Here is a 66,186-nt window from a genome sequence, read left to right as displayed (position 1 = left end):
ATGTCGGATCTAGGCTTCACCCTTCAGGAGCCTTGTAACCCAAGTAATAGCACTTAGATGGTCCATGATAGCCTCCCCCACAAAATATGCAGTAGGTCTTAGAGACTTCAGGATCTTCCATCTTTAGCCATTTCTGTACCCAATCATCATCACTGAATCCAGGTGGAGGAGATCCCCTGAGTCTGTCTGTTTGTGGTCGACGTCCTTGATTAGGGCTCTTGTTTCCTTGTCCAGGGTATCTGCCTTTACTTCCTCCTCGAGCATTGTTTGGGTAGATCGTACTGTGAGGTGATGTGATGTGATGGCTGTTACTAGTGAAGCCTGATAGAAGTTGTTGCAGCATATTGACCGCGTTTTCTAGACTTCTCAATAGCCTGTCGACATAGTGATAAGAATTCGGTTTCGGTCTCATAGTCTTTGTCGGACATATTCTCCATTTTGCTGTTAACCCATGATGGCATATCTTCTTCCAATTGGTCTAGAAGCATCAGACTGGCTATCCTAGCCGTCACTTTGTATCTTGTACGGTTGCAGTCTCGGAATTTCTGTCTAAATGCGTTGACAAAGTGTTCGACAGTAGCGTATTTGTCTCTTTTCGTGTCATGGAAATCGATATAGAGACTATGTTCTGCTGTGGGAGTTGTCCCTTGGATTGTCCTTCGGATCAGATTCATGACATCATCAGCATACTCAGGATCTTCACCAGATGCCTTCATTTCTTCTCTCAGTGATCGGTTAACTTGTGTGATAAGCCATAAGCCGACTGTCAATGAATAGTCTTCCCATAATTCGTATTTCTCGTCATCTGGAGTAGGCCTTGGAATCTTGCTGTCAATAAGGTCACGGATCTTATGTCTTTTAAGATGTCCAATGACGATCATTTCCCAGTCTTCGTAGTTTTCAGTTCCGGTCAATTTTTCAATGCTGTCCAACGTGCCTAGTCGGCTAGGCAGATCAGATGCCTGATTCTTGATTCTGGCAGATCTCTGCCCCATCCTTGTTGCTGCAACTGCAGCAGTTTCTTGTTCCAATTGTGTCTCCGGCGTCATATCCGTAGATGAGGGTGTAGGCGACAGTCCATCGCCTTGCTGAGTCGACATTTTAATCGTTCAATTGAGTCAAGTTAGCCATATAAGCTGTATGGAACCGTATGAAGCCGTTCTGAGCTCCAGATCCGTGTGTAAGATCGTTTTCAGAGTAATCTACTCTGTATTCAAGTCCATTCGAGTCGATCAAGGGAGCGAGACCCCGGCACCTTGCCAGTCAGGTCGATCGATTCGAATTGTAAGTCAGACAACGTCGTTATCAGTCGTCTGCCAGTGCTGCCGGGCTCATAACCTCTCGGCGTAAGGCTGCCGAGAGCTCAGTGGGAAATAGATGAAGTCTATCTAGGCATAGAAGATCAATATATTATTGCTCCCTCTGGGGAAGAAAAAGAAGAACTGACTAGGAGCCGGCGTTGAGGTCGGCTCTAAATCTGCGTGGCCGGTTTGGCGGTCACGTGGTAACTGACAGCTGATTGGTCAGACCTGGCAGCTGCCTGAATGCCGTATGGGTCAGGCACCAACACAGTACTCTTTTGGGAAATTCCCTTGCATTCGCCCTTCCACTTCTGGCTCACCACCCTTGTAAGAGGGAGAATACTTGCATATGAAATGTAATGTGGCATACGGAAGATGGCACCATATTCCCTATCCTGGGAGAATGACGAGGTCAGAGTCAGCCGTCTCTTTTTGCCACCGTTGTATTGTCACTCAGTTGTATTATAGACTTATCCGACACAGTGGGCTCGCTGGGCAATTCAGCAGGAATTCATTCCCATCGTGGAGCTCCCAGACATTTGGGATCTCGAGTGGAGCCGGACGACGAGTCTAGGAGGCGGTTGACGCAGCAAAAGCTCCGATCGCTTCTGCTTCTTTCACACCCTGGTCCGAGATCGCGCGTCGATCTCCACTGCGCCCCTGTCTGCCTGCACGATCTCATTCTCGGATCTGGGAGACGCGCGTGAAGAATTCCTCAAGCGCCGTCTTTCAGTCTTTGACAAGACAGCACGTCCAGAAGGGCCTGCTCCACAGTGACACCCCTCTAACCGGCGCCGTAGGAATTTGATTCCCACCTGTCGACCATGGAACCACATCTGCCGGCCTTGACTACCCCTGGATGAAACCATTCGCTTGGGTACGGCACACCCGCGGTTCTGCGCACGGTATTTTTGGGGTCGACAGTCGTGACGCAGGCGGCGGCGGGCAAGGCGTTGACGCTCCGCACCCAAATCTTGGACTCGCGCACGATGCTGTCGAGGGCTCGATGCCCTGGCTGTGGCTGGTGCTGCATGCATCCTGCAGAAGGCGAGACTAAATCAGTACGGAGAGCAGATTAGAGAAGTCAATAAACGATCAATAGGACGACGCAGCTGGGGGACAGTGGCCGTGGGCACGGCAGGCACCGCGGCCTTCATGCCTGGGTGGCCTGGGAGCCATCTAGATCGGCTCCGATCGCCTGCCAGGGCTGGCAGCAGACGCCGTCTCGTGGCAGCTTCCTCATTGATTCACATTATCTAATGCGCTCCTGCCTGCTGTAGGACTCTAGGGAGGCACCTGCCTAAGAGAGGAACTGTGGGAACCGCCTTCCGCAACAGGAAGCCCGAATTCGCGATCGACAGCGACACCTGCCAGGCTGCTGTCACAGGCAGGAACAACCCGCCACCGCCAGCAGCAACAACAATGCCACAGTCCCGTATCCGATCATCAGCAATCTCAATTCGCAATCAATCAGTCCATTAGTCAATCACTCAGCCATCATCGTGCTGGGGCTCTTTGCGGCTTAACGCCAGTTCTGCAGGTCTGCAAAGCCATCCGCGTATTAGTACCGCAGGTCCCCACCGTGGCCTGGCATGTCCCTAGATCTGGATTGCTTCCACCGAAGTTCTGCAGCTGAGCTTACCCACGGGGCGTCGCTGACACACCTGCCCTGGCTCTCGCCACGGAGGACGGAGCAGGCCGTCGGGTTTGTTATCCGCTAGGCGGCCAGGCCCATGGTTCACGTCTGTGTCCTTTTTTTGGAATGCGGCTAACGTGGGCAACCCCCTCGATCGACAGCGCCATCGCCGTGCTGACTCTACAGATTCCTGCAATGGGCCATTGATGTTGACAGCACGAACGGCCGCCCCGGTACCTAGCTACTAACTATTGCGGCCCTGGTGGGTGCCAGGCCTTCAATCCTTCTGGCGCAGCCCATCCCAGGTCACGAGTACCACCAGATCCCCATCGCCGTCGCCCTCCGAGGCGCGTTGACGATTTGGCAGCACCGCACTGGCTCCGGCCCTGGTACAAGTGCTCCGTACAACCGCACAGATCGCACTAGAGCTGTCATATGTGCCAGCCATCACCTCGCTCTCGTGCTGCACAGGACAGCACGCCTGCTGGTCCCGTCCCCGATCCTACCTAGGCACCTGTGTGCCCCCCGGCCCTCTTTGGGGGGACGACGTGGAACCGGCATCGTCCTAGACCTGGCTAGAGTGCACCAAGTATGGAATCATGGATACAGTACGGAGTACAGATCCCAGGAATGCAGGACGCAGGCCTGGTCATGCCGTAGTGGGGACCGATCACTGACAGAGATCTGTCATCCCTGCTGATCGGGATTGCAAAAAAAAAAACATGCGCTGGCAGTGGGCAATCACCCCAGCCACGGTTTTACCAAATCTGTTTTGTGCTCTGGACGGACAGCCCGGCGGCACAATGATTCGCCCAGACGCGCTTAGATCGATCGGCCGCGGCGCCATAGCCGTCGCGATGCGGACTCAGGCCGAACACCGGTTCGACCGTCCATGTCGACATGAGCCACAACACTCCCCCCCGAGTAGCCGGAGCCCTGGAGTTTTATACCATGGCTGCTGCATGGCACAGGCTGCCCAGCACAACAGTGGGTCTGCCTGGGGACTGCTGGCGATCCTTTCCTGGTGCACGACAAGTCCTGAAATTTTCGCCCCTTGGGCTATTTGAGTCCTGCAGCTAGCCAACTGATGGATGCCCTGCTGGGGACCCCCCCGAGAAGGAAAATACCATGGCGAGTTGACCATGCTCCCCGCGATTGACTTTTGGCACCCCTGAAGAGCGTAGGTGTAAGGGGGTTAGGCTGTTGAACGGATATCGGAGAACCCGTGACGATTCACACCCAGCCCACACGCCCTGTTGCTACCCCATGTTGCCCTATGTTTTTTTTTCGGCCATGCGTGTCATGTCATAGCCTGTCGAAGACTTAGACCCCTTGTACAAATTACAGCGCTAGTCAATTAATGAGCCATCAGCCATGTAGGACGCAGCATATCTGGCTGGGGCGTCGATACTGCAGCCAATCAGGCCCCTCTTGGCGAGTTTTATGGAGCTTGCAGAAAGCAACCAGATCAGGACGCCAAGTACCAAGCAAGGTCCGTCGAGAGCTGCCTGTCGGATGATGTCTTCCTTTTTAATGCTGGCAGGTCCTTTCTCTTCCGTACGTAGGACGGGAACACAATTCGATATAGTACCACCCTGAACTGGTCAACTTGCGAGCCTGGGCCTTCGGTTGAACGACTGTAGTGATTATTATCGTAACGACATCCTCCCTGCCCGAACGGTTCCCTTTTCCCTTTTTCCGCCCACGGGCTAGCGTCGAGACTGGGATCGCGAACGCTCGAGCGATTTCGCAGGCGCTATTGGCACATCATTCTTGCGGCCAGGTGTCAGATTCCTGGCTCCATCTGTCAAGAAAACCTTAAGGCGCCCTTTTGCTTCGTTCTCCGCCCTGCATGCCTATCGACTGACAGAGCAAGTGGCCGTGGTGTCGGGCTGCTGTACCCACTCGTCGCACCCACGATCGTCATTCTATCTGCCCACCCATCCCGAATCGTGGGTTTGGTTTCCATGGGGTTTCTCGGCCAAATGTAACAACGGGGCGGCTTTTTTCCATTCTCCAGAAAAGCATTCGTGCCGGATCGCTGCGCCCAGTGGCCAACGCCAAAATACTCCGTCAAAGCTTCGAGCGTCCCATAGCCCGCATAACTTTGGTTCAGCCGTCCACATCGGCGATGCTAATCTGACCTAGCCGGAAACTCGGGTGCGTCTACTCTCTCTGCATCTACTTTAAACAGCGAGCTAGATTCCTCGCTCCTTCGTCACGCCTCTTTGGATGCTCATTCTCCTGGGGGCAAGGCTACCACCCATTGACACTCATTTTGAATTCCTCCTCCTCCCCCCCAATCATCTCGTGCTGTCAGACTCGCCAGCCCCGCATGCTGGCTCTCTGTATCCAGATTCGGTCACTTCCGGGCAGATATTAAGTCGGCAGGCCTGGCCCCCCTTTTTCCCTCTTCCCGCATGTCTCAACAAGGTGAGGAAGGAGAGCACAACAAAGGGAACATGGCTGTATCATACGCCAGCGGGATCCCCGCTACTCGCACCCAGACCCTGCCATCTTTTCGAGAGGTGCGTTGTCCCTAGCGATGGCGGGGTGAGACTAAGGGAAGTCGCTGACCACTGTGGACTAGCTTCTCCCACCACATCTGCACGAAGAGATAGATTCTGCGTCCTACTATTCACAGTGCCGGCAGTATCAGCAGCCAGAACGGCCACCGCCGCCGGACTCTTTATTAAAACCGAGGTCGGTACCGGGGCCTCCATTTTCGTCTCCGCCCAAGCCGGCGTTGGGGCCTGGCGTCCAGGAATTGCCGCTGCCTTCCCCCAGTGTAGAAGACAGTCTCAAGCGAGGGCATGAATCTTTGCAAATTCCTCCTTCCTCCGGGAGCTCGACTCCGGTGCCTGTCGGGGGAGCGAGATCCCCATTCAACACAAGGGGGCCCAGTCCGATTCTGCCTCCCATCAGAGATCTGCAATCCCTTCCGGAGCGGAATCTGAATCGTCCCAGGAGCGCCTACGACGATATGGCGACAGTCCGTCCGCGTGGGTTAACTCAGGAATTCGGAGGGGCCGGCCGTGACGCCTTTGGGCCGCGGAGCCTGGAGGGCGATCGATTCACCTCTCAGCCGTACGCCGGCAGCAGTGGAACGCCGGTCCCGTATAACCAGCCACCGTACGATCATGCTCGTTACGTTCACTATCCAGCATCCTACACGAGTGAAACGGAATATTCGTCGATGATGCACAGCCCTCCGACGTCGAACTTTGGCGTCTTGGGTGATCCAATTGATTCACGAGGGAAACGAAGGAGAGGCAATCTTCCCAAGCCGGTGACGGACATTTTGCGACAGTGGTTCCATGAACATCTCGACCATCCGTATCCGAGCGAGGAAGACAAGCAAATGTTCATGTCGCGTACTGGTCTCTCTATCAGCCAGGTAGGATCCAGAAATCTTTTTGCGGATTGGTCTGGTTACTGACGGTTGGATCTCGAAACAGATCAGCAATTGGTTCATCAACGCCAGACGGAGACAACTTCCGGCGCTCCGCAATCAAATGCGCAACAACAACAACAACAACAACAATAACAACAACAGTAACAACGAGGGCGACCGAAACCAGCGTCCGCCGTCACCCCTCAGCGACGTGGAAGCAACATCCTCTCCTGCATCCACATCCTCTCCTGCTCGTTCTTGAATCATCCGAGTCTGCCGCCGCCATAGACTTTGCAGCGTTCGCGCGCATCAGCATTGGCAGGACCGGCCCTTGTGTCGCATTTACAGCCTCTTTGAGTTAATCTCGCTTTTTTTCATCTTTACTGTCATGTCCACATTTGCATTACAGGATGGAACGCATGGTGATCCACCGGGGGAATGGTGTTTGACTGGTCCTAATTGTTACGATGGGGTGATGATTGACTGATAACGTTTCATTCATATACATATGTGTGTATCTTTTTCTCTATATAATGTCCTTTCCCTTTTCCTTTTCCTTTTCTTTCTTTACGGGTGGGCTGGACCGATAAGATCATATTGTGATACCCTGTTCTTGTTTTTCACGGCCGCCATCTTCGATGTCATTTGAGGGGAAATCACTATTCGCATTTCTGACAGATCCATATGGAGTTGATCGGTCCTAATGGAAGCCTTGTTCTGGTGCTAAAGTGTGGGCCAAACATTCCTACTTTTTGTTGTCCTCTTATGGTAGGCCCGGGACTTGCCTTCTCTACAGAATGTTTTGTTGCATGACTGCCGCATGGGGATCTGACAGATGTTTTGATGGCCGTGTTGAAGTCAGCCGTATATCGGCGGGAAGCATTACTATTTACTTGTCATTTGTCGACACGGGGATCTGTCTATAGTGGGAATAGAAGATATGACACTTTATTTTTTTTATTTGATTTGGCCCAACTCCAGGCTCGATCTCACACTGCCGGAGTTTCCATTTCCATTTTTCATTTTTCATCGTTACTATTACTATCTGCCAGTCGAGGAAATTCGGAAGAGAAAAAGGAAAAGGAAGATGAGGCTTTCTGGATGGCGCGGGAGTCTAAAGGGGGTTCCACCAGCGTGCTGTAACCATAACCCCACTGTCGTATTTTGAGTGTCCATTGCGTTGTTTGATCGCCGTGTTTTGCCTTTGTATTCCTTGAATTTCCATGACAGATTGGGTTGGGGCCAGTGACAGGGCGTCTGACAGATTACCATCAGAGAGGATGGTGACAGATGGCTGTTTCGGTGCGGAGACAGGCTGCAGACACCGAAACATGACACCTGCTAAGGGCGAAACCCAACAGGCCAAAACGGGGTTCTTCACAACAACAAAACAACAACATGGAGGCGAATTCCACCTGCTCTTTGCGTTGCAGTTGGCTATAATAATTCACTCAGGCGCCTGTGCTGGACGTGTCCGTGAGCATCCCGACCAATGCGCTCTTCCGATCCATCGTGGGGGTGAGAAACCGAGGTCTTGCGCGCCAAGATGCCGTGCAGTCCCAGACTCCCAAGAGGATCGCTAGGTCTGAACTCTGATCCTGGTATTTGGAATATGGAGGCTGTCCTGTGGGTACCAGGATACGTACGTAGGGAATTTGCCCTGTTACTCTAACTTTTTTCTCTACTGACTTGCTCGCAATGGTTGCTCTATCTCGAATTCTCGATCCGAGTCCTAACGCATGGATTACCCGTTTCGTCGGCTACTTATTCACCATCCGATCGGCAAGCGCCAGGGGCGGATATTTCGTGCCTTGTCGGGTACTACCGTCCAGGCGAACTAAACTACCTAAGGCGTCTGGCCTGCACAAATTAGAGGCGGATCGGGGATCGACGGGTACATGCTGCCGAACCCTCAGGCACTCTTTTACTCTGACAGGGCGACGTGCCTGAATCGGATCCGATCTAAGCTCTGCCTGAGGCTTGTCTTGCCGCTGCAACCAGCCAGCCAGTCTGACCCACAGGACCACCACGTACCCCTGGAATTAAAAAAAATACCTGATAACAACGAAATCGGAAAAGGAAGCTCGTTCAGTTCATATGACGGTGACAAAGAAAGAGGCCCGACCGTGCGGACCCGGGTGGTCTGAGTTCCTTGGAAACAGAGGGCCGCCATGACGACATGAATGAGGAGGGATTCACACGGCGGATGGGGGTGTTGGGTCGTTCGGTTTCTGCTTTTGGGGAGACGATCCAAATCAGGTACTCCGTATGGGACTAAGTTAAACTAACACCTTGACGCACGTCCAGATCGACTCCTTCGACACGAATAGGGGAAGGTGGGATTCGCCACGGAGCAATTAGGTCGAGCGTGACATGCGCCTATGCAGGACTAAATGGCGCCTCAAATTTCGGTACGAATGCCGATAACAGCTTCCACGTTGTTGAAGTTGAAGACTTGGTGGGAGCTATCATACTACGGAGTACCATGGCCGTAGGCATGCTGACGCCAGAAGCATGCTTGAATGGACTCAATGTCCTCATGACGTGGACATCATGCAGATTACGGAATAGTCTGGACAGTACGGAGTAGAATTCGCAGTCTACTCCGTACTATCTACTCCCCCATGCTCGCCGTCAACTTGCTTGACTGTCGAGACCGACTGGATTAAGCATGGCAAACAGGCCCAGATTAGTGTACCGTTTTCACCCCCACCGGCGATTTCTACGAATTATCATTTATTGTTGTCATTGCAGTCTTGCCTCCTGAAAAATGAGAAGTGAACTGGCCTGGTGCCAACAACCGTGCTGACACTAAAACCTCTCGGCCGTGCCAGATTAGGCAGGCAGAAACCACCTGACCAGTCGCCTATCTATTCTCCGTCATTCATCCCATTCCTCAGGAGTATTATCAAGGCCCTGACGAATCGACGATAGATAGATAGCGCCTGTCATCCACGTTGTTCAATCATAGCGCCAACAGTTAAGATCGGCGTCGCCAAGATCATGCTGGCAGTCTAGTCCTTACGCAAGCCTTATTTTATGCCGGTGAGGCAATCATACGGTCGGACACGGCGGTCACCGCCTCGTCGAAAGGATCTCTATACAGAGTACACCGTATTATTCCTTGACTTTCTTCCACGTTGCTGCCACGCCATGAAGATCGCCGTTTCACGGACCGTCCGGTGGGACACGCTATTAGCCTATTGTGCCATGCCATGCCATGCCACGCGTTTTGATTCTTGGAGGTTGTCCGTCAGGACTTAGGAGTCGAGCGGTCTTCTCAACCAAGCAATCCATCAATCAATATTACTCGAGCCGGTTTTGTTTAATTCACATAGTCTGTTCCAATGGGAGCAGGAACAGCCGATAGAAGCCTACTCAGGTTCTGAAAAGACAGGCTGGCCATGAAGAAATTCCAGGACGGATGGAGTAGAGTAGGCAGCTCTGATGTCTTGTCTTGTCTTATCCTAGCTTCTTGCTATGTCCGTACGGAATAATCTGTAATCTGTACTGTCAAGAGATTCGGAGTACGTCTTCAATTGAAGGAGATATTCCGTAGATACATATTGCAGATCTCACCCTCTCGCTTGTCATGACTTGATAGCTAATATATACTATACTGTGTCTTGATATCTGCAAATCCCGAACCTGTCAACAACGACAATCCTGTCGTTGTAACTGGCCTTCATGTCTGCAGGTTTGTCTTTATCCTCGTCTTTACTTACCACTTTCATGCTGAGTGACGTTGACAGAATTTCCAAACTCTGTACTCTTAACTCCATATGCCCGAATGAACTGCTACCTACATACCTACAGTACAGTACCTGGGTCCCTGAAAGCTATGATATGATGATACATTTGTCGGGCTCATCATTTGATAACGTGCAGTAGACAGACAGACAGATAGTTACTTAGCTAGTTATAGGTACTCCAAAATTCCAGCAACGGTCAATATAATGACAATATCGTTCTGATTAATATGAATAACAGCTTAACCTAGATAAAAAAAGTTTATTTCATCTGTTTCTGCCTTGCATTATTCGCCCTTGCGCTGAGTTGATGCGTCTCAACTTTGGTCTTTGACCAGTTCTACTTCGTTGATATCATGATTTTTTTTATTGTTTTTATTGTTTATTTATCATCAAGTAAACCATACTATTTAATTTAATAGCAACAGGCGTCATAGATCAAAAATAATGCCAATGTCATAGCATTGCATCTCGTGTAAAGAAAAAAAAGAACAAACCAGTTTTGTCTGCCATGTCTGGAAGATGTCGTCTGGTTACACAAATTTCTTTTCTTATTTGAAGGAAACATGTCAGATTGTCAGACTATTCGGGGATTTATATCCAGTCAGAAAGCAAGAAGACATATCGATTTTCCTACTGTCCTGCAAGAGATGAATGGATGGATGGATATAGGGAATATTATGCAACTGCAGTTCTTGTGCATTATGCATTATGTATGCATCATGCATCATGTAGATATGTGCATGCATATTAGTGGCCAAAAAAAAGAAGAAGAAGAAAAGGAAAAGGAAAAGGAAAGGGAGATAGATATAGGGCTGTATCTAAACTGTATCGAAACTTGATTGGATGCCTTGATTAAGTACCTTGATACTAGACGTATGTACCTGCCGATCTAAGTATGCTGTGCGACGTACTTGCTGTATACTATACAGATTACCTATTGTAGGTTGGAAGTGATAATCTCTACTATCTAGATAGGAAGAATGACAGGGCTGAAAGAATCCTTTGTCATAGGGTATACGACTCTTGCTGCTTGCTATCTTATCCCGTCACTGTCAACATAGATATACCTGAACAACCCTCGATGTAACTGGAATGGTATGCCGTCGAGATAAACTAACTTGCGGGGCAACTGGGTAGCTTTTTAATTCCCGAGTATATCCAGCTATGTACACTCTGGCCGTGTCAAACACTGATTTATCACTATTCAGTCATGCCATTGACTTCCATGCTATTTCAATATGCTTGTTGTTTCTCCTTCTGGCTTCAGAGCAGTTTCACCTTCAAATAGGTTCATTCGAGTTGACGGCACGTTTTGTTGCCCTGAAACTGATCGACAGCCATAAATCTTGGCTCGCGTGTAAGAGTCGACGGCCTACGTTCTTGTGTTGCTCCTAACGTCGTTTAACCTCAGGCAGATCCCCCAGCCTACCTACCTTTGGGTTGGAGATGCCGTTTCCAGTGCATAGCTTCCAGCCTAGCTGCGCGTTGGTCACTTCGAGGTCGTATTGTGCAGCCCGAGCTCACATGACGGGCAGGAAGAGCATCGAGAAGCCTCGGTCTCCAATTCCGCCCCCAGATTTGATTTATCTGATTCTTTCGACCAACATTCCGTCCTGGATCTGTGCTGGCTTGCTATAGCGCTAATGTCGTGATCTGCACCATAAATAACAAGAGTATCTTGTCTTATTCTGGCATGGCTGCATGCACTTTCAAGGATACAAGGTCCTCTCCCCGTGCTGGGTACGATGTTGTTGCTGTTAGTGCAAGCCTTTGGCCCCACCACAGAGTTCTGTTCTGTTAACCTTCTGCAAACTGAGAGTTTCTTGCATCTTAACCGAGAGTCTGTTCCTGGCTCAACCCCTGTCCTGGTGTCAGAAACAAAGTTTGGTGGCAGCGACGGCGACTCTCACAGTCAGTCCAGGTTGCAACCTAACCCCTCCACATCCATCCTCATCGCCTGTCTGTCCGATCAGCTTGTCTATCCTACGCAAGACTAACTGGGAGTTCTAGCGTCAAAAGAGGTATAGAGAACGTTTCAATCACGTCTGTGGTTCAGGTCGCTGGCCATGTCGGCGGTATCCGATGGGGTCTTGTCTGATAGAGAGGTCAAGACTAGCCGTTCTCGAAAAGCTTTAGAAGATTTGTATTTCCTAACGGCAATCTGATAGGATGATGCTCTTATCGTGCCTTTCTTGGATAGTATATTCTCCTGTCGGAGGATTGGGATCCTTGACGATGTGATCAATGCCTCCTCTTTTCTTTCGGCCTGTCCCATTGTCCGCCACGTGGGAGACCTTGATGAACCACGATACATCGAGGCTATTCTTGTACGCGATGGTTGATCTACACTAGCACATCGATCTCCCGTCCTTGGTTCCATCCTGGTGTGGGGGGCCGTGATGGTGATGACAGGATTTGGCTAAAACTTGACGTTGCTGAAGGCTGTGTGTTGAGTCAAGATCAATGCAGCAATCCCTACATATGCTGCTGTTGTTGTCCCTTTGGTGGTCGCCTGCATGTCAGGTATCTTATATTTCTGCGCATCTGTTCTGCTGTCTTGTCGACAATCCTCGACAGCTGTGGTCTTTGCCTGTCTTGTTGTGCTCTCTTGATGGCCCCACGACCTGCAGACCACATGGATATCCGTTCATGGAAGATCGATGGTCAATCGCGAGGGAGGCGAGAGACAGATGGCAAAGGCAGCTCGCGTCCAAAGAGTCGTATCCGGCGGTCCATGACGGCATGCAACACTTGCCGGAAGCTCAAGACCCGTTGCGATCTCGATCCACGCAATCATGCCTGTCGTCGATGTTTGTCCCTCAGGTACGAATTGGAATTCCTCCCGTAAGAAAGAACCGTCTCATGATTCATTAGGATTGATTGCGAGCTTCCCGAAGCATCGTATCATGACAGTCTTATGGGCTGGACCGATTCAGCCGGTCTCACTCCGTCATCTATCGAGGAGCGATTGACCTCCCTCGAGCAGAGTATGCGGGAATTGACCACGATGGTGCGCCAGATCATGAAGAGTTCATCCAGTCCAACGACTCGATCGTCAAAGCCCGTGACGAACATGGACTTCGAGACCCCATCTCGGAGGACAATCTCCATCCATCTCCCACTGCGCCGAAACCTGTGCATCTGATTACAGAACTCCAGTCAGAGTTCTTTGGCGAGAAGGAAGATTTTGCCTCAGAGGCGCACCAGCTGGGAGACATCGTCACCCAGGGACTGATCGATTCCCGCCAGGCCACCCGACTGATACAATTGTTCGCGAGCCTATTCCGTTGTTTACAGCTTGTACTGATACATCTCTACTAGATTTGTGGACCACTTAGGGCCTTGGATCTCCATCTATAGTGCGTCCGATCTGCCTCCCAACCTCCGCCAAAGTGACCCGTTCTTCTTCAGCACCGCCTGTCTGCTTGCCTCGCGCTATGTATCCGACATCTCTTTGCCCGTGATACATGCCATGTACCGCCAGGTGCGACGCTTGTCAGCCAGCGTCTTGTGGAGCACTCCTCCCTTGAAGTACACATCCCTTCAGGCCTTGAGTGTGCTGTGCCTGTGGTCTGCGACTGTGCAGACCGAGATTCCCATGGACAGCTGGCTGCTAAGTGGTATCTCTATCAACCATGCAATCATCTCCTTTGACTTTCTAGACCAGCTACTCGTGGAGCCGGCGATGACGGACGATATGCTCCAAAAGTTGCGCGTATGGAACGCTCTGTGTCTGGCCCAGTTACAGTATGTATCCTGTCCGTCAGTTGATTTGTTCGCAAGACTCACTCGAACAGCATTGCGATTGGACATGCTCGCCCGTTCAACCTGAAACAGAAGTATCTCGACTACTGCCCACGGGTGCTGGACAGTCCAGCTGCAACGTTCCAGGATGGGAGGGTAGTGGCGGAGATCCAGCTATATTCGCTTACTCTCAGCTTGCAGAGTAACCACCAACGCATTCAAAACGGCGAAATCGAGTACGAAGAACTCGCGCGGTGGAAGCAGAATTGGGCACATCTCAGTAAGTTGCTGTCTTGGATTTGCTCTCTCTATCCAGAAACAAAGGTTGACATTTTTTCTTTTTAGTGGATGACCAGTCAATCCCGCTCAACCTAGGCTTCTGGTTCTGCCAGCTGCTGCTCTATCGGACTTCGCTGCGAGCGCAGCCGGACTCAGAGAAGCTGGTAGCGGAGGTCATCAAGAGCGCACGACTCATTATGTCGACCTTTCTGCAAGTCCAGCCCCATGCAGCCGTCGACTTTATCGACCACATCTTCGTCATCGCGGCGTATGCGGCCCTGACGCTGTGCGAGTTCGACCTCACGGACCCCCTGATCGACCAGATCCAGATCCAGCTGATGCATATTTCGCCGAACGAAGAGCACATCGCGTACCGATTTGCGTGTGTCATCCACGAGGTGAAGCACCGGTCTACGTGTCCTACAGAGGCAGTATCTCAATCTCAGCCATCACCACCACCATTACTATCGTCACCACCACCACCGCTGGACTCCGTGCTCAAGAGCTCGCCACAACATTTCATGCACAGCACCACCGAGACGAGCCACGATGCGTCCGTACCCGTGCTTTCCTCCTCGCCCTTTATGGACACGAACACGAACAATATCACCACCACCATCTCCGACGGGTACGGCTCCTCCCTGGAGCAGCTCCTAACGGGGTTTGGATCTCAGGTTGCGACGCGGGGGTTTACTCCTGTTCTTCCGCTTACAAATGACATGATGGCGACTGTCGTGAACAATAATCATCATCATCAATTCGAAGAATCTAACGAAGGGCTTCCTCGTCGATATGATTATGGACATGATTAGTCGACGATCTTTGACGAGTACATTTCCTTTGTCATGCCAGGATTGATGATCACATCAATCGATGAATCTCATTCCTTGGCCTCACATTCCTTCCCTTTACTTTTTCGTATATGAACGTGTATGTGTATGTGTGGACATTGGTCGTCTGATCCTGGAGGGCTTTCATTTCTTCATTTCTTTCTCTTCCTTTTTTATGTCTTCTTCTTATTCTTTTTCTCTACTACATTTCTCTTCCTATTTTATTTACGAGTCATGAAAAGCTAGTGGCGGAAACAGTTTGGTCGGCGATTGGCAGAGCTAGCTAAACAAATACCATGACACCCAGTCAGCCAAAAGGCAAAAAGAAAGAAGGAAATCCAGGGGTTCAGGGTAGGGATGGATCTAGGATATGAATTACATGTACTCCGTATAATATTAGTCCCTACTTTAATGAAGAGCAGTTACACAAACAATACCTAGGTATGTGCAGTACAGTACAAGTACTCCGTAGAGGAAAAATAAGACTGGGACATTGTCACCATTACCAGTATCAATCTATTATTATTAAGACCCGAATTGAATTGTATTTGTATTAATCTCACATGCGCCTATCTGCCGGAAATCCGGATGCATTTCTATTTCAGTCAAACAGGACGCCACCCGAAAATTGCTAGCAAGCAGGTAGAAAAAAAAAGCAAATGCAGTAGCTGGAACAAAACACAGATACCTACCCACCCTGACAAGACATTAGCAAAGCAAATATACACAAGACCGTAGTCTTGTGCCATTGAGACCAAAGGACTGGCAAATATGTACACGAACAAATCAAAGGAAAACACTGCAGTACATGTACGCTGACAGAATAGCCCTAACCGTGGCAAGCGTGAACTCCAAATAAATGCAGGGTAATGCCGAGCTGGTCGTGACTGGAACCCCTCCCACAAGACCAGTCAGGAAAATATCTACAAATACAGGTCAGTCCTAGCCAGAACGTGTTCACCAGGTTTCCTAACCAGAGTTAGCAAACCTCATCAAGCACGACTTAAGACACGTCAACTTACAGCAATGTACTGTCCAGCTTCCTTCTTTCTCGCCCAGAAGGCTTCTGCTTCTTCACGGTTGAGGTTGCCCTTGGCCATGGCCACATCAACCAAAGCAGCCTCCACACCTTCACCCATGCCCTTACTGCTGCCACAGACAAAGATACGACCGTCCAGGGCGTTGATCACAAACCAGACCAGGTCGGCCTGGTGACGGACTTCTTCTTGTACGTATCTGCTCTCACCACGCCGGCTCTGCACGACCTTCTTCACTTTATCTTCGTGAACACCCCATTCACCATGGTACAGCTCATCCAACAGAGAGTCGCGGATACCCTGGATCACCCAGACCTTATTGGCACAGTTGGCAGACCTGAGGCGCCGCTGCACAAAGCCACGGAAAGGAGCGATTCCGACGCCAGCCCCAATCAAGAGCATCGGACCATCCGAAGCGTACTCACGCGCAAGTGGGTTAGCCATCAAGCCACGGAACATGGGTACGTGCAGGTCGAGAGTCTGTGGATCGATACCCTGGCTCTCCGCAGCCATAACCTTGTGAGCTAGACGCTGCAGAAAACCGGACCCAACTCCAGTTCTGGTTCCCCGTTTCCAGTCCTTAGTCTCATGGACCGTCACGGCGAATTCAATCAGCCGCCGGCGTTCACCGCCCCGGACGGTATACGAGATAGTGGGATCCTGAGACAGGGAGTAAAACCGAGGCATCAGAGCATTCAGCACGGAGAGAAGATGGTCGAGAGGCGGCTGCGTCGAGGGGAAAGCATATAGAAGTTGTTCAAGGGTGAGATGTGCCCCAGTGCGGAGGTCACAGAACGCGCCTTGTCCCTGGGCGGAGCACAGATACAGGAGGATCTTCTTCTCGCTTGGGTCGGTGGCATACTCGGCCATGAGGCGGAAGAGTTGCTTGGTGGGAGGATAACTTTGGATGTCGGAACACCACTTCAAGAGTTCCCGCCGGGTGGTGATCAACTCTCGAGGCTTGTCCTCGCCCCAGATCGTCGGCCAACGTCCGCCAGTCGTGTGCAAAGTCACTTTCTTGTCCCTGATAGATTTAGGGATTCCTAGACGATCAAAAATACTGTCGACCATCTCCTCATTGTTCATGGGGCAAACTCCGATAGCGCCTCCCACGACGAAGTCGACATTTCCGCTTTCGGGAGGATAATCCGTCACATCGACATCGAAGTGGTAAGTCCGCTTTTCCGCACCAGGCTTCGTCAACTCCCGAGCGTGGTGCAATGGTGCACGGAAGACCTCGTAAGGAGCGTGAGGCTGAACGAATTTTGGAGGGTGGTCCGGTGGCCCCAGCTTCGTGTCTACGAGCTCAGCTGGAACGGGCGAGAAGGACACAGTCTTCTCCGGGAGGGGAACAATATTGGTCAGTTCGCTGTCAAGAGTCAACGGACCGAGTTTCAAATTCAAACTCTTGTAGGCCTCGTTGTTTGGCGGTTCGATCGGACGAGCGTTCGAACTGGGTCCAGTCTCCGGCAACGGTTGAAGAAGGCAGCAGCCCCCTCCACAGCAGACCTTCTCGACCAGCTGAGTACCTCCATTGCTGATATCCCCCAGAATCCTCTGCACGTCATCGGAGTTTTCAGATATAAGAACTGTCGACGCGCGTCGTTCTCTCTTACTCTCTAACTCGTCGATAGCATCATCCGACTGCGGCTCTGTAACTGGGGTTTCGGGACTCTCCGAGTCGCTCTCCGAGAAGCCGTTTACCGACTGGGTCGAAAGAGACGACTGCGAATCACCACTGCCATTTGGTTCTTGTGCTGATTTTTCCTGGGGTGCAATGACCCGAGGTTCCTCGGGGATCGGGTTGTCGGGATGTGACGTGGCGGAGACGGGTATATTCTGACGGCCACTGTGATCGGGAGGTGTCACTGTCGAAGCCATCGCCCTGGAAGGCGGCAACATATCTGCTACAGCATGAACTGGTTGAGAACTCGAGTCAGCGTTGAGTCCGATACGCGACAGCGGCAGACGGGGGTTGTCCGATATCGCCACCGCCCGACAGCGGAGAGAGGGCGGAGGAAAATTGAAATTTGTGGGAGCAAGCTGCAACATTGGCGAAGCAATTATGCAGACAAAGGGACATACCCATTGGATTCAGTGACAGCCTGGTGGAATGGCCCCCGAGGGACACCGGGGTCCTAAAACGAGCGACGTGGGAGAGGAAGAAACGAGTGAAGAGAGGGCGAGAGGTTGAGGCGAACAGGGTGACGGAGTGTAGGAACGACACGGTCAATCATCAAGGTCAGCAAGCCAGGACTGGCGAGAAGGGATGCGAGATTGAAATAGGGGGGATATGAACGATTCCAACTGCCCCTTGGCATCCACGTAGGACCACGGCGGACGACGAGGAGCCGAGCAGGAAGAGGAATAAAAGCGGGAGGGGAACCAGCGCGATGGGAGGAAGACCGGATGCCGAGCATCGAATTCCACTAGCGGGCAGGGGTTGATCGGTATCGGTATTACCCGGATACCACGGCTGACCGAACCCACCACAGGACTGAGTCAGCACAGAGCAGCACGATCGACCTCAACCATCCCAACCCTGGCAAACAGGAGGAAAATCTCTGTCGAGAATTCATTTTCTTCCCCTATTTCTCGCTTTGTAGAGGTGTCGCAGAGCACCGCGAACAGACGTGGTTTGCCGCGGGAGATCCCGATAGCCGTACGCTGGACCCGTGGCGTGATGAGTCATTACGTCTCTCCATACAGGTAAATTACTGGTACAGCGCATCATTCCACCCGAAACGGCTTTATAGTACGGAGTTCTCCGTACGGAGTACGAGTCTGGGGCACTGCAGCGGTCAGACTTATCTGATCGACCTGCAGGGTGGTTAACTTTGGGTAAGAATGTCGGGCATGAGCGTGTGGGATTCTTTTTCCCTTGACGGGGGAATAAATGGTTCGCCTCCTCCACGTTGCACCACTCACGGCAGGACGGCTAAAGTGCCAACGCACGTAATTACACCAACCTGATGAGCACAACCCCAAGGGCCGGATAGATCGAATTCCTACAGTAGTTCGTCCGGGATGCTGTAGCTAACCTTTAGAGGATGGACAACACACCCCGGTTGCATTGCCAGGGTTCGTGCTGTCATATTGCGCCCGCGTTGAACAAAGTTTCAGTACGGGTGGTGCAAAAGCGCTGTACGCTGCCGCGACCGGAACGAGCCCAGCCGCGACCACGCAACTCAACTTTCGTAATCTAATCAATCAGTTGATCAATGCCAATCGGGACCGCCTGTCGAGTCGTCGACCCATCCGGGCACTGCCTGTCGAGGTGTGTCCCCAACACGCCCTCAAAGACCAGAATATCATCGAGCGGCGAGCCCCAACGAAGCCCATAGAGCGACCCTAGAACGCCATGGAATAATTAGTTTTGCGGGGACTCCAGCGACCAGGTCAGTCATCGACTCCGAGGAACAACTAGGCTGTGGACGGGGACCAGATCCTCGGGCTAGGCCAGCCCCGTCGAGGATCTGTGCCACCAGCTGATTGCCTAGCGAGAAACGCCAAGCGCGACGATCGGAGAGCCAGCGCGAATCACGTCGTAGGGATGGATCAGATAAGGGGGTTCTCCGTACTCCAGGCAATGAGCCGCCTAGAAGCATCCCTGCCCGTCTAACCAGCGGGAGTCGCCGCTTAATCTGATAGTAGGAACCTCGGTAAGATGAATCTTGCATTGACCTCGTCCAGATACGGAGCTTTGAATAATAAGAGGCATTCCATCAAGCTTATTTAATCTGTACAGGCACTCATATTTCGATCCACATACATCCTGACTCTACGTGGTCACTTCGCTGAGAATCAGATACCGACAATCATCGAGTGGTGGGGCACGCCGATGTCGGCTAGTGAAAGCACCAGTTCCCCACTACCGCCTGCTTACTGTAACGATACGGACGCACCCGTTACCGCTTACCGCTTACTTACCCGGTACCGTCGTACGGACGGACGGCCGGGTTCTGTTATCTGATCAAACTAGGTTGCTGACATTTGACTTGGCACTGTCCTTTGTTGCTCACATGCTCGAACTGACACACCGTGCATACGGAGTAATAGCAATTGCGCCATCATCGACTTCCGTGGCATGTTCAGCGGGATAATGGATTGCTCCGTAGTGAGGAATGTGAGAATAGAATTACTGGAAACAAAGAACGATAAATCATCGTATTAGCAGTCATGTGCCTCTGTCCGCAATTTGTCAACAGACAAATACTCCGGAGTGATACGCTCTTTTTTTTTTTTGAGTTCCAAACTAGCATTTCTGACTTCGCAAGACTGCTAAAAAAAAGTGATGGTTATAAAAGATCTTCTAGAATCATGAGATTGAATCTTAGCTTCAAGGGCGAATTTCTTTACTTCTAGAAGCTGAGTACTTTTTTTATTTGATTGCAAGTAACAAGACCGCTCAGTTGATCAAAGAGAGAAAGAAGTTCGTAATTGTCGAGAACGTGATTTTGGTCCCTCGAAATTAATAAAATAGATATAATTAATTAAGATACTTTTGAACCATTAGGTTAGGTAGGCATGTCGCTTTCTAGCTAGCCATACTATTACCTACCTAGGCAAGGATTCAGGGCAGCCCAGACAGACAGACCATCAGGAGATCTCCGTTCATCCACAACGACGATTGTTGAGATATTTGTGTCCTTGTCCTTCCAGAGACGAATGCAAAAAAAAATCCAGCTTTGGTAATGAAATCAAAATAATCAAGATTCACAAAGGGGAAGATGGGAGGATGGGAGGATGGAAAGGGGGGACGCAGGAAAGGAATTATATATATACCCATATCTAATCAAAAGCTGTCCTAAACCAGGCAAAGAGATAAAAAATAGAAGAAGAAAGCGAATATGAATATAGACAATACCCTCCTGATCCCAGCATACATATTGCATACTGCTTGCTGTTCCTGCTTCATAGATCGACATCATCTTTGTTGGTTGATTGAACGAGAATATTTTCAGGTGGAACAGCCAGTCAGTGAGTCGAGGTCAAGACATCGGAGGGAGAGAAGATGTGTTGTCTGAAGGAACGAATAACTGATATGAATCCAGTCTATCAAGCTAGATACCAGTCCTGTCCTGCAACCTATCTAAAGCACTACTACCTACCTACCTGTAGGCACAGTACATAGGTCGGAAAGAATAGGCCGTCTACGCTGTCAAGTCACTACTCCGTACTACCTGCGTAGGTATCTATCTATCTAATCCCGAGTCATTGGGGTGATCTGCTTGTTTATTGAATTATCCTTAGGTAGTAGGTACCTAACCTACGTACTCAAGCCTCCTAGGCCAGAAGGACTGTTTGTCGAACAGTACACACCTAGGTAGAAAATTTCTAAACATATTCCCACTAACATCGATGATTTGCTACCAGGAGGCATTTATATGACAGTAGATAGTTCCATTCATTACTCCTGGCTTGGCCTGTCCTGGCCTATATATCTACCTAATCTATCTGGTATTATTTTGTGACAAATCAAGACAAGGAAAAAGGCACCAAATTTTTAATCCCAATCAAGCTCGGGATGACACGCCAATAAAAAATGTTTTTTCGGGACGTCTACAGCCGGCGAAAGGCGCTTTCGCAACTCCGTAACCGCCCGTGATAAGTAGTACATGTATCGAGATACACTGAGCAGTCCGCACCCGTCCTGCAGGCAAGCAGACTGCAATGTCTATACGCTGACTTCTAAGCCGTAGGGCGCTTCAGGGGGTGCGCTTCAGTATTACTGTAAGTAGAGTCGCGTTAGCGTCTGTAGAAGGGAAAAAATAGTCGAGGCCGCGTGGACACTACGCGGCATCCCCAAACCGCCCCACCGACGAGGTACCTAAATAAGAAGATAGGGTCTCACTTACAATACATATTCATCCAGACTGATCAGGCTGGGTTCAGAGAAAATAAGATAGAAGTACTTGAGCGTCTCTGCAAGCCAGAAACTCTCCATCTTGTCGAATTTCTCAGTGTTGAGCGTGCGCACATCCTCAATGCCGGCATGCGCAATATTGGTCCTCGCGAGCTTTTCGATGCTTTGGAACATGCGCCAGGCGGCGTCCTGCAGCGCCTTGTCGCCCGTGATTCGATACATGATAAACACCGACTCGATCGCTTCCGGTCTGTTTTGTCTCCGCATCAGCAATGCGACGCACGCGACGTGACGGAGAAACGACTCACCTGAGCATGTATCGAGCGTCGTTGATTTCCGTCATTCCTGGCTGCAATCCGGCCTGCTTCACCAGTTCCCGCGCATACTCATCCTCATCCTTGTCGGAATCGACCCTACCACGATGGACAGCGGAAGCGCGCACGTCCGCCAGCCACTTCTTCTCATCCCACGTACAGTTGTCCTTGTCCTCGCAAACAGCCGTATAGAAGACCTCCGGCATCACACCGGTTGGCATCGAGTCGTACGCCCAAATGCAGCCGTCTACTAGCTTCCGGGCGATGGGCAGCTCCTCTGGCCGCTCGAAGATCTTAGCTGCGATTCCGACCATGCCGCCGACAAAGCAGGTGAGATGCTGGGCTTGTGGCTCCAGCGAGGGCGTTCCCGATCCAAATGCATGGACGTTGCCGCTGATGAGGATGTCCTCACCATTTTTTGTTAAAGGGCGGTAGAAAAGGTACTTCTTGATCGGCTCGATCGCTGCTTCGTACATCCGCTGGTACTGATTCGTCCGGCCACCGAGAAGTAAATGTTCCTTGGGAAGGTACTCGTAAGTGGAATCGGCCATGGCACCCACCGTGAAGCGGTTGTCATCAAAGATCAGATTCTCCGCATCAACCACCATGGGCCACAACCCGGGTATCTGGGTCTTAGGCTGCGCGCGTTCCAGGTTATCCGTGATCCGCTGGATGGCGTCAAAGTACTTTGGGTCGCCGGTCAGTTGGGTTAACCGCGTGAACTCTAAGCTCAGAGACCCGAGTTCCGCCAGAAGCGTATTGCGAGCCGGTCGAATGGGAAGTCCTTGAGCCGATCTGACAATCAACAGCATTAGCGCAAATGCAGTTCTTCGTGACAGGACAGATCTGAGACCAAGCCGGAGATCGCCTCACTTTTTCCATTCCCACCGAGACATTTGCATCCTGTTCGGGGTGTCGAATGCGCCATAGAGCAGTTCCGCCACCTCGACGGCTTTCTTCAGCAACACCGGGTATTTCCCATCGGAGAGATCGTGAGCAGCCAAGAGGCCTCCCAGATACCGAATCGTCGTCTCGAAGACATTGATGTCCTTGTCGTCGGTGGTCGTAAAGTCGATCTGATCGAGCGCGGCCACGGCCTTTTCGAATTCATCTTTCAGTCCCATGATGAGCAACGTGTCGAGCGCGTCTACCAACGTGGCTGCCCACCCGGCGAAGGTGTTGACATAGCCGCCACTAATGGGGGCTACCTCATCCTTCAGCCATGCGTGTTCCTTGTAGCCACCCCACGCGTGTATGAATGCCTCCTTCACCGCCGCCTGTCTCTCCTGTCGCCTCTTTCGATCGGAGGAGCGCTCGCGAGGGAAGTCATACTGAATCCGGGGGATTTTGGCAGGCTTGCCTGTTGGGAGGGGGATAAAGGAGGTTACTGGGTGCTTTTCAGGCGGCCTCTGCCAGTGGACACGGTTGTCGTTCGGTGGTGGCTTCTCAATGGAAACGGTGGTCTGGGTGGGAATGTTGCGCCGATCTGAGATGGATGGGGGGTTATTCAGGAAGAGATAGATTAGGATTGTTAGCACGCATGTTGGGATGACCAAGCTCTTGCGCACAAATCTCATGTTGGCTGGAGGACAATCGAGCGCGACGGGTTCCCTCTCCTCATGTGACACCGGCGACAATTGACTGCAGGTATCTTAGAGAGCGTTGGAATAGGGAAGAAACAACGAAAAACAGGCACGACGGATTCAATGCGGCATGCCGGTCGAGTTGCTTGAAAGGGTTGAGGCAGAACGCAACGGGCGCTCTGTTTGTATGTACTGTACAAAAAATGGAGGTCGTGACAAAGACAGTTGACACCTTACCACAGGGAAAGGAGCGACGGGCCAAGAAAGAACTGTGCTTGTAGACAGTCGCTAGGATAAACGAGAACGACTTGAAAAAAGGATTTCACAGTCAGATAGCTGAGAGAGAGGCACGAGCTATCCTTGGATACGGTATTCCTGTACGATTGCAGAAACCAGGTGTGTCGCGGACTCGCGGACACTGTCAAGTCGCTCCCTTGCTAGCGATACGATCGGCCAAGACATTCTCATGCAGGCGCAGTGCCCAATGAGTGTGGGCTGGCATACCCACAGCCTGTTGCCGAATGGCACTGGCACATTGCCATCTACCCCATGTTAAGCGCCCGTGCGGAGGGACTCGAGGGAGAGCAGGGCGTGTTGGTTCCTCTTCGGGGCGGGACTATGGCGGTTGACGGCCAAGCAGAGCTGGCAGCAGAGCAGCGACTCCGCCGCGGGACTGCTCCTTCGGGCAATGCTCGTCCCTCCCAAGACTCCCTCCCCCTGTCATCGCGAGGCCGGGACCAACGGAGATGGGATATTTTTGGATTAGGTGTTGACTTAGACGGTCAGGATGGGGGCGGTTGGGTCGCTGCAAAGTTCTCTCCGTTGCTCTGCTGTTCGAGCCATGGGTCTGGATTCTTGGCAGGCGGCCGCTGCCAACGTCGCATCTTAGCTGCTTGTCTGTTGGAAGCTCCGACTATTGCATCTTCATGACCAACACAGCCTAACCAAGCGTGGAACTTCTAGTCTATATAGTTATTTCATTATATCTAATATATCTGTTTCAGGAAATATTGATAGAGTTGGTTGTGTTGTCTTGTGCCTGGCAACAGCCTGGCTTTTTTTGACAGAATTTTCGATTTTATTTATGTGATGAGACGACCCTTATAGATTACTGAGGATCACTGTATTGCCACTTATACCTTCTTGCTACTGTATTCTATAATTTTATTGTGTGTCTGGGACTATATCTGTCACTGCAGCTGATTGTTCAAAGGTGTTGGCTCTGTGGACTATCCTCCTGTTGGATTTCTATATCTTTCCGTTGCTATAACAGCGTGAATTCCTAGTCTGCAATACCTTTTTCTTTTTTTGCGGGAGAGGGAGGTATATATACATACATGTACTCGCAGAAATGCCGATTACAGGGTAAGACACGCCTTGTCGAAGTGATATCAAGACTAACTGTCTTTAGGGTCTTCTTCATCCCATCCACTCCCAACGCTCCTAATGCGTTGGCAACATTGTCAGAGCGCCTTCGCTCGTCTTACGGTGACGAAGCAGTGCCCGTGGGCCGCTGGGCTCTCGAACACAAGTTGATGCGGGATACATCTTCATGTCTTCCTGCATCTGCCCATGCACCAAACCCGCCGCCTCAGCCACGTTATATGCAATTCCTCTCCCTCTCTCACTATCCTAACCATGGGTTCATCTACGCGTCCGAGTCCACGGATCAGCCTGACACGAATGCTCCGGGGCTGGCCCAGCAGCCTCCGCGGAAACCATCCACGCAATCCGGCATGATCATGAGCACGATCCCTCTTCCTTCCTGCAGCACTCTCTTCCAGCATTTCGTGCGCGCCTGTGAGCCCCTGTGGTGCCACCGGCATACCGTCACAGCTGGTGGGACAACCTACGACGTGGGCGACTTCCGAGTCCGCATCGGCGAGGTGCGACAGACGCAGCCGATGGCACGGGCACGAGGCACCGTCGTAGAGATCGAATGGAGGGGACCGTCGATAGCATCGTCACCCCTCCTATCACCCCTCCCCACGGACGGAGACGGGAGTGGCGATTATGCCGACTCCGCTGTCGATCTCTCCTTCATCCCTGAAGACTCTGACATCGATGCGGAATACGCCCAGACCGCAGAGCTCATTCGCGAATTCTGGTCCCGATTCGGAGTTACGGACAAGGGCGTCCAAGAGGCGATTCTGGTCCCGGACGTGGGGAGGGAACTCAAAGCGAAACTGCACCAACGGCGGCAGAGCGGATGGCGCGAGCTAGAGGCCAAGCGACGGCAGAAGAAGAATGAAGCCGCCGCATTAGGAAGGAGTTGGGGATGGGGCTGGAATGAACAGGACGACGACCCAGATGCCGGCGTCGATCTAGCCAGACAGTATATGGAGATTTTCCGCTTCAACCGATAACCAGATATAGCCAGGAATGACTCTTCGAAAATCAATAGATAAAAATTTGCAATTCCAAAATAAGTAGTTCATACTTACTTGTTCGCCAATAACAGTCATAGCAACGGAATCTGCTACGGGCAACATACATAAGATGGGGTGGGGATAGGGAAAGGTAGGGTGAGCAGAGGGGTTGAGGTAGGGGGGCTGGGTGGAATTGAGGACAGTCTTAGACCAGGTAAACACTTGGAAACGGGATAGAGATCGAATGGGTCCTTCAGCAAAGAAAGCAAAGCAAGCAAAAATCCACGGATCAAGTCTTTCGTAAGCTATCGCATCCAAATATTCCCATCTGCTCTGTGCCGACTACCGCGGTTTCACTCTGCTTCCTCGCCTCAAGACCAAGGACAGATCCAAAGAGACGACCAGCGGCCTAAAAATCAGTCCTGAATGATCGTGACGCTCATCAAAATCACAGCCCTAGTAAGAGAAACAACCCGCAAGAAACGTTCGATAGTCAAAGGGATAATCGCAAATCGAGCTCTAGCCGCTGCCCTCCGCACGCAGGGTGGAAAGAAAAGCGGCCAGCTTATTTCTGCATCATGAGCTGGACAAACTCATTGTCTGAGCGAGCTCCGTTAGTCTTTCGACCGTTGTAGGGAGTCCTTCTGTGCATGAACTCACAGTCAATTCTGCCATCGCCATCCTGGTCGGCTTCACGGATCATTTCATCAACTTCATCGTCGGTCAGCTTCTCGCCGATGGAGGTCATGACATGGCGCAACTCCGCCGCGGAGATGAAGCCGTTGTTGTCGCGATCGAACACCTTGAAAGCCTCGCGGATCTCCTCCTCGGAGTCGGTGTCCTTCATCTTGCGAGCCATCATGGTCAGGAATTCTACGATAGTCAGCGTTTGGCATCCTCGAACACGAATCACGGACGATATCATTGCTGGCAGTCTCCATACCGGGAAAGTCGATGGTGCCGTTGTTATCGGCATCCACCTCGTTGATCATGTCCTGCAACTCGGACTCGGACGGGTTCTGACCGAGGGACCGCATGACGGTGCCCAGTTCCTTGGTCGTAATTTGGCCTGATCCAAACCATCAGTATTGTTATCCGGGTATAGCTAGATGGACGCAAAGCGCTGTCGTAAGGTCTGGAGCGAGCAACTAACCATCGCCATCCTTGTCCTGTGAGAAGGCAACAACAATACAGTAAGCTCGTGTACACTCAATGAAGTCGCAAACACAACCGCGACCAGAGGCAGAGGACTTACAAAGAGCGAGAACGCTTCCTTGTACTCGGAAACCTGTTCCTCAGTCAAAGAGTCGGCCTGGAGGAAGTGGTTGCGACGTTAGCAGTGCATTCGTAAATCGAGGGTCTTGGGCAGCCCCGCAAGAGCGGGGAGAAGCAGCGGCACAGGGACTTGAGGAGAATGGAATGCAATGCGTACCATGATGTCGACGTGTGGAAAGAAAGACGAGGTAAATCACGAATGAATAAGGGTGCGGAATGGAAGACAGCAGTCGGGGATGATAGGATGCGAGTGGAGGAAACGAGGGTTTTGGCTTTAGGGGGAATGGGACTGGAGACGGACTTGGGGACGGAGAGCTGAAGCCTAAACCGTTGTGTGCAAAAAACGTGACCAGCGCCGACCGCCGCTCAGCGCTCAGCCTGAAAGTCAGCCTCTCGCCTCCTGCAGCCCCGCCCTGTCTGGCCGCTGCAGATCTGTCGACCTCGACGGTGTTGCCACTGGCTCCGTGAAGACTGGGAAATCAAGCCTTGCATCCTCAGGCTGGAGTCTTGGCGCGATCTGGACTCTGGATGCCATACAGTAGAGTACGACTACGTGCATATACTAGCATCGCCTCAAGATTTCCATCAATACCACAGTCTCCGTATTGGATAATGTTGAGCTTAAATAGAGTACAAGAAAAGAGTTGTAAGAAAGCAGAGCTCATCTATCCTCCAGGGCTATTGATTTCAGACCTGTGGGCCGCCAATAGACGATCAATAGCCCCGAACTTATGGCTATGATGACTAGAAATAAACTTGACAATGGATTGATAAAGCCTCTTTTTTCCCCTCTTCACCCATGTACTTTCGCAAGGAGAGCATCAGAGCAGCTGCGATGATGATGCCAGCATGAGTACCGATATACGGCAATACGCCAGTAGAAGCGAGGCCATTATAGAACGACATGGATGGAACATCACCACTACTCTATCTTACCTCCACCGATTCATATTCATAATAAGATCCATAATTCATTAATAACAGCATGTCAACAATATTAAATATAGTACGTGCCTGGCCCTGGCAGATCCGTGGATGGACAGGACCCGGAGAGCTGCCGCCGCTAAGCCAGAATCGGAATGACATGCCTCCGCGGCGACGTTGGAGAACTGGGAGGCTGAGACTCGGCACGCGGACGAGAATCATATTATGCTGGTTGTTTATTCCCTGCCTCTGAGTCTGCGTTGAGATAATCCTGATTCTGATTATTCCCCTCCCTCCGGTATTATTCTTTCTGTCTACAAGTTAGACCGTCGCAGCGAATAGACAGCGATCCAGCGACCAGTGCGGAATCCCAGTAACACCTCACAAGGATGATAAGGTGATTACGGACAAGGAACGTTAGCCACAGCTCAGAGTGCTCTGCCACCAGGATGTGGCGGGATCGGACAAATCTGTATAGCTCTCCACTGTGTGTGTCATGTCGCTTGGCCCAGGACTGACAGTGTCATTGCAGCTACATCTCTTATCGCCAATCGTTCGCTCACCATCCGACGAAGAAGCCACGTCACTTCGGACCTTCTCATGGCTTCTCCGATTCACCGTCGTTGTCTGAGGAGAGACGTGGGTTGATCGCGGGAGCTGAGGGTCTGGAAGATGATGGCGACGCCGTCATCGAAATGGACATGCTGCCTCCCCGCTGGGTAGACGTGCAGGAAGAGGTCACGGAGACGCTAGCGGACATTGCGCAGAAGTCGGCTCGGCTAGACAAACTTCACCAGAAGCATCTCCTGCCAGGGTTTGGAGATGAGGCGGCCCGAAAGGAGGAGGAGAGCCTCATTGATCAGCTGACACACGAGATCACCCGTGGATTTCACTCTTGCCAGGACTCCATCCAGAAAATCGAGATGATGGTGCGGGAAGCAAAGCAGCAGGGAGGGGTGAGCAAAGGTGAAGAGACTATGGCGAAGAACATTCAGATCTCTCTTGCCTCGAGAGTTCAAGAGGCGAGCGCGCGGTTTCGAAAGAAGCAAAGCACCTACTTGAAAAGTAAGAGAGATCACCTTTTTTTTTCTCGACATATTCCGAGAAAGGGACAATTAATTAACAACTATATAGAGCTACGGGAGCTGGAAGGAATGGCCTCGCCGTTCGACCGGTCCACAACACCAGTGCTGAACCCCTACTCAGATCCGTCGCTCATGGAGTCGGACGCCGATAAATCGTTCTCGCAGACCACCCTCCAACAGACCTCGCAGAAAATGGTTGGTGCCAACGATGCGGCGATCCTGCAGAGAGAGCGGGAGATCAACGATATCGCAAAGGGCATTATTGAGTTATCAGATATATTCCGCGAGTTGCAGACGATGATCATCGACCAGGGTACGATGCTGGACAGGATAGATTACAATGTCGAGAGGATGGCAACCGAGGTGAAAGCTGCGGATAAGGAACTCAAAGTGGTGTGTACCAGATGCGCAACCGCGATTTTGTGCTTGATACATCTGCTGAACTGTTTTTGATACAGGCGACGAACTACCAACGACGGACAACAAAGCGCAAGATCTTGCTCCTGCTCTTTCTGCTAGTAGTTGGGCTGTTCATTATCCTCCTCATCAAACCCAAACGCCACAGCTCCTCCGCGTCGACTCCACCGCCTGAGCCTCCACCTCCACCTCCGCCTCAAGCCGGGCAACAGTCACCACCAATTGCGAGAAGGTCTATCGTTGATGTTGGGTCAAACTCTGAGAAATTCGTCCATCGTCATCACTGGAAGCGGAAACCGTCCTCCTCAGTAATAAACCGGTTCTCACGGGATGTCTGGAACGATCCTGATATATATGACTTGGTTGGCTGAGAGCTGAGAAAGCGAGCTGCTTGGATGGCTCGCACGAACGAACGTAACTGTGTACAGTATCTAGTGTCTAATGGAGGTTTCTTTTTCCGCCTCGGTTTTCTTTTCTTCTTCTTCTTCTTCTTCTTTTTCTTTTTTTTTTTAAGACATCGTGGTTTCATTTCTTCGGGACATTATTCATGAATGAAGAAGAATTAACTTGGTTTCCACGCAATTTTCATTTTTTACTTAAATTATCAGTAATGTTCTGGGCTGTATGTACGGAGTATGTATGTACATACGATGAGGAGATGATGATCCACTCCGTCAGACTCTTCCTATAGATATAATACACCTTAGTTTGCTCTTACCCGTATCGGTGGTGATTCCATTTCACATAGCGTTCAGGAGTCAACTTCACCAAGGGGAAGACTAGAAAAGGGTGAAGAGAGAGAGAGAGGATAAAACCAGTAATCATTGACATTGACGTTGATATTGACATGACGATCAGTCCTAAGTTACCTAGGTAGGTTAGGTAGGAGCAAAAACATCCGAAGCCTGCTAACATTACCATACATTTTTGAATGAAGTAACCACGAAATCCCAACCAGCTTGAAGTCAAAAAACAATGATAGTGATACAACATCAAACAACGTAACACGGCTTGATGCATACGTCAAAGAAGGTAGCAAGCAGGTATCTTAGGTAGATGGGTGGAAGACCATGAACATTCATTGATTGGGGGAAAGCATCCTACGGTTGGCTTTCCTGCTTCAACAGTTCTGCCACGTCCGCATCTAAGTCGCCGCCCGCAAACTGCGCGTAGTCCTCCTCGCTATGGGCGACCTTGCGTTTCTTCGAACTAACACCGTTGGCGGAACTGTCGTCATGCGGTGGATTGTGAGGCAAAGTGAAGCTAGAAGGATCTGTGCCAGGAACAACTCCACCAGCCTGTTGTGCCGGCGGCAACGAAAACGACTGCCTTGATGGTTCCTGGGCTCCATCCGCGGGTGCTGATGACTGGACTGGAGACCCAACGGGGGTCAGCGATTCCACCGGGGGCGGCGTCAGACCCTCAATCTCCGGACGGGGTGCGTCTTGGACTCCTGATTCTCCATTGTGAGTTCCGGGTGCATTCTCTGCAGAAAGGCCTCGCATGATTGCGTCCTCAACGTCACGTTTTTTCGTCTCCGTCTCGGCTTTCCTCTCGGAAAGCTGAGAAACTAGAGATTTTTCTTTTTCAAGTGCCGAACGATTGGTATCGAGCAGTTTCTCCAGACCGTCAATGAGAGCTTGACGCGATTTGATGATCTCAGACACCGAACTTTCGGCATTTGCTAGTGATTTCAAGAGCTGACTCAGGCGTGCAGCATGGACCGGCGGCATCGGAACAGGTGTGTTAGGATCATTCATCTTCTCGTATTCTGCATTCGCAGCGCTAACTGAGGCGCTGGAAGATACTGCGGCCTTAGAAAGAGCGACCTGAAGCGGTACGAGAGGTTGAAGCTCTGGCGGTACAGATCCAGAAGAGCTAGAGAAGAGGGAACCTCCGAGCAGTGGCTTTTTACCCGAAGAACGGGATCTGTCCAATTCTATTTACCTCTTAGCGACCATGTTGCGAAGCAAACTAAGCTCGGTACCTACCCTCGACCCGAGCTTCGACAGCTTCCTGAATGGGCTGTTCAAAGATGGAACGCTGTCTCCAAACCTCCACCACACGTCGAAGTTTTTGCTGGATCTCATTTGAGGCTCCTTTATAAGCGATGGCCATGGCTTCGGCGATAATCTGTTCCAGAGTCAGCCAAGCTCAATCCATTTCATTAAAGCTTCCATCCATACCGGAGAGAATGCATTCAAAAAGTCTTCCTTGCGCCTCGCTTTAGACTGCTGCGCAACCTCTGCGTACCCAATCAGCCTGTGAACCTTCTTTATCCGAACGAGGACATACCATTTGCCAGGTATATCAGATTGAGCCTTTTGTTCGCTGGCGACTCTCGTAATTTCTGCAGCCAAAGCTGCGCAGTTCGCTCCGCATGGCGTCTGTAATTACAATTATCAGGGTCAGCATTGGTCCATCGTGGGTAGAAGGTAGCTTGATAATTTTTACCTATGAAACATAACCCATTGCGCGACGGTTACGATTCCTTCCTGAGTCTCGTTGAGAGCCGATAGCTTTGCCTTGACGGCATCATCGGTGTACGCCATGGTTCATCGAAGCCAAAAGTAGTATTTAAACGCAATTTACCAATAGAGATAAAACGGGAGAAAGATTGATCGAAGGAGACTCATCCACGATAAGTCTCAGCGCGGATTACGTGGGAGTGCGCAAGAAAGTATCCAAGCCGAATCCGGAGTGACGACAGGTACAGCAACCACGCTCTGCAAGACACAGTGAAGGAAAAAGTAAAAGCAGCCAATATCTTAACCAGCGACCAGCGGACTTCCTGTGCCTGTAACAAGTTCCTGCTATTGGCCACGCGCACTGTTGTTATTATTGTTGATTGAAGCTTCACCTTGCAACAGCATCACCAGACCAAGCTCCGCGACTGCTGCTCACCGCCCGAGGCGGCAGAATCTGTTAACTGTCCGCCGCCCATCAGCGTCTTGCTGGCCAGAAGACCAACCAAACGCCCTCATCTCTCTGCTTCCTTGAATTTCATTCTACCTTTTCCCGTACTCTTATCTATCTCTGATTCTTCCGTTCATTGCACACGGATAAATTGCCTTTAAAATGGCCGATCGATTCCCTTCCCTAGAAGAATTCAACGCTGGTTGGTTCCCCGACCGCAGCTAACATGTCTCCTAAGTTCTAACAGGCTTTCCAGGTCAGACCGAAGTTGTCGAGACCAACGGCGCTGCGGATGGAGAGGACTTCCTAGCTCGTGAGCGTGCACTTCTCGGAGATGACGCGGACCAGTTTGCTACCCCCAACGATCATGCTGCCACGTCTGCCGCGGTAGAGGATACCAATGACGACCTGCTGGGAGGTGGAGACAATGTGCAAACAACTGCTGCCTCTGAAGAGATCTCTGGCTTCGAATCATCTTTTCCGGCAATCGACACTCAAAATGAGGTATGCAGCTAGACACGCATTTCATTGCCATAACTTTTTTCAAGATCTAGGCAGCATGCTAATTAGGGCCCCTTTCGAACAGCAAGTTGCGCCAGGAGGAACTATCACCGGAACGGGTGCCCCTTTTACTTCTACAGGCTACACGAACTACGCAGAACCTGAGGAGGAAGAGCCAGAGCCAATCCGGTAAGTGGAGGACGTTCTTGCCTATTGCTTTTGAAATGAAGCCGGATAATGATTCTCCATTTCGGAAATGTTACAAACTGACATCTGGTCTCTTGGGTTACAGGGAATGGCGGGCGAGAAGGGATGCAGACATTGCCCGTCGTGCCGAGGCCTCCGCTGCTAAGAGAGCTGCCACGATAAAGAAGGCTCGGGAGGACATCGACGATTTCTACGTTTCCTACGGCAACCGGGCAGACAAGGGTCGCGCGCAGACCCGCGCCGAGGCCGAACAATTCCTTGCTAACCGTGAAGACACTGCCGTCGGCGGCACTGCCTGGGAGCGTATTGCCAAGCTGGTGGATGTTTCCGGGAAAGGCGTAAAGGGAGGTGCTAGCGGCTCGGGCAAGGAGCGCTTCCGCGAATTGCTGCTTGATCTCAAAAAGGATCCAAATGCACCGGGTGCTAGCGGTGTCTGAGTTTTTGAACCGGAGCGTCGAAAATAACGAGTCGAAGCGAACGAATAGTGAACCAGATTTGACCAGTGGTCGTTGGAACCATGAAATTCGACCTGGCAATACATATTGTTGCAGAAATGAGTATGTTATGGAAAAAGGGATTTGCTGGATGGCCCTTGGTGGATCAACCTCAATTAACGACCCTTTTACCTATGCTGGGAAATTTCTTAGTGCTCCAACCTTTACTGTCACATTTCATTAGAGGTGATACGTTCTCAGTTCATGAAGCTCGTCAAGGTGGTGGATTGGGGGTTTTAGAGCCTTGGACTTGGGGCCCTTTTTATCTCCTTATCCTCACGATTACCTCACATTGTGTTATAGTGATTTTTTTCCCCCTCGTTTCTCATTTGTCTGGTCTGTCTTGCAAACTTCCCTTTCACGGTGTTTTTTTTCTTTTTATCTGGTTCATAAGTAGGCAGGTAATGCAGGGAATTCATTTCATACTCTCTTTTTTGTTACTAGTTTTTCTTTTTTCTGAATTATAGAATACGTATAGAAGATACTTTACTGGGAAAATGTCACAAAGAGATCAAAAGTGAACTAAATTTGAGGACGCGGAGAGAGGAGAGTTGAGATCAAAAGATCAGTAGTAAGGTTTTTTTAATTTATGAGTATGGAATGTCAGAGGTGAAGTGAGGAAGGTGGCAGGTGATGATGCGAGGGTTGACGGGATTAGGAACTCCTATCCTACATCTGAATGAAGGTGACATGCATTTTCATGCGTTGTCATAGGGGTGAAAAAGTGAAAGAAGAAAACAAAAAATAATCAAGAATTTTCAACTTTTTCAATCAGCTGGTTCGCCAATCTCTTCAACTACTTCTTCCTCCTTTGCCTTCTTCCCTTCCGCCTCAATCTCCTCGAGCTTCTTCTTGCCCTCTTCCGTGGTGGCGTCCACGATGCCTTCTTCGAGACTGAGCATGCCGCCTTGGCTCAGCTTCTCGACGACCTCTTCGGCTTCTTTGACGGGCATCTTGCCGAGAACCTTGTTCACTTCGTCGAGGGATTGCGACTCAAGGGCCTTCCGCAGGTTCGCAGGGAATGAATCGAAGATCTTGCGCGCTTCAATCTCCTCCGGGTTTGTGCTCTCTGCGGGAGGAATCGTGATGTTGATCTTGGTGTTGGGGTCCACGGCATGCAGCTGGATCTGCTCCACGCCGGCAGGGTCGTTGCCCGGCGAGTTGTTCTTGGACAGTTCTGCGGCGCGAGTCTTGATCTTGTTATACGTCTCGTTGACGTCGTTCCTGAAAAGAGTCGCGGCCTGGTGGTCCTTTGTCGTGATCCTGTGATGCAAGTTAGCCTAATGTCTACCTCGATGTATAGCTACAGAAAGGTGAACTTGGAGTACGTACCGTTTGAAGAAGAGGTTAATTCCATCCCGACCCAGGGACCGGCAGTACTGCAATAGCAGACCCTGGTGCACACACTGACGGGCATATTCTGATTTGCCTTCCATCTGACTGTTGAATGCTTCAACCAGGAGACCATCCGTCTCTCGCTCCGCGACAATCTCCGGGTGCTCAGAGATGAACTGGAGACACGCCCGGTAGTCTCCCAACTTGATCTTGGCGAATTCTTTCGCCAACTCGCTCGGCTTGATATCCTCCTCATCTCCATCCTCTGCATCGGCCTCCGCACCTTCGTCCTTCTTGTTGAAATTGGGATTGAGCAGCTCAACCGTCTCAGTCTTCTTGGCCGGTGCCTTTCCCTTATCATCTTTCTTGGGCTTGTCCTTGGTTATAAAGGAGCTATCGAAACCGGTGTGTATGTCGTCGCTGGTGATCTTGCTGGATTCTTCCTTCTCCAGTTGCGCCAACTTCTCCAGCAATTCTTGCTGGAGGCCCATCACTTTGTTCTTGTGTCCCTGCACTCCCGTGATGTATGCCTGGTATCGGTTTTCAGCGTTCGACTCCTCGATTTCCTTCTTCACCTGGTCCACCAGGGAGCTCATCATCTGCGAGTACTTGGGCTGCTCTTTCTCCTGCGTGTGGACGCCCTCTGGCGGTGGCGGCGGCTGGTCCTGGCTGGGGTCACCGGCCGACTCGATCAGGCACTGGAAAACCAGCTCGTCAGGATCCCGGTTCGAGTCCTCATGCTGACGGAGGGCGTCCAGGAGCCTGTCAATGCGCTCCAGCAGGCCATCGTTGATGATGCGCTCGTACTTCAGGGTCTGGATCTCGTGGCGGCGTTGCCAACGCTGTTGGTGGATCTGGTTTTGCTTCGCCCGGATAAAAGATCGTTTGTCGACATTGGGATGCACCTCGATGTCCGAGTCGTCGGACAGCTCTAGGGCATCCCACTTGCTGTAGTCAAGCACCATCTCGGCGGCGTGGTGGGCGACGCTGCCTCGTACACACAGAAGCGAAGCTAAGGAGGGGCGAGGAGGGCGGGGTAGAGAAGGGGGGTGCTTAGAGTTCTAGGTATGAGCTGGGCGGAGCGGAAGATTCTAGCGAGCGCCTTGGGCAGAAGGCAGAGCAGCTACGGTGAGGGCTGGGACCGTCAGACACTTATTTCTATAATCGCCCCTTTCCAGGCGTGGGCAAGTAGCTAGAACCCTCGAGATCCTCGATGGGCTTCCACGGACTTCATCGCGCAGGCGGTGAGCGCCGGCAGAATCCTCTGCTTGGTGCCCGCGTCCGCCGTCCGCATTGGTCGGGCAAGTCCGGACGGCCCTGCTTGCCGCTGGAGGACATCGGTACAGCACGCCGTCACGCTGCGCTCGTTCTGCGCGACTGCTTCCTCTGTTCATGGGCTCGCTGGCGACCGCCGCATGTCGTGGCAATTGCGAGTCGGACGCTTGATCTTGCGTGATATGGCACCGTTGGTTCCCGCGACATCGGTTTGAAAAAGGCCTCCGGAGTCTGCCCACCGCTGTCAGCCATGCGCAGCTCCAAGCTGCTGGCTGTCTGGACCCCAAGGGCTGGACCTCGATATCTCAGCCAGAGCCAGTTCGGGGGAGACGCTGTCGGCAGCCTGTGCTCCAGAACCTACGGGCAGCGCCACCTCACCACCCAAAACTCGAAGGCTCAGCACCCGGTCAGTCCGACGGTGATCTCGGGTATACCTCGTTTCCGTTCGCCCTTACGAACCTTCCCTCCGACGCCATGCCGCTCCTCTCCGCATTCCGCTGTGACAGAGCAAATCCGATTGCTGTCTGCGACCCGGAGGGTGCATGATGTGAAGCCACAGACGACGGAAGCCGTGAAGCAAGTCGATTCGAAAGTTGTCCGAGACCAAGAGGTGGATTCACAGCAAGGGTTCCAGCTGTCAGAGAGAGCTGCCCAAGCAGCGCAGATAAATCTGAGCGCGAAGTTGGGACGCGACACCAAGGGCGGCGGGAAAAAGCCGGGTCTGCAGGAGATATGGAGGCTGCTGCAAATTGCTCGTCCGGAAGCGAAATGGCTCGCCGCTGCGTTCCTCTGTCTCCTGATCTCCTCCGGCATCACGATGTCGATCCCCTTCTCGATTGGAAAGATCATGGACATTGTGACCAAGAGCAACGCTGAAGGAACCAATGAATTGTTTGGACTTAGTGTTCCCATGTTCTACGGCGCTTTGGCTGGCATTCTCGTCCTTGGAGCCGCCGCAAACTACGGAAGAATCATCATTCTCCGTATTGTGGGCGAGAGGGTCGTCGCGCGGCAGCGTTCCAAGCTGTTCCGGCGAACCTTTGTCCAAGACGCAGAGTTCTTTGACGCCAATCGCGTGGGTGACTTGATCTCGCGGCTCAGCTCGGATACCCTTATCGTGGGCAAGAGCATCACTCAAAATCTCTCTGACGGTCTGAGAGCGTTTGTCAGTGGTGCTGCTGGCTTCGCAGCGATGGCGTATGTGAGCCTGAAGCTTTCTAGCGTCCTGGCTATCCTCCTTCCCCCCATCGGACTGGCAGCTTTCTTCTACGGCCGAGCGATCCGCAACTTGAGTCGTAAGATCCAGAAAAATCTGGGCACGTTGACCAAGATTGCCGAGGAACGTCTTGGGAACGTGAAAACTAGCCAGTCCTTTGCAGGAGAGGTTCAGGAGGTCCACCGTTACAACTCTCAAGTCCGGAAGATTTTTGAATTGGGCAAGAAAGACTCAATCATTAGCGCAACTTTCTTCAGCTCGGTAGGTGACGCGAAGTAGTCTCTGTATCTGAACGTGGAGGCGTTCTAATGCCCTTCTAGACAGGTCTCATGGGCAACATGACGATTCTGAGTCTCCTCTATGTGGGAGGAGGCTTAGTACAGTCGGGCGCCATCACGCTCGGTGAACTGACGTCTTTCCTTATGTATACTGCATATGCTGGGTCTAGCTTATTTGGCTTGTCCAATTTCTACTCAGAGTTGATGAAAGGCGTTGGTGCAGCCAGTCGCTTGTTTGAACTGCAGGACAGGCTACCGACAATCTCTCCCACTAAAGGTGAAAAGGTCACCTCTGCACGCGGTCCAATCCGGTTCGAGAACGTCAGTTTCAGCTACCCGACTCGGCCTGCTGTGACGATCTTCAAGGATTTGAATTTCGAGATTCCCCAGGGCTCCAATGTGGCTATCGTGGGTCCTTCTGGAGGAGGCAAATCGACGATTGCGTCCCTCCTTCTGCGATTCTACAACCCTACTGAGGGACGCATCCTGATCGATGGCAAGGACATCAGTGGAATGAATGCCAAGTCGTTACGACGGAAGATCGGGATCGTTTCCCAAGAGCCTGTCCTGTTTTCGGGTACGATCGCGGAGAATATCGCATATGGCAAGCCGGAAGCGACCAGAGCCGAGATTGTCGCAGCAGCGCGGAAGGCGAACTGCCAGTTCATCAGTGACTTCGTAAGTACACTTCCTCGCATCGGAATGGGACAATGCCATTGACATTAATTCAAGCCGGACGGCCTGGACACTCATGTTGGGCCCCGTGGCGCACAACTATCTGGTGGACAGAAACAACGCATCGCCATTGCTAGAGCTCTGATCAAAGACCCTGATATTCTGATCCTCGACGAAGCAACCTCTGCCCTCGACGCCGAATCCGAGACTCTGGTGAACAGCGCTCTGGCGGCCTTGCTCCGTGGCAACAACACTACCATCAGCATCGCTCACCGACTCTCCACTATCAAGCGCTCCGACACCATCATCGTTCTGGGCCCTGATGGACGAGTTGCAGAGCAGGGCTCATACCAGGAACTCAGTTCCCGGCCTGACGGAGCGTTTACGAAGCTTATGGAGTGGCAGATGAGTGGTGGTGACATGCCGCAACATCCGCTTGTTGCTCAAAAAGGTCCTCCTACTTATGAAGAGCAGCTGGAGCAGCTTCACCAGGAGGAACATGAAGTGGATGCAGAAGAGGAGGAGGAAGTGAAGGATCAGAGCGAATTCAAAGCCCATAAACAGGGCTGAGATACCAGACCTTGTTAAAAATCTACCAAGAGCCAACGGATGAGCATCCACCCGCTCCTGTGGTGGTCCAGCTCTTATTCATCTTTCACTGGTTCTGATTTCAGCAGCTTCAACCTGCTTTCCAGGCATAAGCTGTCCCTCACCTCCCAACTCCTCATACCCGTTCACCATTTTCCTCTCCCACTATTGCCTTTCTATGCGAATTCTTCGGCATCTGAATTTTTCTGTAATTATTTTTCTCTCTTCGTATGAAGCTGGAAACCTTGGGCTAAATCATCTGACAGATGGTGGCTATCTCCTTCAGTTTCGTCTAAAAAAGCACACCTTCCTTTTTGCATTGCAGCGGGAATAGAATTGTCCGCTGCATTATCTGGGATTTTTGTGTTTTATACAGCTCCTTTTTTTTTTCCATTGTATGTATGATAGACGTCCTTGGACTTTGTCTAGACATTGCATAGACGACTTGCCATGCTAGGGAATTGTATGCATATAGATACGAAACTTCCACTCTTCTCTCTCATTTTTCATCTAAGCTAAACTTCTCCATGCAAATGGCTTTTACAATTGTGTTGGGGAAGTATGATAGGTACTGTGAACAACAGCACTGTTGTGATAGGCAGGCGGGTGGTCTTGGCATTGTTTTCCATGTGACTGCTTACAGCGGAACTTGCTTATCACGTGGAGGAGCATCAACTATTACGTCGAGCACCAACCAGGCTATCGGTTTATTTCTTGCCCCCTGTTCAACCGGCGGGGATGCTCTGACAGAGCCTCCTCCAGCACTCCCAAGCTATTTCCTCCCGGCTTGCCAAAAGGCAAGAAAAGAAAAGAACAACAGAGAGTGTGAGACGAGACAATGGACCGCATCCGGAAGCTAGTTGCTCCTCGTGCTTCCTACGAGCCGCTCCGCAATGACGAGTCGAACATTGGCAGACGCGAGGGTGCGCGGATGACAGCGGAGGGGGACGAGCGGCCGAAAACTCCATTTTCATGGATGACATACTCTGTCTTTGTGCTATTGGGTGTAGCGATGTTGTGGGCTTGGTATGTTCGAATGTCACGTTCTCACCCATTTCAGTCAGTCGACTTGCAGATAACTCGAGTCAATCGCTCAATTAATCAATCACATTGGAGTGATTGACATGTCAGATGGCAGATAATCGGCTGCTTGTTCGTTGTCTAAGATGAAGTACTAATCTCTTGCTTTCCAGGAACATGTTCCTCGCTGCAGCACCGTACTTCCGCCGTCGCTTCCACTCGAGCGAATGGGCCGTGAAGCATTACCAGCCATTCATTCTGTCAGTCTCGACAGTGACGAACCTCGGTTGTGTGTTGGTTCTCGCAAAGATGCAGAAGAATGCCTCCTATCCGAAACGGATCGCGGCATCTCTTGTACTCCTCATCGTCGTGTTCTTCCTTCTGACACTGTCAACCGTGTGGTATAAGGATCTCTCCGTTGGAATGTACTTCCTCTTCGTGATGACCATGGTCTTCGGAGCCAGTCTAGCGACGGGCATGAATCAGAACGGCGTCTTTGCGTACGTCTCGGGGTTCGGAAGACCGGAATACACACAAGGGATCATGGCCGGCCAGGGCGTCGCCGGCGTCCTCCCGTGCATCGTGCAGATCCTGTCCGTTCTCGCGGTTCCGGAGAGGGGAGACACGGGTAGCAGTCTGGCACAGCTGAAGGAGTCGTCCAAGTCGGCTTTTGCCTATTTTATGACGGCCACGGTTATCTCTGCTTTGGCCTTGGGAGCTTTTCTTCACCTTGCGAAGCGCACATCCGGCTCGTGGGCCAAAGCATTGGACGATGGCGTCGCCGACCACGAGGAGACCGCTACAACCCGCAAGACGTTTGGACTATGGAGTCTGTTCAAGAAGGTACAGTGGCTGGCTCTCGCCGTCTACCTCTGCTTCACCGTCACGATGGTCTTCCCCGTCTTCACGGCGGAGATCGAGTCCGTGCAGGACCCGTCCAGCCGCTCGCGGCTCTTTGAACCAGCCATTTTCATCCCTCTGGCATTCCTGTTCTGGAACATGGGCGACCTGTTGGGCCGATTGTCCGTGCTGGTGCCTCAGCTCGCGGACCTGACGCGGTATCCGCGAGCGCTGTTCGCCCTCGCCGTCCTGCGCCTGGTGTTCATCCCTCTGTACCTGCTGTGCAACATCCGCGGCCGAGGCCCCGTCGGTATCGGCAACAGCGACTTCTTCTATCTGTTCGTGGTCCAGCTAGGGTTCGGCCTCACGAACGGATTCCTGAGCAGCAGCTGCATGATGGGCGCGGGACGGTATGTCACTGTGGACGAGAGGGAAGCTGCCGGAGGCTTTATGAGCATGATGCTCGTGGCCGGCTTGACGACAGGAAGTCTGCTCAGTTTCCTCGTTGCTGGCGCGTGAGCCAGGACAAAAACCATATAACTAAACATATCTCGGTGTTTTTTTTATCCAAGCGTAAAGTGAAGATAATGCCGTAGCTACTCTCCCTATTGATGAGTAAGTATTGCGCAGCATAGAATCATAGCATAGTTATCATTTACCTTTTTCTATATATATAGACTTTAGTATAATATGCGGTATATATAGAGTAACTAATCTAATCTAATCCAAAGATACTTTTTTTTCCCCAAAATGAAGTTTATTTCTTTAGAAAGTTTCGTAAGGTAAAGGTGTCTCAAGTATGTAATTAACTACATTCATTATATTGCTGTCTATGTATGTATCTATTCTATTCTATCCCATTCCAGATCAAGAACACCACTCCAACTCCAACTCCATACCATACAATACCATACCATTTCTATACCATGCAAACGAACGCAATACAATGCAATGAGACGCGATGAGATAGGAGACAAGAAACGGGGAAAACAACCCACCCATATTATATAAAAGAAAAAAATATGCAACCATTTACACTGAATGCAAAAAATAAAAAGAGGAAAAAGAGGAGGAGGAAGAAGAAGCTAAAGCCATGGCTTATATCACGACAGGAAAAAGTCCTTCTCGTCTAGCCAGTGCTGGTCAATCGCGTAGGCGACCAGATCTGCTGCACAGCACATGTCCTCGCGGCCGTGCTCCAGGTCCAGAAGCTCCAGGACCTTGTGCAGTCGGTCGGTGAGCTTCTGCTGGAATGACGCGATGGCTCTTTTGGCTTGGGGGTCCATCATCGTCTCCGGATGGGAACATTCGATTGCTTCTTTCTTGGGGGTCTTTGTCGGTGAATGCGATGAAGCTGGTTGCATGTTCCCCTTGCTTGGACATGGCACTAGGGGCTGTCTCGAGGGCTGCTGGTGAGTACTGCTGGTTTCTGGTGTCTTCATATGTTTCAGGAGGTTCTTCAGGAGGAATAAGAGCCATATGAGATTCGTCTTGGGCGTGTATTCTGCCCATATGCCTGGGATGGAGGGTGGTTTTTCTGGATCTAGCGGATTGCCGGTATATACTTGACCACGCATGCTGGATTTTCAGTCAGTTTTGCTTTCCTCTTTTTTTCAAGTCACGGAAATTCAGATAAACGTACTATCTGTATGTGTCTCTCAACAGAATCTCGTCCTCATCTCGGCCAATAGCATCAAAAAGCTGCTTGCTGTCAAGATCGGATGATGCAACCTCGACCTTTGCCTCAGGGTCATCGCTCAGTCGGAATTCCGCGCGCGACAGCGAGTAGTCGATGATTGTGGTCTCAAGGGAGCTGATGCCAAACCCGCTGGACTTTTCAAACTGCTTCATGTCGATCGTGGTTGGTGGGTCCATACGGCCATCCGGTCTTGTCGACCTTAGACATATATTGCCCATGTGAAGATCTCGATGCTTTCACACGGTCAGTATTGAACGTTTCTTAGAAAAGATGCATGGCGAAGTTCTTACCTCGAAAAGTGCGTATTCTTCTGCCCTTGCCAAGGCCATTGCAACTCCCCAGAATATATCGTACACTTGGAAAATGGAGGACCAGGAGAACTTCTCGAGCTCGAATCCTGCGTCGTCCATTTCCAGAATGGCCCAGAGTTGATTGTCTGGATAAGCTCTCTTGTTGGCTGGATTCGGGTTCATGCAGTCATCCTTGGTCTGTTTGTATGTCATCCACGCTTTCTGGAAAGACTCCGGAAAGCGCCCTTGGACAACGTGTACTTCTCTGAACCTCGCAAATCCAGGAATGGGATCCAACAGCTTCAGCAATTTCACCTCTGCCACTATTTCGTCCACGCGAGTGAATTTCTTCGACCCAGGTCCCGTTTGCGCTCTCAGGGGCACGATCTTGAAGACTCCTTCTCCATAGGAACGCAGTTTCGCGAGCCTGGACTTTGACATCTCATGCTTGCATACATCCTCCTTAAGTCGGAGCTTGTACACCTCACCATACGACCCCTCCGCAATCTTCACTGCATCGAACGCACTCTCTGATCGGGCCGCCCAGGAACTGAACTTCTGCACCCCTTGCGATGCAATTGGTGACACCGCCTCATCGAGAATCTGGCGAACATATGCATTGGTCTTTTCATCTTGAATACAGCCTGAAGACAATCGAGGAGCCGGTTTTTTCCTCCTTGGAGACCTTTTCTTGAGATCTCTTCTTGACGAAGTCTGCTCTGCCAGGGTGTTGTCTCTTGTCTCAACGTTCGTCTTCGCGTCAGTTTCTGCATCTTGCTGAATCTTGACTGGAGTTCTCAATTCCGTCTTCTCCTGTTTTGGCGATCTATTTGCCATCTTGATGGATATCCGGCGGCGCTCTTTGGCTGGAGTCGCTGTCCGAACTTCCTGCTTCTCGCCTTCATCGCTATTGGGCTTGGATTCGTCTATATTGATCGCCGCCAGCTTTTCTTCTACCTCCGCAACTTCTTCATCGACCGTATCTGGCTTGCTCGTTGTGATATTGGGCTTGGCATTGTTACTCGTTCCTTTGAGAGGACTTCCATCGTCCAGAACCGCACAAGGCGCATTGATCCTCCTCTTCCCGTAGACTTTTTTCTGTGCAACGGTTCGAGTCCTGGGTTTTCGATGTAAAAGTGTACCGTTGTCTGATGCTGCTGGCGCTAAGGGCGAAAACATGTTGTAAGGGTGCTACCTAGGTATGCGCTGACGAGGGCTATGTGCTAGCGAAAGCGGACTGTCAAAGCACAATCAAGGCCTCGAACCATGAAATTAAAGCAGAAGGCACTTTCCAACAAGCAAATCCAACACCAGCACACGGATATGGAGGTATATCCTCAGGAATCCTGCCTGAGAGATGGCTCTGTAACTGATCGTGGCCCTGAAAGTCGGAGTACCTCCGCTTGTAGGACGGTTATTGACTTCTTTCCGTAATGGGCTTAGCGGATATTGTTGCCACAGCGAGAGGAATTCCTTTCGGGGCGGATTAACATTGCTGCGGATAGGACCAATCAGTGTCTAGCATTGCTTTTTATGGCGTGAAATCACTGCCTCAGGCTCGCCACAAACTTGATACAGGAAATTAATCTTGGAGATAGGCTTATCTATGGAGAATGGAGCACATGTTGATACATGCATATGCCTTTTTTTGATTGAGAGACACTCCATACTCGGTAGATGGAGATAGGGAAACTCTTCTGGCCAATGCGACTTACTCTACAGCGCTCATCCCGCCAATTAAGATTGAATTCTCGCCAAGTGTATAGGTAATTCTCCCGCTTTTTTCATTGCTGTCTGGGCCAATTGGGGGGTATTGAGTGTCACAGGTCATGCTTCCCGTGTCGATCAGAATAATGAATGCCGCGCGATCGTCTCCGGACTCACTAGCGTTGTAGGTGGTGACTCACTTGTGAGGTTATGGCAGCTGCGTGAATTATACATAGCAGACCAATTAGTTTGAAACGAGGACATAAAATGGAGCAATTAAGGACAGGATGACAGGTCTTCGGTGAGCTTGGCGTTGTGTTTGAAACTGCCACGGTGAGTTTCTTAGGAAGTCCACAGAAATGCGGCATCTGTACGGAGTACGCGTCTGGTCCGATACGTTTTCTGAAATCGAAGAGGGATGATCCCTGTATGGAGCAGTCGGGAGCGTATGGTTATGCGGGTCTAACAATCTTGAATCGTATCACGCACGGAGTCCAGATTAGTGTAATCTGTATGCCAGGAATAGTAATAGTACGGGTCGCATCGGGAAAAATTTCCACATTCCCGGACCGGCTTTGGCAGAAGTTTAAACAGTCGCCAAGCTTCTTCGGTGGTCTGAAACAACGGCCTTAGGCAGGGAAGTTAACGGGAATGCGACAGGTGAGCATACGGAGTATTCTTGTCATTCAATCAGTGTGCTTGTCACTTCATGCAGGGGTCAGTACTCTGCGACTACGGTGTGCTTCATATATTGGTCGAATATTGCATCACATTAGTCACGTGACTATTTGTAATTCTCGCGTGAGGCGTTGAAATGGATGATTGAGCGATACAAGCTGTGGCGAGCTTGGATTGGATGAAAGATTGTCGTATTATAAAGGCAGTCAGATTTAAAAAGGTGCAGGAGAATAGAAAAGAATCCATGCACTTTGGAGGTACTTGGCTGATGCAGGCCATGATTCATGTTCCATGCCTTTCGAGCATATTATCTAGATAGCGTGACAGGGGCCTGGAGGAGGCGGACGATGGATGCTGTCTGGACCAAAAAGGAAACAACATAGACAGGGAAGTGACGTATGGGCCCGGCCGGGAGCGGGTTGTTCCTGCTCTTCCCGCCTCCCGTGCAATTTTTTCCCCCTTTCCTTGTTTTCCGGCCCGGACATCTTCCCCCAAATAGTCGGCGTTCCTGTTCCGTCCCTTCCAATCGGTCCCTTGTGATAATTATATTATCAGCCGTGATTGTCTCCCGGTCCATTGGGCGATGCCTGTTTTCTGTATGTCGGCTGCCTGAGTGCATTGGACGTGGATGGAGTCGCCCCCTCATAGCTCTGTTGCTTGTCACGGGATCGATAGGAAAGCGTAGGAATCGCCTTACAGCACGCGATCCCACGAGAAGCCGAGGCCCTCATCCCGCCCTCGATTTTTTCGCAGCGCCCGTCTCCAAGCGCGCCCAGCGTCGCTTTTCAAAAGTGAAAATTCTCTTCGAGGGACTTATCTTGACGTCGAACTCGATGCGCTGCGATGGCTTTCAACTTCAACTGGTCGCCGCTGATGGCGGACGCGGGTTTCTACACCCGCGCCCAGGATCTCTTGACGGCTGCGCTCAATAAGTCGCCGAAGCCTCCGATCATCGTCGACGACATTATTGTGACCGAGCTGAACTTGGGGTCGATTCCGCCAGAGCTGGAGATCCTCGAGATTGGCGACCTGGCCGAAGATCGCTTTCGCGGCATCTTCAAGATGTCCTACGCTGGAGATGCATTCTTAACTCTTAGGACGCGGGTCCAGGCAAATCCTCTCAATACATACCTGTTGACAAGACCGTCCTTTGCATCGCCAAAGCCTCTGGCCGCTGCGTAAGTTGGGTACCGAGCTTCTTCAAGAACGCGCACGACTAATGAACTCTTCTCACAGAGCCGGCTTAACCATTCCCCTTCAGATTACCCTCTCTGATTTTCGCCTGTCGGGTTTCATCATCCTCGTCTTTTCGAAACAGAAAGGTATCACGGTCGTCTTCAGAAACGATCCTCTCGAGTCACTCAAGGTTTCATCGACGTTCGACTCGATCCCTTTCGTGCGTGATTACCTACAGAAGGAAATCGAAGGCCAGTTGCGAATCTTATTTATGGATGAACTGCCGGCTATCATTCACCGACTGTCCTTGAGGCTGTGGGTGCCCGAATATCGTGATCGCGCAGCAGCGGAAGAGGAGCGAGCGGATAAGGCTTCATTGGAAGGTCCTGGCCAGGACCCATTGGCCAGTCCGCCTCAGGACCCAGTGGACTCCCAGGGAAACGCCCTGAATCCTTCCGAAATCGCGTCGTTATCGCTGGACTCCGGCGTCGAAATCCACTCTTTGTTCTCTCAAAAGAATTTATTACGCCTGGCGGCGTTGACGGACTCACAACGCACTTTGTCCCTGTTCACACCTTCCATTCAGCAAGTTGTGTACAGGGCATGGACCGGTCCGTCAGAGCAAGGAGAAAGTACTGCAGCTCTAACATCGTCGGCACTAAGTCCCACGCTGTCCCGGACTCATTCACATGTGGGTTCACTTCACTCATTCGTTGATAATGCAAGTACTGTGTCCATGCAGAGCCGGGGATCCTCGTCAGTTCATAGCTTCAGTGGATCTGGGTTGAGCTTGGGTTCTGGGCGCCACTCAAAGGCGCATGCCAGAAAACGAAAGAAGCGCGTAGTCGACTTGCGCCGTCCGAAGACCACCGACGATGTGGAAAGCGTGAGCGGAGAGAGCACTTACGCAGAGACCACCACGAGCGCTCCCACCGTTTTCTCCTCTCCACCAAACATTTCGGATGAGAAAAACGACGACCCCGTGACTCCTCCCCTGTCCCCTCAGAAGACTGCGCGACTGCCCACCATCAATGAGCGACGAAGACTGAGCGGTAGTCTTTCCAAGCAAACCGTTCGGACTCTGCCTCGTCGAGGAATCCCCGGTGACTTCCTCTCGGAGTCTGCAGAGACGTCATCATCTGCGCCAGTTACAGGTGCCTCTGAGCATCAGCATGCCGCCTCCGGAGCTTCTGACCCGGATGCGACGCCTCGCAGCTCCGTCCACCAGCAAACGCAATCGTCACATCCTTCGGAGAAACGTGACACCACGTTCTCAGCTCCTCCACGACCTCTTCCCGCCTATGTGCTCCCCTATATGGACATGCCTCCCAACAGTGGCATCGTGGAGCATGCGTGGGTTATGAAGATGGCCGGCGAGATTGCGCGTCAAATGCAAGAGGAGAAATCCTCAGGCTCAGTGCAGTACGGCAACTTCTGGGAAGGCCACAGCCGAGAGGAGATGCCCCCTCCAGCGTATGGCCAGTGAGCCGTTGCGCATGAGAGAAAAAAAAGAAAGAAAGAAAGAAGGAAACAAGTCCACTATTTCCTTTGTAGTGTTTGTTGGTTTGTTTTGGAAAGACCAGTTCGTCTTCTAGTCAGACTATGCCTGGTTGCAGGATTTACGACCGTTACGATGTTATGGGTTTGGGAGCGCTTTTACCTTTTTTAATCGGCATTTTTTCTTTGATTTTCGAGCGATATGGGTTTTGCATTGTATTAGTATCTGGGTGGCTAGCGGTATGATTTCTGGTTCTATTTTCTTGAGATACCATCGGTCTTGGGAATTCTGTTGCCAGCTTTTGTTATCTGACTGGGAGACACTCTGGTACCTTGTTGTGTGCTGTTTATGCTCTCGTGTCTTTTAACAACTCCTCTCCGTGAGATAGATTCGCATTGCCTCTCGTTTGTTTTTCTTTTGTACATACAGATTACTTTTCTGAGCCATTGCAAATATCCTTTTTTTTTTCAATTTTCGAACTTTGCCTATCCATATCTCGTAGGTTTTGCCGGCTGGGGTCTAGTGCGGAATCGCGCCCTGGGAGCAATCGAGCTGCTAGTCAAGCTCGGCCTCGCCGCCGCGGACCTCCACACTCGGTCGTCTTCCCTTCTTCTCCACCCCAGCGCCACGTTGCGAAATCCCCTGATCGTGGGTTGAAGGAGGACTCAGGCTGTAAAATACTTTCCTCTCGCGATGGCAGGAGTGTTCAAAAACGTGTTTGGCGGGGCGTCCCCGTCGCTCGCTCCAGCGAAGCCAGATGATGGTAAGTCCTCGTGTTTTTCTTGCATCTCCTAGCAAACAACCAATTGCTTCAATTGGAGGCCTTTCAATGCCGAACTAACACAATATTTCTTTCCCTAACGCGACAGACTTTGCCGACTTTGCTGGCGCTCCCGATCCATCGCCTCTTTCGGTCGCAAGCTCCGCTCCGTCGCCGGCTGTGTCAACACCAGGAGTCCCCAGCGTACCGTACACGAAATGGTACCGGGTGTGGGAGCGGACGACTCCCCGGGATTTCTTGCAAGAGGCGTTTGTCCTGCCATTCGTCATCCTGATCTTTGCGTTCCACTTCTGGGGCACGCGCAAGAACAGGAGCAAGGCCAGAGCATGGGCACAGGTTCATGCGCCCGTCCTCCAGAATGAATTCGCCGTGGTCGGGTTCAGTGGCATTCGCAAGCCGATCACCGCTGAAGCGGTTGAGTCGGAAGGACTGGCGCAGGCCTCGGTGAAGTCTGAGCTGATCGAGCCAGAGACCCTGTTGAAAGAGAAGACGGCACAGGATTTCCAGTCCTACGCGACCGGTCGGCAGAACGTCGCCTTCTTGGATGTCTCAATTAAGCTGCTCAAGCGATACAACCCCATCATTTTCGTGATGGATCATATCCTCAGTGTCATCTTCGACAGCTGGCCGCAACCGGTTGAGAGATTCGAGGCGACGGCATACGCTTTTGATGGCAGGGAAAAGGATCTCGTGCCGGTCCCCGCGGGAGATACTAGCTCCATCAAAGTCCCCAATTCCACCTACGATGGCTTCATCTGGGCCGTTGTGCACAAGAACCACATGCGCAAGTTCCGGCAGGAACGCTACGATGCCTCCTTGACCTTTACCAAGGACAACTCCAAGCTTCCGAGCTGGGTGACGGTCATGAGCGAGAGTGCGGAGATTACCGACCATCTGCTTACTCCGGAGCTTTCCAAGGCCATTGAACAGGCTGCTGATGCGTTTGAGTACCTGATTATTACGGACCAGCCTGTGGACAAGCCCACGAAGTATGTGTGATATGATGGTATTGTTTTGAAGTTCATCTTATGCTGACGACTTGACCCACGCAGGATCGAAGAGACAACCCCCAGGAAGCGCGTTCAGATTTCCCTTCGTGTGCCTTCTTCTCCCTCCGGCTATTCAGCAACCATGCCTCTGTTCAATCTGTTTCTGCGTCTCCCCGATGTGCTGGTGTCTACGGCGCATTTCCGACCGGAGGTGGTGCGCAAGCTGCGCAACACTCGTGAGGAGGAGATCCGACGCATTCGCAAAGCCGAAGAGGAAGAGAAGGCCGAGGAGCGCAAGCTCGCGGCCGAGAAGCTGAAGAAAGAAGAGCGGGAGCGGGCCCTGCGTAACATGAGTGCCGAAGAGCAGCGCAAGTTCCTGGAGCGCGAGAAGGAAAAGGAGCAGAGACGGCTCCTCAAGAAGAACACCCGACGGGCATAATTTGCGACTCTTCTACGCCTTACATGTAATTCCTTAAGCTTCGAGCTTGTATTGATAATTATTATCCAAAGGCAAGATTTAATTAGGGAATGAAAGAAGAAAAGGAATCGACGAGGCATGAAAGGAATGAACAGGGTGTGTATCATATCTTCTCTCTGCCTGTCTTCTGGAATCTGAAAAGATGTATGTACTGTATACATCATCCTCTATAGAAGCAAATGATCTAATGGATATCAATTCAGCACTGTGTTTTGTATATACATGGTGTGAAGAACTCCGTACGTACCTAGGTCAAGCCTGTTCTTGGCACAACCAACTCCCCTCCCCAGATGATCGGAATTCCGGGGTTCGATTGTGGGTGATTGTCGTCACCGTTTCGGAGTTCCGATGCTAAGGTGGAACTCGATAAGAATTATAATAATTAATGCCAGTCTTTAAATACAATTAATTTACTTCGTACATTGACCACGACACTACATTATATAAAGCTCGATAAGCAGCTTTATTATTTATTTTATTTCAACTTTGTTCTATTGGCAAATCAGAAAGAGAAAAAAGATTGAGAGCAGAGCTACCCTACCGCTCATTTACTTAGCTAAGGACTTATACACCGAGGATAGTAAGTGAACTACCATCTCATCAACTCCAGGCAACGTTACAGAATCAGATTTCGTAGGAATTGCTTGCTGATCAAACTAGCAGAGAAGGGGAAGCAGATACGCATAATAAAAATAATAAATATGTCGACGCAAGAACTGCCAAAACCATCCTCGGTCTACGCCTCCGATCACAACCCGGCCACGCTGCGCACGCATCAATGGCGAACGGCCGCAAACTCGGCCGCCTACCTCCTGCCCTACCTCAAGCGGGACATGACCATCCTCGACGTCGGCTGCGGACCGGGCACCATCACGCTCGACCTCGCCCGGCACGTGCCGGACGGCTACATCATCGGGATCGACTACGCGGACAAGCCGCTGGCGCCGGCCCGCGCGCTGGCGGAGGAAAAGGGCATCACCAACGCGACGTTCGCCGTGGGCGATGTGCTCTATCTGGACGAGTATGCCGACAATACCTTCGACGTCGTGCATGCCCACCAGGTGCTGCAGCACGTGCCGGACCCGGTCCGCGCCCTCCGCCAGATGCGCCGCGTCACCAAGCCCGGCGGCATCGTGGCCGTGCGCGAGACGGCCAGCATGACCTGGTATCCGCGTCTCGAGGGCCTGGACGCGTGGTACGACATCTACCGCCGGGTCGCGCGGGGGATGGGCGGCAACCCCGACCCGGGATCGTACCTGCACGTCTGGGCCCAGGAAGCCGGGTTTCCGCGCGAAGCCATCACCTGCTCCGCGGGGACCTGGTGCTTCAGCGAGCCGGCGGAGAGGGAGTGGTGGAGTAACATCTGGGCCGAGAGGGTGCTTGCCCCGAGTTATGTCGAGAATGCCGTCGTCAAGGGTGGACATTGCTCCAAGGAAGATCTGGAGCGGATAGCGGAAACATGGCAGGAATGGGGCAAGTCGAAAGATGGCTGGTTCACTATCACCCATGGGGAAATAATATGTCGAAAGTAGGCTGAGCGCGAAGTCAGCCTGACTGTAGATCAGTCCCTGTTGCTTGTGTGGCATGCGGTTATTAACCGCTCAAATGCAATGCATTTAATAAGATGATCCTGTTAAAAACAAAAGTCAAGGCACGAATTGTGTGGAACCAAGTTCTTCTCTTTGATTTGACTCCTCTATCTTATATACACCGTCAAACCATGTTCCCCAGTTCAATGTCTTTCAATAATGGCACATCACCGAGTAATTTGGCTTTGACGGAGCCTGACCGACCATTCGAATCGTTTAGTCTTTACCGAAGAACGTCTTCTTGCCCTGTTGAAATCGTTAGTACATTTCGACATTGCCGGTCTCAGATCACATGTTGCAGATCGAAGGAGTCTCCGGTATTAGGGCGCTAAAAACTAACCAGAACGAGACGAATCATGGCGTAGGTGGTGACTGTAGAAGCGACGCCGTCAGTAACATGCAAGTCGGTCATCTGGAAACGGTCCACTTACTGAGGGTGGTGCCATAGAGGGAGACGTAGTAGGGGTACAGGATGTAACCGCTCCGCTCAGTCTGCAGATTAGAGAAAAGAGTCAGAAACACCCTATTCTTGAGCATCCGGAATAGCAACCCGCTGGGACGAGCTGACCTTCCACCATTGGCGCTTGCCATCGTTCTGCTGGAAGAGACGCTGGTAGTACGGCACGCGGTTCTCGCGGTAGATGAAACTATATCAAAGAAATGATCATCAGCACTGGCAATTGGCAACCCACAGAGCATAGAAACTCCTCGCGAGGACTTGAAGCAGTTGATGGAAAAGAATTCCACCAGACGCTGACAGTGTGGAGCCGTTCTGGGGACAAAGACGGAGATTTACTCACCCAGCGAGCCGGGGAATCGTGCGAGCGACCATCTTTGCGAGTTTTGGAGAGGAAAATACAGAGCTTCCGCGGTGTGGTGGAGGACAATGGCAGGAAGAGCGATGCTGGTGCTCGTGATGCAAGTGTCGGATGAGGTTCGACTTGACCTCTCGGGCATCGCTCGGCCCGCGCGGGTCACCGGATTAGTCGAGCGAGCATGATCCGTCACGTGACTATTGATACAAACAATGTAAACTACTGCAGTTCAGGCTAACCTCTTTTAGGATGGCCAAATCGGGTATTGTGATGCGTGGGAAATTGGGAATGGGCCTGCTTCTTGACATTGCGAGAACTCGCCGCGTCTGGTGGAAATGAATTATGTTCTGATTGATGCATTACTATAAGAATGTTTGATAGCTTCCGCAGCCATTCCTGTCCGCCGCTAGCTACATCTGATGCGCCCGGCTCTGCTGCGGCTTTTGAAGAGGCCGTCAGCTGTCTCCTTCCTAGGCGATCTTGTCTCGAACCCCTTGGGCATTGAGCAATTGGATGTCAGTCGTAGGTGCATCAAGTGCCAGATACGTCGGGATCACAAGAGGGCGGCCTTTCGCGAAGATGTCTCCCTGTCCGGTGCTGGAGCCGACTCGACCGCTCAACAAACTCGGCCTGAGCCCGAAGCTGCATTCAAACTCCGTGTTCACGATATCACGCCTACAAGAAAACAGCATACTACTCCTTCCATACAAGTTCAGCCAGATTTAACTGAGAAAAATAACGACGAAAAACATTGGGTGCTGGACCCTGACAGACTTGAATACGAATCCGACGTGGGCCATCTGAACGACATCGGAAGCCGGTTAGTAGACGATCCGAGTCGGCGGAATGATTTCGAACTGTGGGAAGAGCTCCTTCGATACCGACAGCGCCATTATGGGGAAAAAGGCACATTAGACATCTGGGAAGGTATGACACAAAGGGTGGATGGCGTCGACCTGCCTGTTGAAGGGGAACAGGCGGATCTCTTCTGGCAGAGCTTCGTCGGGATCGGGTTGAAAAGGGAGCAGGTCTTAAATGACCTAGCGGACTATGCAGGCGAGCTCTGGAAAAGGACTGGAAAGCGGTGGCCCCGATTTCATGAAGCAGTCGTTGGTGGATTTCTGGACCGCGGTCTGCCTACTCAGGCGGTTCACTGGCACCGCAGGCTTCAAGATCCCCATCTGTCGCATCCGAATGATATCGTGCGTGTTCTGGATAAGGCGTTGTCTTGTGAGCCGCGGAATTACGCGGGTCCGTTCCTAGCCTCGAGAAACGAACAAGTTGACAGCTCACGTGCAGGCTTGCAGGCCTTCAAGGATATGTGCCGAGCAACCGAAGGCCACAGAATATACAATGCCGTCATTCCAGCTCTAATAAGCAGGGGCCGATATGTGGACGCTATCTTCATGCACGATTTCCTCGTCAACCGTCGGGACCTACCTCAGAGCTTCGAAGATATCAGGCCGTTGCTGGAATATACGCAACAGTCGCGGCCTTGGCCTAGCAAGAAAATCAAGGAAGATGTTAAAAGGATCAAAAAAGGTCTGATAGGTCTGCGACAAAAACTGGCACCTCCGGATAGTCAAGATACAGATTCTAGAGGCCAGTCTCAGCCTGAGTCAGGAGGAACCGCAACTGAAGAAAAGGGCGGAAATAGTCTTATGGAGGAAAAGCCTTTCAAAGATGAGTTCGGAGCGCGACTCTTTGCTACAACGGCGGTCACCTTGGACACGATCATCAGTGGTCTACAAATGTTCGGGGTTCCTGCCATTGGACCGCTTTCCCTCAGGGAGATGGCATTGAGAGCAAACGGGTCAAGAGACATCTTGGAGAAGATTGCAGCGCTTCGCAAGGGCGGCATTGCTATCCGCGACTCGACTTTCTCGAGACTTGTTGAGAAACTGGCAACCGAGAATAGAGACATCATGCTCCACGATCTGCTTCACAGTGACCAGCACCCGGATGTGCTTGAAGATGCAGACTTACAAGAGTCACTTTTGGTTTCTTATTACATGGCTCGAGATTGGCGGCAGTACAACCTCACCCTGACCATCCTTAGCGAAATCTCCGAAGATGGACCGGACTTGCTTAATGTCCACTTTCGCAAGCATATTGCGGCCGAAGAATGGACTGCTGCCTTGGCGACCGTCGACGAGATTCATCGGAATGGAAAGATGCTCTCGAACAGGAGCATCGATTTCATGATTGAGCATGTGCTCACACCACGGGTTCCAGGGAAAGCTCCCCACCCGAAACGTCGTCATCGTCCTGTTGACGAGGAGGCATTCCTGATTCGGACTCTCCAGCAAGTCGCCGAGTTTGGAGGAAAGGTCAATCCAGAATTGTGGCTCGAAGCGTTGAAGCGGCTAGGAATGGCCAATTTCTGCCGTTGGAATGAAATCCGGAACCTGTGCCTGTGGCTTGCGCGGCATTATGCGACAAGTGAGAACCCCCCGATAGCCCGTAATCTATCCGGCTCTGCGTCGAACGCGGGGAAATCCACGGCGAGTTCGCATTTGGCAGAGCACCGAAGCGTACTGCGCCGTGTCTTCAACCCTCAGATGCAGATGGCCCTTGTCGCATGGGGATTCAAACTGCGACCGGCCTCCAAGAAGAAGAAGAGGTATGAAATTCCAGGGGCTGAGGGCCAAGACCTGGTGCCCTGGGTCCGTGGTCTAGTGCTCCTCCGCGAACTGCAGCAGCGAGGGGTCTGGATCTCACCGGGCCTGGTTCGTCGGGCATGTCGACAACGCTTGGCGGTGCTGTTCGGGCGTCCTCGACTCTCGAGTCGACGCTGGAACCGGCTGTTGCGGCGTGAAAACCCATACGAAGCTTCGCGAGTCGTCGGCGACTTAATCAAGGTCTGGGGCCCATCGCTCTTCGGTGGGCAGGAGAAGGACGACTTGGAGGGACTGCTGAACCCACCGAACTCGAGGCTCTCTCTGCGGCGGAGTCGAGCTAACCGGTTGCAGGCAGCGCAATGTTGATGCTGCTCCTGAGGAGTGTATAATATGATATATACATGTACTGTACAGTATAGATATACGAAATTGAAGATATAATGATACCCTGCAATGATTTTTTTTTCCCAGTATCTGACTACGTAGTTCACGAGAGATTTCTTTGGCAGCCCCTCATTCAGAAGACAAGAATAATCTGCCATTAGCTGGATTGATGCAACAACTGAGAAGAGTCGAGTGCAACGGAATTAGGTAAACGATGACGTGAAGACGTTCGTTGCCAAAGCGACAATGCGAGGTGACGATCTGCCTAAGCTACTTAAATCCGTCGATCCGGGATAAGGTTTGTGGGCCTATCTTAGAATAATTAAAGATAATTAAAAATAAATATTAAGAAGCTGTATCATCAAGACGGCGAAAGAGCAGATTGTGTCTTCTGCAATTGTGCATTCATTACCAAGTACTCCGTCTCATACGAGCTTCCCCTTAAATCCGGAATAGTCAGCCGCTGCACTCCGTCTGTCGGGAATAATAATAATGACAAGGCGCAGGCGGACGAGCCACGCGTCCTCGAGTCCTATTCTTAGCACGCGACAGGCCATCGCCAATCATGGAGATGCGTCGAGGGCATTGCGCTCCACTGCTGCGGATCTGTGACGATCGCCGGTCGTCCAGTTACACAATGGTGGCTCAGCCCTCCCCACTGGGTGACAGCGCTTGCTTCGCCTGTCTGAACCAGGCTCTTTATTATTGTTCTGTTTATCTGCTGCCCGTTTTTTCAACTTTCTTTTCCCCTCTCCCCTGGCCTGTCTTCCATCCTTTTCCAGGCTCTGCTTCGATCCCGACGGCTCTGTTGAACGAGACCGTCGTTTCCTGAGCCTCTTGGCCAATCACTTGTCCGTCTTCGAGTTTTGCAAGCATCTTTACCGGTGATTCTGGTGTGACTGAGACTGCGACTGGATCGGCATCGTACAGTACATCGATTGATTTCTCTGTCCAGCATGCTTGGACTTCGCTTGCTTCCCCTCCTCCTTCTGCCATTCTCCTCTGCGTCGGTGCTGGCGCCCCGCAGCTCGACCGCGTGCAACAACTCGCCCGATCTGTGCGACAAGTCGTATGGGGAGATTACGCATCTGGGTGCACACGACAGCCCGTTTCTGCGCGATTCATCCACTAGTTACTCCACTGCGGGGAACCAGTGAGTCTACGCTCCTGATTCGGAGTCCGTATGACGGTTAGGTGCTGACTATTGCAGATATTACAACACTACTGTCCAGCTCTCGGCTGGCGTTCGGTTGGTGACTGCCCAGGTGCATAAGAATAATGGAGCATGGCATCTATGCCACACCAGTTGTGATCTGTTGGATGCAGGGACGCTGGAGTCGTGGTTGGTGGAAATCAAGACCTGGCTGGACAACAATCCCAATGATGGTGAGGATGGGCTCAGACCTTGAAAAAAGGCGGCATGGATTGTACTGACAGTGTTCTAGTTGTCACTGTCCTACTGGTGAATTCGGACAACGCAGCCGCATCCGACTTGAATGCTGTCTTTGAAGCCGCTGGCATCGTGAAGTACGCCTACAAGCCGAACTTTACGTCCCCGCCTGCGACATGGCCCACGCTGCAGGAGCTCATCAGTGCTGGAACGCGGATGATGACCTTTGTCGCCTCTCTTTCCTCCAATGCCGGCGCGGAATATCTCATGGATGAATTCACCTACATCTTCGAGAACAATTACGATGTCACGGCTGCCTCGAACTTCTCCTGCCAGCCCAATCGTCCTTCGACGGTCGAGAACAACATCGCTGCCGCCCTGTCCTCGAATCGCCTGCCGTTCATGAACCACTTCCTGGATTCGCAAGAGGCTCTGGGAATCGAGATCCCCGATGTCAGCGCCATCGACACGACGAACGGGCAGTCCGGCACGGGAAACCTGCAAACCGCGGCGACGACGTGCAAGAGCCAATACGGGGGCCGGCAGCCTACTTTTATCCTGGTCGACTTCTTCGACAAGGGCCCTGCAATTGCGACGGTGGACATGCTGAACAACGTCACCAATCCGGTTGGACGGTCTCCTGTTCCAAACACCAACTCGGATGATACCGCCAGCAGCGGCAGCAGCGGCCTGGCCGAACTCGTCAGCCAAGCCAAGAGCGGCGCCAACCCGACGCTGGGCAATTGGATCTGGGTAGGTGGTAGATGGGGCAGCCTGCTGGGAGGAGGCGTTTCGATTTAATGCCGCTATTGACACATCACCTGTTCTTGGTTTTAGGGGCGGGTTTTCGTCTTTTTTGTTTTTCCGTTTTTAAATCCACTTGCATAGCGACGGCGCTCGGCGTTTGATTCGATCTTGAGGGTTTGTTTTTGTGTGATGACGGTCCGACATGATTATCGTTCTATTAGACGGGTATTTACCCGTCTGGCTTCTCTCATTAATGACCTTGTAGATAGATATGAAATAAATGGAACTCGGTATATTTCTAACACACAACGTGTATTATATTCGTCTGGGTGTAGATAGACATGATCAATTTAACAAATTAACTACTACCGCGTCTGTCTACTCCTTTCCCAACAACTTATTCACCGCAGCGACTTTATCTTCAAATGACTGGTGCTTGTCGGTTCTGTAGTTGTCATTATCATATCAATCAGCGTCGAGGGGGAGCAACAACAGAAAGGTTTTAACCCTTACCTCGACCCCATCCGGATGTCTGTCTGAATTCTCACAACCCCTTGCCGGTGCAGGATGGTATGAGCCTGTCCGATGACCTGGTGGACTTTGTCCCATGGTCCTTCTGCATGATTGTCAGTAAACAGCACTCAAAGAATTTTCTTTCTTTCTTTCTCTTTTTCTTTTATTCTTTTTTTTTCTTTTTATGGGATAAATAACTCACCTAATGTCGTCCCCGCAGAGTGCATCACATATTTCAGTCCCGATTTTTCGACCAAACGCTGGACGTCGGCGATCTGGGCGGAGACGGAGGGCGAGCCGGTTCCCATCTAGACAGGATAAGAAAAAAAATTAACATGAGAACGGAGTCAAAAAGAAAGAGAGTACAGTATATTTATTTAAATTGATGTTTTACATGGGGAGGAACCTACAGGAATCAAACAAAAATCCGCCGTGCAGTGATCCGGCGTTGGGATGGACTCGATTGAGGTCAGGTCGGTGGACGAGGTTGACATGGTATCTGATTCTGATCCCGATTCTGACTGTCTATTTATTTATTTATTCGTCTTTTATTTTCCGTAGAGACGTGATGGATTAATCAAGTGTATTAAAGTGATAAGGGAATGGTATTTGCGGCTAGCGGTAGATCTGGAGTACATTAGTATTAAATGCTATCGCTATCGATGGTGGGGTCTTGCCTGCAGCACTTAGTAAGAATAATGCCCTGGGCATCAAGAATAATATTCCATCGTGGATAGTAACACCAAAACCTAGAACAAGTCTGCTTGTAATAAATTGAATGCTAATCAAGATATGAGACATCATCTTCCAGTGTAGGACCGACTGTACCACTATTGTCCCCGTCTGTCCTTCTCTCCGCAGTTCTTTGCTGTACTGTACCTGCTCTCCATCTTGGCACGTCATCCGCACCCAGTCACGTTGGATTCCGTCTTCTGCACATCTTACGATCCGCGCAGCCGGGTCACCACAGTCTGTCCGACAGGCCACTGCTCCGACTGTGCTTCTCAGTTGTTCCCTTTTTCGGTACTGTCCTGTGCAGTGCTGCATCTGTGCCTCTGTGCCTGGCTCGACAAAGCGAGTCACCTGGATCCTACAGTTCCCGCTTCCCGCCTGGTTCCTCTCCATCGCTCACCGCTGGATTAATGGCGAATACCTAGGGCAGGTTCTTCTGGACCGTCTTCTCCTCTTTGGCCTGAGTTTTCCGAGCTTTCCTGCTTCGCCTCACATCGGTCTTCGGCAGGGTGTGCTCCCCCATGTATGCTCTCTGGCAAGGTTGCGGGGTCCATCTCCATCTATAAACTCGGTCAAAGATCGCCCCAGAAGTCTAGAAGTCACCAGGCCTTGCAGCTGCCCGCAGGCCAATCCGTCCCGGTTGGCTGCCCGCCGCTTAGCTGCATGCTCCCTGGACTGTTCCAAGAATACCTGGAGCCTCGCGATTCGCATCGCTTGCGTCATTGATTGACCTTCCGTTCAGTATCTGTTTTTCTTTTTCAGTCATACACGTTTTCGGCTGTTTGCTTAAATTGAGGTCTGCTGCTTTGGGGTTCTGTATGTGATTGGTTTTTTTTTTTTAAATTTACCCTGTTGCAACCTGGGAGGCTTTCGTGCTGTTACGTTTTCCTTCGTCATCGCCCACCGTCCAATTGGCAGCATTCGGTGTTTGGTGATTTTTTTTAAGCGTGTTTGCTAGACTGCCAGTTCACCTCACTTGCATCCTGCATCTGCATGTTTTTTTCTTAGCGAATTTTTTTTCTGTTTCCATTGCCAATTAAAAGACAAACAAAGACCTTGAATTGATTTTGTGCATTTCACCCCGCAAAGTTTTTTTTTACCCCGTGTTGTTCCTCTTCTCATCACGTTGAGATCGGCGAGGCTATGGTCCGTTTCCGAGATCAGCGCTGGCCCAGATATTTCGATCCTCCAGATGGCCCCAGCTCTCATTCCCGACCTTCCGGCGGGAGTGCAGCTGCTCTACCTGGCCGAGGGCGGTGCCAACATCGTCTATCGCATGCTGCTTCCGTCCGTTGACTTGGCGACGTCGTCGGAGATCAAACACAATGGAGACGGCACTCCGCGGCAGACGGAAATCGAAGATCCTGCCCAGGCGACTCTGCTTGAAGGAAAGTTACTGCGTCTGCGAAAAGACGTCGAATACGGGATCCCCTATCAGCAGACAGCGCGGAACTTCGACAAACACATCCGTCCGCTTTTCAAACCGGAAGAGTTGGTCGATCAGAGGCTCGTGAGATTGCCAGCAGGACTGGTTCATCGCTGCAACGAGCAGCTGCGTGCCAGCGAGAGGAAGGGGAAACGCCCGGCCAAGCGCCATGGCGTTTACTTGTCCACAGCGGAGCATTTTGGTCTGCTTGTCACCGATATGACGGATGCAAATGACCTGGAAACAACGGTGGCCGAATTGAAGCCAAAGTGGCTGCTACAGTCCCCTTCTGCTCCTCCCAACGCCAAACGGTGCCGCACCTGCGCGCTGCGGGAGATGAAGAACCACGAAGCCCGCCAGGCGGGTCTCAAAGAAGAGCAGTCTTTTTGTCCCCTGGACCTGGTCTCGGACAAGCGGGAAGACGTGCTGCGGGCAGTCCGGTTTATCAAGGGGTGTTCTGATCAGCACCGTCTTGCCAAGGTTCTCTACCAGAACAGGACCCTGTTAAAGCTCCGCGACTATCAGAGAAAAATGAATGATGTGGGACGTGCCAGACATCCAGCACACTCGAGCGAGATGTCGCTCGCGATGACGTTGAGAGACTGTACAATGTTCATCAAGGTGGGACAGATGATTCTCTTCTCTCTCCGACGGCATGCCGCTAACAGAACTCAGATGCCCTCTGATGACAAAAGACCCATCGAAGTGCGCCTGGGTGACCTTGATCTGAAGACGGCAGCCGGGGGCAAGGCCGAGTACTGGCTCGATATTGAGAACCGGCTCATCGAGGGGGGATGGTATGCAGGAGAGGGGCCATGTCAAGGGCATAGCGAATGCGCATTGCAGGGAGCGCGGCGAGAAGTTCCTCGTCTGATGCAATAGACACAAGTATCCTCACCCAACCTCTGGATGTGATATAATCACAGAGGCTCTTTCGGTCATATATCTCTTCTCAGGACTGTATATACCTGACATAAAATCTAATAATAATAAAGCCGACACGGCATCATGATGCACCAACACTGTTATCGTCATCATCATCGTCATCGTCATGCTTAACCAGAAACAACTGATCAGCCAACCTAGTCAACACAACATCTCCCGTCTCCTTCAACGCGCGCTGAATCTCCTCCAGCAGCTGCTCAGACACAGCCGCCCGGGGTCGCGAATAGACATCGATACCGGCGGGCGTGAACAGCGTGCGCGCAAAGTACGTCACCATCCAGTCAGTCTCAGTCTCAGAGTCGCATGCAGATGCAGCTCCATACCCGAGGATCTCCCATCGTGACGAGGCGATTTTCAACCAGCCCGATCCGCGCCAGTGCCAGGACCAGATCCCTGCTTCTGCTTCTGCTTCTGCTCCTGCTCCTGCTCTCGTCGACACTTCGGCACGGTCCACGCCACGGACTGATCGCACTTTGGAGGACGTCAGGCTTTGATAAGTAACCAGATTGGAGAGACGTGCTGCTGCTGCTGCTGTTTCTTGTGCATTCTGCCTGTTGATTGCTGAGAGCAACCCATATGTGATCCGCACGTTTCGTTTGGCGCGCCACATGGGCAGAGTCGAGTAGGTGACATTCCAGGAAGAGGCAGTGAGCCATGCAATAGGGGGAGGGGATAAATCGGTGTCGTCATGGTTGTTGCTGCTGTTGGTGGTGGTGTGATTGGACTGAGAAGAATAAGAAGATGAGGATGAGCGCAGCGCGGAGGGTACACGAAGACGAATAGCGGAGGAAGAAGATGTGGACATTATTATTGCTGTACATACAATACTGTACTGTACTATCTATCTCTCTTGTGTTAATTATTCATAATGAGTATGGATATGGACGATTATGTAGACCCGACGAGATTGACATAGATCGATCACTCTTTGCAGTGTTGTCGTTGTTGTGTTCATCTATTAAATACTACGGAGAGGCTATTATTACATGACAGAAATGGAACAGTCTTCTTTTTAAGTTCTAACTAGCCAGGCCTTGAAACATACATGATACACTTAGTAAGTAGGGGTAGTATTACTCCTAGACTTGCTAGATACTACCTAGTAGGTACCTTAGACCTACATAGGTTAGGACTGTTAGACCCCTTTTTTTTGACTAGACGATCTAAGAAATATAGCACAGGCTTTCTTGATTCCTTTTCAGGTTATCTGTCCAGAAACGTCTTCCTTGTCATCACTTCATTTCTGGGTCACCAGTCGAGCCTCAAAACCTGCTAGTTTATTGAGAACATCGTCATTTGACGGAAGAACAGGAACGCATATCTGGGTAGGCTTCTTGCCCTGGAATGTATCTGTACATGTCCATGGTGCAATTTCACTGGAGTTCGCTAGACGCCGAACTTGATTTGGTGACATTGCACTGATAGGGCCACATATGACCTTCCTCTGGTGGATGTCTTAGATAGTATTAGGTGCAGCTCCAGCCTGGGAATCCCGGTAGCTCCACCAGACAAGGTGCTGGAACTCATCCGTTGTCAAATAACGGATCTGATTCTGCTCTTGTAGAGCCCGTAGCCATTGCTTTGGGACATAGAGATACAGGATCATCGCCTTTGAACCAGGGCCAGGGGCGGCCCTGCGGGTGGCCCAGCTAGCATACTGTTTTGCCGCGTCGACGGAGTCTGTAAAACAGAGGCAACTAAGCAGTCCTCCAAAATCTGTTGGCGGTAGCGACAGAATACTTCGAGGGTTCATGCGGAGTGTGGTGGCGGAGTATCCGCCGAAAAGCTGCGATTTGATTGATCCCTTCAGCCAGATAACTTCGTCGCTTCCAGGTTGTCGAAGATTCATGGCTCCTTCTGGGCCCTCTTCAGTGACATCTGCTCTTCTTTTGCCTTTATCTGGACGACTTGCTGACTTTGAAGACGATTTCTCTTCAGGACCATCTTCGTTCTCACCGTCTGAGGGCTCCCCCATGGCTTCCATCGAATTTAGCATGTCGTGTCTCATGCGCAGAGTACCCAAGGCCCAGTACTAGGGATCTTGCATACATCTGAAGATAGCAATTTCAGCATCCATATGCTTCGCGGCTAACCCATCGGAGAGACCACATCGGATGAGTTCCTGCTGGTATCCATCCTCGGCCACATATTTATCGCTTCGTCGTGATCGGACCCACGCCTCGATGTATTCCCATAAGTCTGCACGAGGATCTAGCTCAGGGTCGTAGATACAGGTTATGTGGGTAATGGCCTCCGTGTTCAGACCGATGTACTCTAGGCGCCCAACAAGGTCCATGTTATCGCCCTACATGTAGATCTTTTGGCATTGGCAAAGCCGAGGAGAATCAAATCAGTCTCCCCATCGGATTTCTTTTGAGGTTGTGCCTGAAGCTAGTGGACGATTCAGGCGCTGAAAGATAGTCAGCCGGTGAACACGCCAGTACCAGATCTTTCTTGCTCACAAACTGACCATCTTTTCGATTGATCGAATTCTTTGTTCACCGGAGACGTAGTCGTCTTTGGTGGGTTTTTCATGGTATTTTCAGGGTAGATGAGAATAGAAGAGTCGCCCAAGCATCATTGCTAGGTAGGTATCTAATCTATGTACTGTAACTAAGCCTTATCCAGTCACTCCCTGACTTGCGGTAGTTGGTTAGATTAGCATCCACTGTTGATCTACACAATACAGAACGCGCCAAATTTAACAAAAGTCAAATGTAGTAGTATGGGATTTTATCTGGATAGTAAATAACTTTTTTATTTTATATTAAAGCAGCTTTGATTTAATTCCATTCGAATCCAGTAGTAGCGTATTGCATGCAGATTTAGTTTGGCTTGTTTGGCTAAGGAGATAATTCCGCGATTTGTCAGCATATCGTCATCATCACTATCTGCTGCCAGGCACTGGTAGAGTACACAGTAGGTCTCGCAGTTCATTCCATTCGAGAGTAGAATGCTTGGACTAATTAATCATATTTCCGACGTACCGGCAGATACAATATTTAATTGGCTCTTGCCCATCCATTGAATTCGTAGTATTGGTACTTGGGTATCTTACTCCGTTCCTGCAGGTATGAATGTCATGTTCCAACTTCCGCCCTAATTTCTAACACAGCAAGGGACAATTCCGCGCTGCCCACTGCACTTGATCTCGTTGCTCTATACTACAGACTGGACTACGACCCACTCTCTCAATCGACTGAACCGATTGACTTGATTTTGTTCAATTGCGTGCTCCTGTGCAGCTTGCTGTCGACGGTCCCACAGGATATCGACGCATTCCTTCATCCTGTCGTCGGGAACCGTCGATTGATCAGAACTTTTTCTTATCGTATCACTGCCATTGTTGGAATCCATTGCAGGTACCTGCCTGGCAGTGATTATTAATTGATTAATTTCTTTTCCGTCTTGTCTACCGTTGAATGGCCATTCGTTCACTCTCACCATGACCTTGTTCTCTGCCGGCCTGCTTCGATCTTCTTCTAGGTCGCTGGCTAGCATCCAATCCTGGCGTGCTAGGCCTGGCCTGAATCCTAATCTTAAGATTACCCACCTGTCCAGCTCGACGAGTGGGACGTGTGCGGCGACTATATCTACTCGCGCCAACCCCGCCGCCTCGCGGTCTGCCCCTCGATCAACAGTTCCAATTCCCCCTTGTCGTGCTTCTGTCAGATCCTTCTCTACCACCACCATCACCATGTCTTCCACCGACACCCTGATCGAGCTGGCCAAGGCCCGCCGCACCTACTACAAGCTGGGCAAGAACAGCCCCGTGCCGGACGCGAAGATCGAGGAGCTCGTGACCAATGCCATCAAGCACATGCCCAGCTCCTTCAACACGCAGTCGACGCGGCTGGTCGTGCTGCTGAACGAGAAGCACGACAAGCTGTGGGACATTGCCATCGCCGCGCTGGGGAACCTGGTCAAGACGGGCGCCATTCCGGAGGAGCTGTGGAAGAACCAGACCCTGCCGAAGCTGGAGGGTTTCAAGGCGGCATACGGCACAGTAAGTCGCCCTTGTCGATATCATTATCATTACTGCTGTTGCTGACGAATGTTAGATCCTCTTCTACGAAGACCCCGCGCACATCGCCCCCTACTCGGAGAAGTTCGCCATGCTCAAGGATCACTTTGGCCCGTGGGCGGAGCACTCCAATGCTATGCACCAGTGGTTCCGTAAGTTCGCCCACTATCAATATCGATAGGTGTTGGTGCCTGACCCATACGGCATTCAGGCAGCTGCCAGGTCTGACCAATCAGCTGTCAGTTACCACGTGACCGCCAAACCGGCCACGCAGATTTAGAGCCGACCTCAACGCCGGCTCCTAGTCAGTTCTTCTTTTTCTTCCCCAGAGGGAGCAATAATATATTGATCTTCTATGCCTAGATAGACTTCATCTATTTCCCCACTGAGCTCTCGGCAGCCTTACGCCGAGAGGTTATGAGCCCGGCAGCACTGGCAGACGACTGATAACGACGTTGTCTGACTTACAATTCGAATCGATCGACCTGACTGGCAGGTGCCGGGTCTCGCTCCTTGATCGACTCGAATGGACTTGAATACAGAGTAGATTACT

At 51.3% G+C, this 66,186-nt stretch overlaps 23 protein-coding genes across 23 annotated transcripts; 13 read left to right on the top strand and 10 right to left on the bottom strand.

Moving 5' to 3' along the window:
- Nucleotides 1-311: 311 nt before the first annotated feature.
- Nucleotides 312-1,100, bottom strand: T310_3420 (Uncharacterized protein; the record flags this gene model as incomplete). Its single annotated transcript, XM_013473730.1, has 1 exon — nt 312-1,100. One exon carries the CDS (start codon nt 1,098-1,100, stop codon nt 312-314), a length of 789 nt encoding a protein of 262 aa, XP_013329184.1.
- A 4,257-nt stretch (nt 1,101-5,357) lies between these two features.
- On the top strand, nt 5,358-6,376 carry T310_3419 (Homeobox transcription factor; the record flags this gene model as incomplete). Its single annotated transcript, XM_013473729.1, has 2 exons — nt 5,358-5,465; nt 5,528-6,376. The coding sequence occupies 2 exons, from the start codon at nt 5,358-5,360 to the stop codon at nt 6,374-6,376; spliced, it is 957 nt and encodes a 318-aa protein (XP_013329183.1).
- A 9,517-nt stretch (nt 6,377-15,893) lies between these two features.
- On the bottom strand, nt 15,894-18,025 carry T310_3417 (NADPH--hemoprotein reductase; the record flags this gene model as incomplete). The annotated part of the gene is made up of 2 exons (XM_013473728.1): nt 15,894-15,905; nt 15,959-18,025. The coding sequence occupies 2 exons, from the start codon at nt 18,023-18,025 to the stop codon at nt 15,894-15,896; spliced, it is 2,079 nt and encodes a 692-aa protein (XP_013329182.1).
- A 3,639-nt stretch (nt 18,026-21,664) lies between these two features.
- T310_3416 (Mannosyl-oligosaccharide 1,2-alpha-mannosidase) lies at nt 21,665-23,730 on the bottom strand (the record flags this gene model as incomplete). The annotated part of the gene is made up of 4 exons (XM_013473727.1): nt 21,665-21,704; nt 21,832-22,089; nt 22,148-22,948; nt 23,027-23,730. The coding sequence occupies 4 exons, from the start codon at nt 23,728-23,730 to the stop codon at nt 21,665-21,667; spliced, it is 1,803 nt and encodes a 600-aa protein (XP_013329181.1).
- Nucleotides 23,731-25,087: 1,357 nt separating this feature from the next.
- On the top strand, nt 25,088-26,102 carry T310_3415 (uncharacterized protein; the record flags this gene model as incomplete). The annotated part of the gene is made up of 2 exons (XM_013473726.1): nt 25,088-25,101; nt 25,148-26,102. The coding sequence occupies 2 exons, from the start codon at nt 25,088-25,090 to the stop codon at nt 26,100-26,102; spliced, it is 969 nt and encodes a 322-aa protein (XP_013329180.1).
- Nucleotides 26,103-26,670: 568 nt separating this feature from the next.
- On the bottom strand, nt 26,671-27,540 carry T310_3414 (calmodulin; the record flags this gene model as incomplete). The annotated part of the gene is made up of 5 exons (XM_013473725.1): nt 26,671-26,978; nt 27,049-27,174; nt 27,259-27,274; nt 27,361-27,417; nt 27,538-27,540. The coding sequence occupies 5 exons, from the start codon at nt 27,538-27,540 to the stop codon at nt 26,671-26,673; spliced, it is 510 nt and encodes a 169-aa protein (XP_013329179.1).
- Nucleotides 27,541-28,753: 1,213 nt separating this feature from the next.
- On the top strand, nt 28,754-30,177 carry T310_3413 (uncharacterized protein; the record flags this gene model as incomplete). The annotated part of the gene is made up of 4 exons (XM_013473724.1): nt 28,754-28,791; nt 28,837-29,369; nt 29,439-29,782; nt 29,848-30,177. The coding sequence occupies 4 exons, from the start codon at nt 28,754-28,756 to the stop codon at nt 30,175-30,177; spliced, it is 1,245 nt and encodes a 414-aa protein (XP_013329178.1).
- A 729-nt stretch (nt 30,178-30,906) lies between these two features.
- T310_3412 (DUF618 domain protein) lies at nt 30,907-32,271 on the bottom strand (the record flags this gene model as incomplete). The annotated part of the gene is made up of 5 exons (XM_013473723.1): nt 30,907-31,745; nt 31,798-31,939; nt 31,993-32,051; nt 32,102-32,193; nt 32,261-32,271. 5 exons carry the CDS (start codon nt 32,269-32,271, stop codon nt 30,907-30,909), a joined length of 1,143 nt encoding a protein of 380 aa, XP_013329177.1.
- A 613-nt stretch (nt 32,272-32,884) lies between these two features.
- On the top strand, nt 32,885-33,867 carry T310_3411 (Clathrin light chain; the record flags this gene model as incomplete). Its single annotated transcript, XM_013473722.1, has 4 exons — nt 32,885-32,924; nt 32,970-33,226; nt 33,309-33,412; nt 33,516-33,867. 4 exons carry the CDS (start codon nt 32,885-32,887, stop codon nt 33,865-33,867), a joined length of 753 nt encoding a protein of 250 aa, XP_013329176.1.
- Nucleotides 33,868-34,691: 824 nt separating this feature from the next.
- On the bottom strand, nt 34,692-36,224 carry T310_3410 (Hsp90 co-chaperone Cdc37; the record flags this gene model as incomplete). The annotated part of the gene is made up of 2 exons (XM_013473721.1): nt 34,692-35,187; nt 35,257-36,224. 2 exons carry the CDS (start codon nt 36,222-36,224, stop codon nt 34,692-34,694), a joined length of 1,464 nt encoding a protein of 487 aa, XP_013329175.1.
- Nucleotides 36,225-36,784: 560 nt separating this feature from the next.
- On the top strand, nt 36,785-39,273 carry T310_3409 (Xenobiotic-transporting ATPase; the record flags this gene model as incomplete). Its single annotated transcript, XM_013473720.1, has 3 exons — nt 36,785-38,011; nt 38,071-38,706; nt 38,761-39,273. The coding sequence occupies 3 exons, from the start codon at nt 36,785-36,787 to the stop codon at nt 39,271-39,273; spliced, it is 2,376 nt and encodes a 791-aa protein (XP_013329174.1).
- Nucleotides 39,274-40,129: 856 nt separating this feature from the next.
- T310_3408 (uncharacterized protein) lies at nt 40,130-41,670 on the top strand (the record flags this gene model as incomplete). The annotated part of the gene is made up of 2 exons (XM_013473719.1): nt 40,130-40,317; nt 40,485-41,670. The coding sequence occupies 2 exons, from the start codon at nt 40,130-40,132 to the stop codon at nt 41,668-41,670; spliced, it is 1,374 nt and encodes a 457-aa protein (XP_013329173.1).
- A 584-nt stretch (nt 41,671-42,254) lies between these two features.
- On the bottom strand, nt 42,255-44,319 carry T310_3407 (uncharacterized protein; the record flags this gene model as incomplete). The annotated part of the gene is made up of 3 exons (XM_013473718.1): nt 42,255-42,729; nt 42,794-43,083; nt 43,141-44,319. The coding sequence occupies 3 exons, from the start codon at nt 44,317-44,319 to the stop codon at nt 42,255-42,257; spliced, it is 1,944 nt and encodes a 647-aa protein (XP_013329172.1).
- Nucleotides 44,320-46,368: 2,049 nt separating this feature from the next.
- Nucleotides 46,369-48,187, top strand: T310_3406 (Mitochondrial distribution and morphology protein 34; the record flags this gene model as incomplete). Its single annotated transcript, XM_013473717.1, has 2 exons — nt 46,369-46,703; nt 46,762-48,187. 2 exons carry the CDS (start codon nt 46,369-46,371, stop codon nt 48,185-48,187), a joined length of 1,761 nt encoding a protein of 586 aa, XP_013329171.1.
- Nucleotides 48,188-48,892: 705 nt separating this feature from the next.
- T310_3405 (uncharacterized protein) lies at nt 48,893-50,408 on the top strand (the record flags this gene model as incomplete). The annotated part of the gene is made up of 3 exons (XM_013473716.1): nt 48,893-48,962; nt 49,069-49,969; nt 50,033-50,408. The coding sequence occupies 3 exons, from the start codon at nt 48,893-48,895 to the stop codon at nt 50,406-50,408; spliced, it is 1,347 nt and encodes a 448-aa protein (XP_013329170.1).
- Nucleotides 50,409-50,589: 181 nt separating this feature from the next.
- On the top strand, nt 50,590-51,979 carry T310_3404 (UbiE/COQ5 family methyltransferase; the record flags this gene model as incomplete). Its single annotated transcript, XM_013473715.1, has 3 exons — nt 50,590-50,762; nt 50,954-51,027; nt 51,108-51,979. The coding sequence occupies 3 exons, from the start codon at nt 50,590-50,592 to the stop codon at nt 51,977-51,979; spliced, it is 1,119 nt and encodes a 372-aa protein (XP_013329169.1).
- A 1,291-nt stretch (nt 51,980-53,270) lies between these two features.
- T310_3403 (Uncharacterized protein) lies at nt 53,271-55,838 on the top strand (the record flags this gene model as incomplete). The annotated part of the gene is made up of 1 exon (XM_013473714.1): nt 53,271-55,838. One exon carries the CDS (start codon nt 53,271-53,273, stop codon nt 55,836-55,838), a length of 2,568 nt encoding a protein of 855 aa, XP_013329168.1.
- A 974-nt stretch (nt 55,839-56,812) lies between these two features.
- Nucleotides 56,813-58,047, top strand: T310_3402 (uncharacterized protein; the record flags this gene model as incomplete). The annotated part of the gene is made up of 3 exons (XM_013473713.1): nt 56,813-57,009; nt 57,067-57,242; nt 57,302-58,047. The coding sequence occupies 3 exons, from the start codon at nt 56,813-56,815 to the stop codon at nt 58,045-58,047; spliced, it is 1,119 nt and encodes a 372-aa protein (XP_013329167.1).
- Nucleotides 58,048-58,371: 324 nt separating this feature from the next.
- On the bottom strand, nt 58,372-59,000 carry T310_3401 (Cell wall biogenesis protein Ecm15; the record flags this gene model as incomplete). Its single annotated transcript, XM_013473712.1, has 4 exons — nt 58,372-58,438; nt 58,507-58,609; nt 58,709-58,814; nt 58,917-59,000. 4 exons carry the CDS (start codon nt 58,998-59,000, stop codon nt 58,372-58,374), a joined length of 360 nt encoding a protein of 119 aa, XP_013329166.1.
- A 1,430-nt stretch (nt 59,001-60,430) lies between these two features.
- T310_3400 (uncharacterized protein) lies at nt 60,431-61,546 on the top strand (the record flags this gene model as incomplete). The annotated part of the gene is made up of 1 exon (XM_013473711.1): nt 60,431-61,546. One exon carries the CDS (start codon nt 60,431-60,433, stop codon nt 61,544-61,546), a length of 1,116 nt encoding a protein of 371 aa, XP_013329165.1.
- A 124-nt stretch (nt 61,547-61,670) lies between these two features.
- T310_3399 (uncharacterized protein) lies at nt 61,671-62,414 on the bottom strand (the record flags this gene model as incomplete). Its single annotated transcript, XM_013473710.1, has 1 exon — nt 61,671-62,414. The coding sequence occupies one exon, from the start codon at nt 62,412-62,414 to the stop codon at nt 61,671-61,673; it is 744 nt and encodes a 247-aa protein (XP_013329164.1).
- A 651-nt stretch (nt 62,415-63,065) lies between these two features.
- On the bottom strand, nt 63,066-63,905 carry T310_3398 (uncharacterized protein; the record flags this gene model as incomplete). Its single annotated transcript, XM_013473709.1, has 2 exons — nt 63,066-63,586; nt 63,659-63,905. The coding sequence occupies 2 exons, from the start codon at nt 63,903-63,905 to the stop codon at nt 63,066-63,068; spliced, it is 768 nt and encodes a 255-aa protein (XP_013329163.1).
- A 1,149-nt stretch (nt 63,906-65,054) lies between these two features.
- On the top strand, nt 65,055-65,828 carry T310_3397 (uncharacterized protein; the record flags this gene model as incomplete). Its single annotated transcript, XM_013473708.1, has 3 exons — nt 65,055-65,615; nt 65,671-65,785; nt 65,815-65,828. The coding sequence occupies 3 exons, from the start codon at nt 65,055-65,057 to the stop codon at nt 65,826-65,828; spliced, it is 690 nt and encodes a 229-aa protein (XP_013329162.1).
- Nucleotides 65,829-66,186: the final 358 nt, after the last annotated feature.

This window comes from Rasamsonia emersonii (assembly GCF_000968595.1).
Source record: "Rasamsonia emersonii CBS 393.64 chromosome Unknown ctg1118621760066, whole genome shotgun sequence".
NCBI classification, from domain to species: domain Eukaryota; kingdom Fungi; phylum Ascomycota; class Eurotiomycetes; order Eurotiales; family Trichocomaceae; genus Rasamsonia; species Rasamsonia emersonii.
This window is presented reverse-complemented; position numbering and strand designations above follow the sequence as displayed.